This window comes from Artemia sp. Qi Xiang Cuo, chromosome 17, assembly GCF_049724085.1.
Source record: "Artemia sp. Qi Xiang Cuo chromosome 17, ASM4972408v1, whole genome shotgun sequence".
Classification (NCBI taxonomy): domain Eukaryota; kingdom Metazoa; phylum Arthropoda; class Branchiopoda; order Anostraca; family Artemiidae; genus Artemia; species Artemia sp. Qi Xiang Cuo.
The window spans coordinates 15,215,468-15,276,415 of NC_142810.1; the positions used below are offsets into that span (position 1 = coordinate 15,215,468).

The 60,948-nt window shown below is 37.1% G+C and overlaps 2 protein-coding genes, 2 non-coding genes and 1 pseudogene across 4 annotated transcripts; 4 read left to right on the forward strand and 1 right to left on the reverse strand.

The window, feature by feature from the left end:
* Positions 1–10,361: 10,361 nt before the first annotated feature.
* On the reverse strand, positions 10,362–10,721 carry LOC148941931 (uncharacterized). Its single transcript, XM_089103183.1, has one exon. The coding sequence runs from the start codon at positions 10,719–10,721 to the stop codon at positions 10,362–10,364; it is 360 nt and encodes a 119-aa protein (XP_088959309.1).
* A 20,266-nt stretch (positions 10,722–30,987) lies between these two features.
* Positions 30,988–31,179, forward strand: LOC148941932 (U2 spliceosomal RNA). Its single transcript, XR_016143223.1, has one exon. It is a non-coding gene; the product is annotated as a U2 spliceosomal RNA (small nuclear RNA).
* Positions 31,180–31,856: 677 nt separating this feature from the next.
* Positions 31,857–32,020, forward strand: LOC148941933 (U1 spliceosomal RNA). Its single transcript, XR_016143229.1, has one exon. It is a non-coding gene; the product is annotated as a U1 spliceosomal RNA (small nuclear RNA).
* Positions 32,021–32,775: 755 nt separating this feature from the next.
* On the forward strand, positions 32,776–32,892 carry LOC148941934 (U5 spliceosomal RNA; annotated as a pseudogene).
* A 6,668-nt stretch (positions 32,893–39,560) lies between these two features.
* Positions 39,561–60,135, forward strand: LOC148941935 (uncharacterized). The gene is made up of 2 exons (XM_089103184.1): positions 39,561–40,517; positions 59,091–60,135. Exons 1-2 carry the CDS (start codon positions 40,372–40,374, stop codon positions 60,133–60,135), a joined length of 1,191 nt encoding a protein of 396 aa, XP_088959310.1. The 5' UTR covers positions 39,561–40,371.
* Positions 60,136–60,948: the final 813 nt, after the last annotated feature.

Here is a 60,948-nt window from a genome sequence, read left to right on the forward strand (position 1 = left end):
GAAACAGTGCCCATGCTTACTGTAGAGGTTTCAAACTCATATCTGCAAAGATGTTGAACTTTGTAATTTTTGCCAGAAGAAAGATCACGGATGCGTGTTTATTATTATTTTTTTTTTTTCAGTGGTGATCATATCGACCCAGTGGGCCTAGAAAGTCAGGAGATGGTTCATTCTAGTTCTAGTGCCCTTTTTAAGTGACCAAAAGAATCTGAGGGCAACTAGGCCCCCTCCCACGCAACTATTTTCAGAAAATCGTCCGATCAAAATTTTGAGATAGCTTTTTTGTTCAGCACAGTTGAAAGGCCCAATAACTATGTATTTTGGCATAAAATGACCCCCTACAGCTCCTGGGGAAAGGTTTTTAAGTTACACAGTTTGCCCATTGTCTTATTTTTTATAGGGAAGTATGCATATATGTTTTGGATGGGAGGAGAGGACGAATTTTCTGCTGGGTAGAATTTTCCATGGAGAGGAAGTTTCAGGGGGTGAACTTTTCAGGGGAAATTTTACACTGGGTGAATTTGCCAGAATTTCTACACGAAATGTTTTTGTATGTCTTGCTTTCTCTTTACCGATTCAATTTTACGTGTGGAGATGTCAAAAATAATTGTCCAGGGTAAATTTTCACCAGAATTGAATTGTCCAGAGGATTTTTCTACAGGAAGGGTTTTTTTCCGTGGAGGTGGAGCCAGGTATACTGGCGTTATTTGAAAAACGATCTGAAATAAAACAAAATAATGCTTTTTTTCAGCTGAAAGTAAGGAGCAATATTAAAACTTAAAACGAACAGAAACTAATTCGTATAGGAAGGGGGTTGCCGCTTCTTCAACACCTCGCTCTGTAAGCTAAAGTTTAATTCTTGTCCCAATTCTTAAAAAACGACTCCTGAAACACTAAGGTCGTTTAATTAGAACAATAAGTAACTTTTTTTAAGTGCCGAGAAACTGTAGCGTGAAGAGCGAAGTATTGAGGAGGGGGCAACCCCCCTCATATACATACGTAATAATTTCTGTTCATTTTAAGTTTTAATGTTGCTTCTCATTTTCAGTTGAAAAAACTTGTTTGTTTTCTTTGTTTCATGAAGCTTAGAGACTAACATTTTTTTAAAGGCAATGAAAAAAGTATGTCAATTAAAGTAAAAGTATATAAAAATGAATAAAGTAAGTAATTGCAAAAAGTAAATAAAACAATAGTCTACTTACAAAAACTAAGATACAAAACTCTCAGCATTCAGTTCTGTTGAGCAATGACGAAGTGTTGGACGGATATTTTTTAACAATATCGACAGTTTTGAACTTGGTTATAGAACACCAAAATATTTGATGCCTTTAGAGTCAGTGCTTATAAAAAGTATTGCATTATCAAAGTAGCTTGTTCAAAGTAAAACATTAAAACTGAGATTAAGAAAATCAGATAAACATTTAAGTCAATATTTAAAAATTTAATTTTGAATGTCAAAATCCAATATATTTGACACCTTTATGCTTCATAACTTTAACAAATTAAATCTTTTTCAAAGCGACAACTAGATAAATACAATCACTCCTGGAAAAAAAAAAACAAATGATAATAAAACACAAAAAAATGTTTCCGTTCAGGGGGGAAATTCACAAATTCCCAGAATTCCGTTCGGGGGAAACATTTCTGATTATAGTGGCTTCGTAAATCAGCTCATGGGTACTCTTGCAATGCAAGCAAAAGTTGACGGCATATTTTTATCGAAATTGCCCCTTATCAAGTTGTTTTCCTTGTGTTTTCTGTGATTATACGAACTTTCTTGTGTACTCATAACTGCACTAATTACTAATAAGCAAATAATATTTAGGATCACCATAAAAAGCTGATTCATTTATTGAATGTTATCAATAGTTAGGCTCTTATACTTTCGTTATTGACAAGGATCGTTATTTACTTACCATTCATTACTATGAAGAATTTGAGTTTTTTGTTTCTCCAACCAAATCATATAGACAAAATGTTTGTGTAAAACTAAAAAGGGGTTACTCAGTCACAAAGTAGAACTTTTATTTTCCTTATTAATGGTCAAAATCTATTGGCAGGCAGCCATTATTTGGGCAACACACATTTTTTCCATATTTTTCCCCTATTCTGCTCTTTTTCCTTTGGTTTCCTTATAATTATTTCATAGTTCCAAATTTAACGGGGGGGGGGGGGGTATGCCCCTCCCCCTGCCGGCACCCATGGCATCAACTATCATACCAAGCTAGCATAATATTACAGTAAGCTGAAAGTGGTAAAATGTGAGGATATTTCAGATAACTTTGGTGACCAACATCCAGAGATAAGAAAAATATTTTGTTTCCCTGAGCCTTGATATCACATAATCAAATTTTGGGATAGGGTAATGGGGTCTCCTGATTTAATTTGTTGACAACCATAGTCAAGATACAAAGCCAAATACTTTCATCTTTTTCCCCAATCCAGACCAATGCATTTACCCAAATGATTAGAATGTTAACTTTCTCTATTATATTAGGCTTTCAAGTCTCTGAAGCTCTTCTTTTAATTTTGTCTGCAGGGAAATAGGGATATTTTTGCTGGATATACTGAGGGACTCTGAACCAACAATATAGGAAATTTTTTAGAGAAAATGACATAAATCCTGAGAAAACTGTTCTGGGTGGAGGGCACCCGGTCCAAATCCAGGTGAACATTTTTTTTTCGAAACAGATTAGTTCGCAGGAGCATAATCAAAATCCATTGTGAAACACAAGCTACAGGAACAAACACGGGTAGGAAGCAGCCATTCTATCCCCAACACCCCTTCCTGCCCCAAATTCTGTGGTTTTAAATATAGTTTCTTATAATATTTTTTAAAACATTTTAGTTTTTTGTCTTTTCTTACAAATTTCTCTGCCCTCTCAGAACCGATTTTTACCGTTTGAGATTTAGTTTACCGTATTCACTCCAGATTTTATTTTCAAATTGAATGAGCTCTCTCTCAAGTTTATAAAAAAAACATATTCGATATGAGATCCCTGAGGGAGGGAAACTTGTTGCTGCTGGTACTTGCTAAATATCCCTACCTAATATCCCACCCAAGACGTGAAGTCAGGTTAATACTAATAAAACATACCAAAATATGATGAAAATATAATACTTTAGAAACAAAATTGTGGAAACAACAACAGACCATTATAGAAAGCAGGACGCATTATGTTAAAGGCGGTTCTAGGCGTCTATCCCCCGGAAAATCCCTCCCCCCTTATGCAGAGAATTCTCTCGTGAAAAATGGCCGTATGTTTCTCAATAACAAATACTATCTGTAAGCAATAGATAAATTACAAAACTTGAAAAGGCATTAAACCTCTACAATGGGGTTCTCTGATTGTTTCGTAGTTTCGGAGGAAGGGAGATACACCAAAGGGTGCATTTTAATGCCAAAATATCCCAGCTCTCATTGAGCTATCTAGTGGAGGAAAAATACGGTTTGACCTCGGGGAAATTGTCACAGAATTTTTTTTTACACCAAAACATCCAGAAAAATCAGCTTAATTTCACAAAAAAATCCACCCGAATCTTCCTTGCATAAGTGTCCTAAACTTGCCATTGAAGGGGGAAAATGAGAGGGGGGTATCGATTTTTGTGCTTATAGACATTTTGGAGTTTATAATAGTTGTTTCCTATTAAAACAAGCATGAAGAATCGGAATCTGACGTCACAAATCTAGTTTTCCTTACCCCAGATTCAATTTTCTGCTTCTTGGAACGGGGGGTAAAATATGCAGATCCTTATTGGACGGATTCCTGCGGCTAAAGGATCATTTTATATCAAATAAAATACTGTTTTACCAAATATTAAATTAAAAATCAGTTTTTTACTTTTTCCTGATTTCAACCTCTAAGGGGCCTTTAATATGAAGTTTTGCTAAGCATAATATCTTGAAAACCACTTCTTTAGTCGAACTCAAAACTTCAGATCAGTCAGTTATTAAAAGGAACGTTAAGAACTCAGGTAAATTAATCACAAAAACATTTTGATTTTAAAGCACAATCTAAAGCTAATTCTTCTTCCTGCTCAGCTTCATAGTAAACTGTTCCGACGGCAGTTGTATTTGAGAGCCTCGCACCTGCTGTTGCAGTGGCACTACACCATATTTAGCAGATTTTCCGGTGCTGGTGCAACATTTGTCACACCGGGAACATACATATTCCGTGACGAAGAGAGGCGCCATCCCCACTCTTGGGGGTCTAGTGATTGGACGAGTCTTGTCACTTCAATATTAGTAAGCAACGCCTTTAAAAGTGGTACTTTCCGGCATCGAAAGTCGGCGGAAGCCGCTTTGCCTGAACGAAAGCATTTGATCTTGCAACCCGCATTGTAAATGCTCGCACCCAGACATCCTTCAGGGTCTTCTTATTACTTTTCCCTGTGTGTATGCGGAGCAAAGCTTTCTCTTCAGCTTTGGCGATCTCCTGGTGGTTGCCGATACCTATATAAATTTGTCATAGAATTAATGCCCATGTCTGCCACCAATGCCCTTTTGGAGAGTGGATTCCAAGCCTGGTCAATTAATCATATAGTTCGTGGCAACAAACTGTAAGTAAGGAGCAGCTCGGCCAAATAACAACCGAAACTCTATAACACGGAAGTTTGTTATCAATAGGTAAGTCAAGTGAATTGGTTTTTATACCAACCCCAAATATAGCCTATAATATCCATCAAGTTTCATGTACCCACCACAAGCCATGGAAGTCTGAGAAAATGTGTATAACTTTTGAGAAAGGGCAGAAACGTCCCTAGAAAGTCAAAGAATATTAATAAAAATTGCACCATCAGATTTAGCATATCAGAGAACCTTACTGTAAGGATTTCTAGCTTCTATCTGAAAAAATGTGAAATTTTTTAATCTTTGCCTGAAGAAAGATCACATAGCCTATGTTTTTTTTTTTTTTATCAGGGTTATTGTATCAAACCAATATTCATATAAGATTGGGAGAGGGCTTGCTCAAATGGATGTTAGAGCTCTAGTTCCCCATTTTGTGACCAAAACAATTGGGGGCAGCTAGAGATCAGCATAGTTGAAGAGTAAAGTAGGCTAATCATGCCTTTGGGGATGACATGGCCCTGCAAGTCTTGGGGGAAAAGGTTGTATGTCATGAAAGTTTTTTTTCTTCTAATGATTAACAAAATAAAAAAAGTCGGTAAAAATGACCAGCCCGTCGATAAAATCTATTGGCTCCCCCCCCCAAACATTTTGGCTAGTAAGGCCCCTGGTGGTTGGATCCTGGTGTCATAAAGATCTGGCAAGCATCCTTAAAAATCCCATCTTTAAGTGACAGTGAAACCACTGGTGGTTTCTCTACGTCGTAAAGTCTGGATATTGTATCTCAGCCAGACATTGCGTGGCAAACCACGCAATCATTGAATAAATATTTCAATGATCTCTATTTGGATTTTGATGGATAATCAAACAGTTCGTGTTAACGAACTGTAAGTAAGGAACGACTCAATCTTAACTGAAACTCTAAAAAACAGAATTTGTATACCAATAGATATATCAAAAGAATTGGCTTATTATGTTGATTCCAAATATATAAGTTTCATTAAGTTTAGTCTTACCCACCAAAAGCTACGAGCCTAAGAAAATTTTTCTTATTTTCGGAAAAAGGGGAAAAGACCCCCTTGAAGTTATACAATTTAAATGAAAATCACACCATCAGATTTAATGTATCAACGAACCCAATAGTGTACAGGTTCAAAGCTCATATCTGCGAAGATGTGGAATTGTGTAATTTTCGCCAGAAGAAAGATCACGGATGCGTGTTTATTATTATTTTTTTTTTCAGTGGTGATCATATCGACCCAGTAGACCTAGAACGTCAGGAGATGGTTCATTCTAGTTCTAGTGTCCTTTTTACGTGACCAAAAGAATCTGAGGGCAACTAGGCCCCCTCCCACGCAACTATTTTCAGAAAATCGTCCGATCAAAATTTTGAGATAGCTTTTTTGTTCAGCACAGTTGAAAGGCCCAATAACTATGTATTTTGGCATAAAATGACCCCCTAAAGCTCCTGGGGAAAGGTTTTTAAGTTACACAGTTTGCCCATTATTTAATTTTTTTGGGAAGTATGAATGTATTTTTTGGGTGAGAGGATAGGACGAATTTTCAGCTAGGAGAATTTTCCATGGAGAGGGAAGTTTCCAGGGGGTGAACTTTTCAGGGGAAATTTTACACTGGGTGAATTTGCCAGAATTTCTACACGAAATGTTTTTGTATGTCTTGCTTTCTCTTTACCGATTCAATTTTACGTGTGGAGATGTCAAAAATAATTGTCCAGGGTAAATTTTCGCCAGAATTGAATTGTTCAGAGGATTTTTCTACAGGAAGGGTTTTTTTCCGTGGAGGTGGAGCCAGGTATAATGGCGTTATTTAAAAACGATCTGAAATAAAACAAAATAATGGTTTTTTTCAGCTGAAAGTAAGGAGCAATATTAAAACTTAAAACGAACAGAAATAATTCGTATATGAAGGGGATTCCTCAACACCTCCCTCTGTAAGCTAAAGTTTAATTTTTGTCCCAATTCTTTAAAAACGACTCCTGAAACACAAAGGTCGTTTAATAAGAACAATAAGCAACTTTTTTAAAGTGCCGAAAAACTGTAGCGTGAAGAGCGAAGTGTTGAGGAGGGGGCAACCCCCCTCATATACATACGTAATAATTTCTGTTCATTTTAAGTTTTAATGTTGCTCCTCATTTTCAGTTGAAAAAACTTGTTTGTTTTCTTTATTTCATGAAGCTTAGAGACTAAGATTTTTCTAAAGGCAATGAAAAAAGTATGTCAATTAAAGTAAAAGTATATAGAAATGAATAAAGTAAGTAATTGCAAAAAGTAAATAAAACAATAGTCTACTTACAAAAACTAAGATACAAAACTCTCAGCATTCAGTTCTGTTGAGCAATGACGAAGTGTTGGACGGATATTTTTTAACAATATCGACAGTTTTGAACTTGGTTATCAAACACCAAAATATTTGATGCCTTTAGAGTCAGTGCTTATAAAAAGTATTGCATTATCAAAGTAGCTTGTTCAAAGTAAAACATTAAAACTGAGATTAAGAAAATCAGATAAACATTTAAGTCAATATTTAAAAATTTAATTTTGAATGTCAAAATCCAATATATTTGACACCTTTATACTTCATAACTGTAAAAAATTAAATCTTTTTCAAAGCGACAACTAGATAAATACAATCATTCCTGGAAAAAAAAATGATAATAAAAGACAAAAAAACGTATCCGTTCAGGGGGGAAATTCACAAATTCCCAGAATTCCGTTCGGGGGAAACATTTCTGATTATAGTGGCTTCGTAAATCAGCCCATGGGTACTCTTGCAATGCAAGCAAAAGTTGACGGCATATTTTTATCGAAATTGCCCCTTATCAAGTTGTTTTCCTTGTGTTTTCTGTGATTATACGAACTTTCTTGTGTACTCATAACTGCACTAATTACTAATAAGCAAATAATATTTAGAATCACCATAAAAAGGTGATTCTTTGATTGAATGTTATCAATAGTTAGGCTCTTATACTTTCGTTATTGACAAGGATCGTTCTTTACTTACCATTCATTACTATGAAGAATTCGATTTTTTTTTTTACTCCAACCAAATTATATAGAAGAAATGTTCGTAGAAAATTAAAAAGGCGTCACTAAGTCACAAATTAACACTTATATTTTCATTACTGATGGTAAATACTATAGGCTGGTAGCCATTAATTGGGCAACGCACATTTTGTCAATGGTTTTTCGCTTTTCTTCTCTTTTCCCCGTAGTTTTTGTATGATTATTTCATGGTCCCAACTTTCCAAGGGGGGGTATGCCTCCCTGCCGGCACCCATGGCATCAACTATCATACCAAGCTAGCATAATATTACAGTAAGCTGAAAGTGGTAAAATGTGAGGATATTTCAGATAACTTTGGTGACCAACATCCAGAGATAAGAAAAATATTTTGTTTCCCTGAGCCTTGATATCACATAATCAAATTTTGGGATAGGGTAATGGGGTCTCCTGATTTAATTTGTTGACAACCATAGTCAAGATACAAAGCCAAAAACTTTCATCTTTTTCCCCAATCCAGACCAATGCATTTACCCAAATGATTAGAATGTTAACTTTCTCTATTATATTAGGCTTTCAAGTCTCTGAAGCTCTTCTTTTAATTTTGTCTGCAGGGAAATAGGGATATTTTTGCTGGATATACTGAGGGACTCTAGACTAACAATATAGGAAATTTTTTAGAGAAAATTACATAAATCCTGAGAAAACTGTTCTGGGTGGAGGGCACCCGGTCCAAATCCAGGTGAACATTTTTTTTTCGAAACAGATTAGTTCGCAGGAGCATAATCAAAATCCATTGTGAGACACAATCTACAGGGACAAACACGGGTAGGAAGCAGCCATTCTATCCCCAACACCCCTTCCTGCCACAAATTCTGTGGTTTTAAATATAGTTTCTTATAATATTTTTTAAAACATTTTAGTTTTTTGTCTTTTCTTACAAATTTCTCTGCCCTCTCAGAACCGATTTTTACCGTTTGAGATTTAGTTTACCGTATTCACTCCAGATTTTATTTTCAAATTGAATGAGCTCCCTCTCAAGTTTATAAAAAAAAAACTTATTCGATATGAGATCCCTGAGGGAGGGAAACTTGTTGCTGCTGGTACTTGCTGAATATCCCTACCTAATATCCCACCCAAGACGTGACGTCAGGTTAATACTAATAAAACATACCAAAATATGATGAAAATATAATACTTTAGAAACAAAATTGTGGAAACTACAACAGACCATTATAGAAAGCAGGACGCATTATGTTAAAGGCGGTTCTAGGCGTCTATCCCCCGGAAAATATCCCCCCCCCTTATGCAGAGAATTCCCTCGTGAAAAATGGCCGTATGTTTCTCAATAACAAATACTATCTGTAAGCAATAGATAAATTACTTTTACTTTACTTTAACTCCCATCCGGCCGGATTGGCCGACTCGGGGCTTCTCCTCTGACTGAACTATGGCAAAGCTTCTTATACGATTCCCTGTTCGCTGCAGTCTAAAGGAGTACCGACAGGGGATGGCTGGGAAAGTTTTCCCTCCAGCGCTTGGGAGGTCGTCCCTTTGGACGGAAGGCATCAATCCTTCCTTCAAACGCAATTTTCGGAAGTTGGGCTGGGGACATCCGCTGAATGTGGCCTAACCATCGAAGCTGTTGAAGCTGGATGGTCTGCATGATGGTCTGGGAATAGTTGAGCGAAGACAATAGCCGTTCGTTTGATATTCGGTCACGGTAGGTGATACCAGTAAGCTTCCTGAGGGATTTTGTTTCAAAGGCCGCCAACCGGCGTTTGTCTTCTGCTTTCAAGGTCCATGTCTCTGCTCCGTACGTTGCTACTGGAACCACAAGAGCTCGAAAAAGGCGTGTTTTTAGTTTCAGTGACAGATGTTTGTTTTTCCAGATCGATCGCAATGACTTGAAGCATGCTGAGGCAAGGGTGAGGCGTCGTTTAATGTCTTTTGAAGAGTCGTGTTTGGTCGTCAGCACACGTACAAGGTAAACGAAATTGTCAACCCACACGATATCTTACCCCAGGCTCAAAATTTTGCTGGGTTGAAGGCCTGTATCTGTATGTCGGGTTACCTTCATGGCTTTTGTCTTGTTAGCATTGATTTTCATCCCAAAGGAACTAGCTGCATGATCAATATTGTTAGTGCTTGATTGCAGTTCCTCTAGTTGTTCGTTTAGGCGATTATTATCATCGGCGTCTGCAAGCAAGTCAAAGAGGTGTCCACTTATGAGTGCTCCCGTGTCATTGGGCACCAGTGTCAGTACAGCATTCAGGAATAGGCAGAACAGAGTGGGGGAGAGTAGGCATCCTTGCAGCACTCCTGAAGAGGTTGAGAATTCTTCAGTAAAGCCTTCGCTGGTCTACACCATGCTTCTCGACTTCTCGTACATGCTCTTGACAATGTCAATAATGTCAGTGGGAATACCGTAGTGTGCCAGGATGTGCCATAGGCCATCTCGCCAAATTAGATCAAAAGCTTGTTTGAAATCGATAAACAGCTGGCATAGCTCTTTCCCGAATTCCAGGTATCTTTCCATAATTTGTCTGATCACAAAAATTTGGTCTATGGTGGATCGGTTTTGACAGAAGCCAGCTTGATATTCAGGGATTACTTGTCTTGTCAGGTTTCTGATCCGATCAAGGAGAATTTTCGTAAGGATTTTAGCTGGTTGGCAAGTAAGCGATATGGGTCTGTAGTTTTCGCAGTTACTTTTAGATCCTCTCTTGTGCAAGGGCACTATGACAGATTTCGACCAAGACTCGGGGAAGTATTTATTTCCATACAGCTGTTACTATTTTTTGGTACAGATCAACGACGACATCAGATTCCACTTTTAGAAGTTCTGACTGTATACCGTCTATTCCGGGTGCCTTATTTGACTTGAGGGATTTTAGTGCGGCTTCTACTTCTGACCTTGAGGGTGGTGGGGGTGGTTTCTCATCTCTGTGTGCTGGGAACTTTCGAAGCACTTCAGGATCCGGGTTTATTGTGAGATTAAGCTTTTCCAGGAAGTGTTCTTTCCAGCGATATCGGATTCCGGCACAAGTAGTGATTTTGTGTCCATTTTTATCTAAGAGATCGAGGCACTTCGCTTCTTTGCGGTTTGTCAGCTCTCTAGCACGTTTGAACATGAGGTGTGAGTTACCCCTACGGGAGTCCTCCTCACATTACCGAAATTTTTCAGTATTCATGTCTTTTAGTTCTTGGCGGGTTTTCTTCTCAATTTGACGTTTAAGGTTTTTGAATCTATCCTTGCTTTCTCGATCTTGCTTGTTTTTGAGAGTTCGTTTCTCGGTACACATATCAATAATCTCCTGGGTAATCCATGGCTTGTCTTCTGCAGATTTACGGCCGAGGACGAGCTCAGCTGTCTCGCATACGGCCAGGCTGCTTTTCGAAACAAGTAGATCGATGTCGGCTGGACTCAGCAGATCAGGTGTTTCTTGCAAGGTCTTTGACAGTCGTTTGTTGAGCTGCATTCTGTACTCTTTTCTCGTTTTAAGGTCTTTAAGGGCTTTTATCCGGAATCTCGGAACGTTTTGTTTCAACTTGACAACGACCTTTAATCTTAGGCGAAGCAATGACATGAGGAGATTGTGATCACTATCAAAGTCCCCACCTCCTAGCTTCACTGTGTCTGTGAATGAAGATTTCCATCAGCTGGATACCAGTATATAATCTTTCATGTTGGCAGTCCTTCTATCGAGGGACCACCACGTAACTTTTCTCTTTCGTCTGTGCTTCAACATTGTGTTTTTGATAAAAAGCTCGTTATCTCGGCAGAATTCAGTGAGTCGTTCTCATCTGCCGTTGATCTTTCCGATCCCGACCGTGCCCATGACAGCTTCGTTTCCACTATTGTCACTCCCCGTGATGGCATTGAAGTCCCCGAGGACTAACACGATGTCTTTCTTCGGAATGGTGTCGACAAGGCTCTGGAGCTGAGAGTAGAAATCTTCCGACTCTTCGTCCGACCTTGATGAATCCGGAGCATAGACCTGTACCACGGAGAGGTTTTTGAACTTGCTTTTGAGTCGGATCATCATTAATCTCTCCGACACAGACACCACTGATAGAAGAGATTTCCTTGCTGCTTTTGTCAGCAAAAAGCCGACTCCTTGTCTGTGTGTTCCGTCTTGTCTTCCAGAAAGCAGGAGCGTTGCGTCTCCTATCTGTTCTTCGCTGATACCTGGTAGATGAGTCTCTGAGAGGCCAATGATGTCCCAATTGCAGCGGTTTGCTTCACGGAGGAGCATATCTTTCTTTCCTGGTTTCGAAAGTGTCCGAAGATTTAACGTGCTGATTCTGGTGGTAATTTTTGTAGATAAAACCGGTCTAGCGTCCGTTTGTGACGGGCTTGTCAAACGTTGCCTTGATTCGTTTCCAACGCTGTTGGCTGTCAATATATCGGTTGCCCCGAATGCGGTAGCTTGTCCTTCGGTTTCACCGGACGCGGTAGCTTGTCCGTCGATTTCCCCAGACGTGGTAGCCCTATTTCGTGTCCTCAGTGATTGCCTAGTCATAATTTATTAAAGAGGAGAAGTTTGATGGCTAGCTTATGAAGCAACGGCAAGCCAATCCTCTCTGCTTCTAATCGGGACCGTTGACACCCCCGAGTGAGTCTTCCGCTCTTTGTAGTTGTCCTCACTGGAAGGATCATCCCACTTGGCATCACGGCGTCACCAAGCAATTTATCCCATTACTGGGGGTGAGTTTAACGTCTTCGGGACATATCCACGCGCCGGTGGGCCCAGCAAGATAGCTATCAGAGGGGCTCACCTCCTCCTCTGTCTGTATTTATATCCCCCAGACAAGGGTGCACCGGCTATTTAAGACCCCCAGAGACTGGGTCCCCCCTTGGTCCGCGCCCTCTTATTTAATATTCGAGGGTATCCTCCATATCTGAAGGATGTTCCCCTATCCACCACCTGGGGACGCGCCTGAGTTGCTTGGGGGAAGCACCTGAGAAGTTACTCAGGAATCTCAGGAGATAAATTACAAAACTTGAAAAGGCATTAAACCTCTACAATGGGGTTCTCTGATTGTTTCGTAGTTTCGGAGGAAGGGAGATACACCAAAGGGTGCATTTGAATGCCAAAATATCCCAGCTCTCATTGAGCTATCTAGTGGAGGAAAAATACGGTTTGACCTCGGGGAAATTGTCACAGAATTTTTTTTTACACCAAAACATCCAGAAAAATCAGCTTAATTTCACAAAAAAAAAATCCACCCGAATCTTCCTTGCATAAGTGTCCTAAACTTGCCATTGAAGGGGGAAAATGAGAGGGGGGTATCGATTTTTGTGCTTATAGACATTTTGGAGTTTATAATAGTTGTTTCCTATTAAAACAAGCATGAAGAATCGGAATCTGACGTCACAAATCTAGTTTTCTTTACCCCAGATTCAATTTTCTGATTCTCGGAACGGGGGTAAAATATGCAGATCATTATTGGACGGATTCCTGCGGCTAAAGGATCATTTTATATCAAATAAAATACTGTTTTACCAAATATTAAATTAAGAATCAGTTTTCTACTATTTACCTGATTTCAACCTCTAAGGGGCGTTTAATATGAAGTTTTGCTAAGCATAATATCTTGAAAACCACTTCTTTAGTCGAACTCAAAACTTCAGATCAGTCAGTTATTAAAAGGAACGTTAAGAACTCAGGTAAATTAATCACAAAAACATTTTGATTTTAAAGCACAATCTAAAGCTAATTCTTCTTCCTGCTCAGCTTCATAGTAAACTGTTCCGACGGCAGTTGTATTTGAGAGCCTCGCACCTGCTGTTGCAGTGGCACTACACCATATTTAGCAGATTTTCCGGTGCTGGTGCAACATTTGTCACACTGGGAACATACATATTCCGTGACGAAGAGAGGCGCCATCCCCACTCTTGGGGGTTTAGTGATTGGACGAGTCTTGTCACTTCAATATTAGTAAGCAACGCCTTTAAAAGTGGTACTTTCCTGCATCGAAAGTCGGCGGAAGCCGCTTTGCCTGAACGAAAGCATTTGATCTTGCAACCCGCATTGTAAATGCTCGCACCCAGACATCCTTCAGGGTCTTCTTATTACTTTTCCCTGTGTGTATGCGGAGCAAAGCTTTCTCTTCAGCTTTGGCGATCTCCTGGTGGTTGCCGATACCTATATAAATTTGTCATAAAATTAATGTCCATGTCTGCCACCAATGCCCTTTTGGAGAGTGGATTCCAAGCCTGGTCAGTTAATCATATAGTTTGTGGCAACAAACTGTAAGTAAGGAGCAGCTTGGCCAAATAAAAACCAAAACTGTAAAACACAGAATTTTGATAACAATAGGTATATCAAGTGAATTGGTTTTTATACCAACCCCAGGTATAGCCTATAATATCCATTAAGTTTCATGTACCCACCACAAGCCATGGAAGTCTGAGAAAATTTTTATGAATTTTGAGAAAGGGCAGAATCCCAAAAAAGTCAAAGAATCTAAATTAAAATTGCAGCATCAGATCTGGCATATCAGAGAACCTTACTGTAAGGATTTCTAGCTTCTATCTGAAAAAATGTGAAATTTTGTAATTTTTGCCAGAAGAAAGATCACATAGCCTATATTTTTTTTGTTGTTTTTTTTTTTTTATCAGGGTTATTGTATCAAACCAATGTTCATATAAGATTGGGAGAGGGCTTGCTCAAATGGATGTTAGAGCTCTAGTTCCCCATTTTGTGACCAAAACAATTGGGGGCAGCTAGAGATCAGCATAGTTGAAAAGTAAAGTAGGCTAATCATGCCTTTGGGGATGACATGGCCCTGCAAGTCTTGGGGGAAAAGGTTGTATGTCATGAAAGTTTTTTTTCTTCTAATTATTAAAAAAATAAAAAAAAGGTCGGTAAAAATGACCAGCCAGTCGGTAAAATCTATTGGCTCTCCCCCGCCCCAAACATTTTGGCTAGTAACGCCCCTGGTGGTTGGATCCTGGTGTCATAAAGATCTGGCAAGCATCCTTAAAAATCCCATCTTTAAGTGACAGTTAAACCACTGGTGGTTTCTCTACGTCGTAAAGTCTGGATATTGTATCTCAGCCAGACATTGCGCGGCAAACGAGTAGATTTTCTGCTGCTTCGGTTCCTAGTTTGTTCTTAATCTTCTTTATGTCGTACACTCGTCGGTTATTTTCATGCGTGTCTGTCAGGATAAAGATAGCACATGTGTCAAGCTTGGTATGGCGTACAGCATAAGGACTAATAGGTCGGTATAACTCCCAATTAAAGTGGTCGACCACTTACTTTTGACGATTTTGATGTAAGGAAAGAATTCAGTCGTTGGACACGACAAACCTTGGGTTCTCTTCATGAAGAATCGGAATCCGACGTCGGAAATCCACGTTCCTAGTTTGTTCTTAATTCATCTTATGTCGTACATTCGTGGGTTATTTTCATGCGTGTCTGTCTGCATAAAGATACCTCACGCATCAAGCTTGGTATGGCCTACAGCAGAAAGACTAATAGGTCAGTATAACTCCCAATTAAAGTGGTTGACTTCTTACTTTTGACGGTCTTCATGTAAGGAGAGAATTCAGTCGTTGGACGCGACAAAATTTGGGTTCTCTTCATGAAGAATCGGAATCCGACGTCGGAAATCCACGTTCCTAGTTTGTTCTTAATCCATCTTATGTGGTACACTCGTGGGTTATTTTCATGCGTGTCTGTCTGCATAAAGATACCTCACGCATCAAGCTTGGTATGGCCTACAGCAGAAAGACTAATAGGTCAGTATAACTCCCAATTAAAGTGGTTGACTTCTTACTTTTGACGGTCTTCATGTAAGGAGAGAATTCAGTCGTTGGACACGACAAACTTTGGGTTTTCTTCATGAAGAATCGGAATCCGACGCCAGAAATCCACGTTCCTAGTTTGTTCTTAATTCTGTTTATGTCGTAAACTCGTAGGTTATTCTCATGCGCGTCTGTCGGCATAATGATAGCACATGCATCAAGCTCGGCATTGTATTTAGCAGAAGGACTAATAGGTCGGTTTAATTTCCAATTAAAGTGGGCGACAAAGTTTGAGCGCAGCAGAATGCAGTTTGCACAACTAAGACATCGGCATCATCCTGAATTTGTAGAACTTTACATCCTGAATTTGCCAGCCTCTCAGTAATTAGGTTGATGAACCATTGTTTATTATTGGGATTTCTCAAAAATCATCCTGAGCATTTAGAACTTTACATTCTGAATTCGCCAGCCTCTCAGTAAATAGGTCGATGAAGCGTTGTTTATTTTTCAGATTTCTCAAAAATTCGTCCTTACTTTTGACAATCGTCATGTACGGAGAGAATTTAGTCGTTGGACACGATAAACCTTTGGTTCTCTTCAGCTGCATACAATTTATCGTCGTTGGTGTAGCAGTATAAGAGTCAAAACTACCACTGCCCGGCCGAAATGCCTTGTGGGATAATCTACGTAATGTTCTGCAACCTCAGACTATGTGGATCCGGCAGTCCACGGGATTTCGTTGAATAGCAAAACACCGTCCAAACTCTCTGGAAGGTTGGCAATTTCATTGGACCATCAAGCCCCTTAATTTTCATCAACACATTTGGTAGAGAGGCTTTGTCGGCTGTCCTAATTACCTCGAACGAACTAAAGAATGATGGTGGAAATGTGCAGAGCTCAAATAAGAGAACCTCGATAAAGTCCGAACCACTGGTGCTAGCCACTGTGGCTAGAAGTTGGATGATAAGAGATGGGTCGACCATTTATTTCTCGCTATGTATTACCGTGGATGCTGTCTCAGTCATAGTTAAAGTTTCGTCTTTCTCTTGAAAACATATTTTTCAATGTCTTTCGCTTTCATTTCATTCAGAATCCTCCCACAGATTTGGCATCGTCTGTGTTTACAGATGATGAAGCACGGACAACAGTAACCAAGTCCAACAGCTGTAAATTCTGCCTGTAGGGTTCTAGGGGCTCAATGTGTCGAACTATCTATTCAATGTCCACCAGATCGTTAGCTCTCCACGAAGATATCGCTTCTGTGTCATTTTCAATAGTCAGCTCCGCGAGGCCAATCAGGTTCTGCTTGTGCTCGTTAACGAGAACCAAAGTAGGCATAGTAGATGTCTAAATTGTACGCTGTAATTCAGTCATGCCTCTACCTCTCCTCAGACCGCCAGTCGTTTTCATGCTTCTCATAAACGTCTGTTCGATCACCAAATAAGCAGAAAGTGACGCCCAGTAGTTGTCAGTTCTTGGGATGAACAGGTATCCCTCTAGCGTTCTGTGCTGCTCTTGGTTATCTTTCCTCAGCTGAATAATTGACTGCACGAACAGCTAAGTAGACTTCGTGTAAAGATTGTGGCCGGACGCAGCAAATTAATGGAGCATTTCTAACAACGACTGTAGATAAAGCTCAAGGTTGCCACTTTGTTCAGCTCTCAGGATCTTTCTCTGGATTTCAAGTAGGTCCAGATACTGAAACGAAAGACGGACAGTTCTGGACTCGGATAATCGTTCTTTTTTCCTATGAACTATTTCATAGATATGCTCTAGTATTTCAGATAAGATCTACAGGATAAGCACATAATATTTCATAGTACTATGGTAGATGGCCCCACCGATTAGATAACCTAAAGAATAGCACTGTGGAAGGGAAACAACGAACCGGAGGGGTAAGGGGATTTTAGAATACTAGTCTTTAATTAAACCGTTTGAGACTCATATTCTAAGGCGCCATTCCTAGCTTAATAGGAAAGGATGAATCGACCAAAAATGGCTAAAATAACTAGTTCATATAGGTCAGCTTTCACAACCGTTTTAGGTGAGATGAGGTATTTAGCTGTATAAAATATAGTTTTTACCTTCATTTTTGAATTCACCATCATTGATTTCATAGGAAACGATCAAACAATCCAACAATCTCTTAATTTCAAGTTATAACCCCCCCTCCCCGTCCTTTTAGGGTAAAAATGGGCATTAGGGTGTGGAAAAATGAAAATCTGAAGTCGGATTTGGTGTCAGCATGCTTGATTTGATAGGAAACGACCATTTAAACTCCACAATAGTTATAAACACAAAAATCGATTTCCCCCCTCATTTTCCCCCTTAAAGGGTAAATTTAGGAGAGTTTTGCAAGGGGGATTTGACCAAAAAAGCACGCATTTTTGATCTTTCTTCTGGCAAAATTTCATTATTGTGCAGATGGAAGCTAGAAAACTTTATGGTATGGTTCTCTGATATGCCGGATCTGATGGTGTGTTTTTTACTAAGATGCATTGACTTTTTAGGGACGTTCCCGCCCTTTCTAAAAAATAATACGAATTTTTTCAGGCTCGTAGCTTTTCATGAGTACATGAAACTTGATGAATTTTATGTATCTGGAGTTGGCATAAAAAGCCAATTCATTTTATGTATCTATTGTTATAAAAATTCTGTTTTTTAGAGTTTCTGTTGCTGATTAACTAATCATACTTGGGATCCACTCTCAGAAAGGTGGCAGGCATAGATATTAATTTCATGACAACCACGTATAGGCTTTTCTTAGACCCATATTACAAGACTTCCATGACTTGAGTGGATCAGTTTTTCTTGGAACTAAAGACTCCCTACTGAAAATCTAGAGAGCGTGACAGATACAGCTTGCCTGACATTGACAACTGAAACTTGGTCTTGTGATCCCAACAAACTGGCTTGATTCTCTAGTGGTTGAATCACAGGGTCTGTCACGGCACTTGCATCTACTGATACAGATTCCAGTAAGGTCCAATCCATGTCTCTTGCTGTTTTACTCTGAATTTGGAGAAGTTCATCAGGGGTAATATAAAGTTTGTAGAAACGCGGATTGAGGTAGGGGTAAGTCGTATATGCAGGGACAGGGTATAAGGTGGGACACAGTACTTATCTGCCATCTAGCATTCTTTAAAAATCCCATAAAGCCACCTAGTATAGTTCATTTACTGACGGACATGACAGTTTTATCATTTTGGTAAGTTGCTATTTTCGTTTTTGAGAAAATCGATCTCAAAGTTTCGGCTATACTCCCAAATAAATATTTGGGTAATTGTTTTTTGTGCTTTATTTTGTTATTGTTTGCAGAAATTGTGTGTAAGATAGCAAACAAAACCTAAAACATCAAGTTATGTTGTGTGGCCATCTTGTGGAAAAACATGCAACAGTAAAAAAAAAACAGATACAATTTGCTAGTAGAGGTCGCATGGTATATACTGGGACAAGGACAAGTGGTATGTAGTGGGACATGGTATACCACATGTTGGAATTTTCAGTTTTTGTTTTTTAAGATAAATGTCCTTTCTTTTTGTCTTTTTTTGTTTGTAATTATCCCCTTTCTTCTTTGTCGTAATCTTTAGTTTTCTCTCAATAGCGATAACACCATTTTCTTTTTCTTTTATTGCGTGGACAGTTAAAGTCACAAATTGTAACTGCGTAGTTCTACGAGTGATCCAATTTTGGTCAAAATTGATGGGGAGAGAAAAGGGTAATAAAATTGATTCATTTGAGGTGATGTTGCAAACAGTGAGGGGTTGCATTGGTTGGAAATAGCATGTTTACGGATAGAATCTACCCACAGCCCATAGGCGGCTTTGCCGTTCTAGGGGCAATGTTTTGTAATTATATTCAGGTCTTATATTGAGTTCAGAGAACACCATAATTTCTTTCTCTCTATCCCTCTCTTTCTCTCTCTCTTTCTCTCTCTCTCTCTCTCTCTCTCTCTCTCTCCCTCTCCCTCTCTCTCTCTCTCCCTCTCTCTCTCTCTCTCTCCCTCTCTCTCTCTCTCTCTGTCTCTCTCTCTGAGTGGTGTAGGCATATTATTAACATCCTCAACCCCCCCCCATACCGCCAACACCGTAGGAATTCTTACAGTTCGAATTTGCTACTATTCTTACGCCTGAAGAAGCATCACTCTCTCAATACCTGCTGCAAGCGAGCAGAATGTGTTATGGTCTGACCAGTTGAGACACCAGAACCCTTGCTTACAACTACGCCGTTGCAAACAACAAGACTGTCCTAGACAACTAGACAGACTCCAAATAAGCCGGCATAGACTGGTTAGCTGGATTTCGGGCTCGAAACCCAGAGCTTTCACCTAGAAAGCCAGAGGCAATAAGTTTGGGGCGTGCCACAAGCCTTTACATGCCACGTGTACTGAGGGGCAAAGGCAGGAAGAAAGTCTCTACAAAGATTCTTACTGACACTCCTGTGAAAAAACAGATTGAAGAACAAGAATCCGAAAGAAAAGATAAGAAAGCATGGGGTGACAGGGCTAGAGGAAAAGTTGGGACTGTTGGAAGAGCTGGAAGAGCCAAAAAAAAGTCAAAGTTTTTGACCAATACTTGAATCTTTTTAGTATGTCCCAGAGTATACCACCTCGTTTCCCAAGATATACCACCCCTGGTACTTAGTGGGACAAATGGTATAAGCAGGGACACCCCCCTCCCCTTTTATTTCTTCTAGCTATACAAGAAAAATCTGGAAAAATCACAGTTTATGCAGCAGTTCTGGGGCTTTCATTTGAGCCATAAACCATTTTTCTACTCCAATGTTAACGATACCTTTTGGAGGTTCTCCGAAATCCGTCCGAGCATATACCACTCTCCCCTATGTGTCAATTTTAACGAGTGTGATCTGAACAAGGTCTATAAGCCTAGGAGGTATTTTATTTATCCAAGCCTTTTGGAGGTTCTCAGGAACATTTGAGAACCCACCCTCACTAAACGTAGTTTGAGAACGGGCTATACCATCTTATGGGTACATCTAGCCTATGTATGCTGTGTATCAGCATTTATGATTCTTCCATTCCATTTTCTTCCTTCTCTGCCATTTGCCAAAACAATTTTCTATGTTGGATCTTTTGTGCTGGATGTTCACCGGTAGATACCAGAAAAAGCCGAAATAATATCATTTTCGATATCAATATTTACGTTTCGATATCGACATTTGGTGTGATATATCGATATATCAATATCGATACCCAATATCGCCCAACACTAGCGAGGGTTGTAAGTTATGTCCCAAGGCATATAACGTTTTTATGAAACGGTTGGTTGTATAAACTTCGGATCGGAAGGGGCTTATTTGATTGGAATTCAGAAGTTCTTTTGATCTTTTTAAGAGTCAAAACTAAATAGAGGGCAACCATTCCCCCCCCCCAAGCCTACTATTCCCCGAAACACATCCGATCAAAGACAGCTATTTTGTTCAGAATTGTTGAAAGATCCAGTAATTATGTCTTTGAGCATGTCAAAGTCCCCGTAGTCCTCAGGACAATTCGTTCATTGTTTACACATAGTAAATCAAACAGCTCGTTGTAACGAACTGTAAGTAAGGAGCGATCCCGCTCAATAGTAACCGAAACTCTAAAAAACGGAGTTTTGACACCAATAGATATATCAAAAGAATTGAATTTTTATGCTGATTTCAAATATAGAAATTTTATTTAGATTAGTTTCACCAATCAAAGGTTACGAGCCTGATAAAATTTGCCTCATTTTCGAAAAAAGGGGGAAAACTCCCCACAGTCCTCAGGACAATTCGTTCATTGTTTACATATAGTATATCAAACAGTTCGTGGCAACGAACTGTAAGTAAGGAGCGATCCCGCTCAATAGTAACCGAAACTCTAAAAATGGAATTTTGACACCAATAGATATAAAAAAAATTAAATTTTTATGCTGATTTCAAATATATAAGTTTCATTAAGTTTAGTCGGACCCATCAAAGGTTACGAGCCTGAGAAAATTTGCCTCGTTTTCGAAAAAAAGGTGAAAACATCCCCTAAAAGTCAGAGAATCTTAATCAAAATCACACCATCAGATTCAGCGTATCAGAGAACCCTATTGTAGAGGTTTCAAGCTCCTATCTGCAAAAATGTGGAATTTTGTAATTTTAACAAGAATAAAATCACAGATTCGTGTTCTTTTTTTTCAGGGGGGGGTCGTATCGACCCAGTAGTCCTAGAATATCATGAAAGGGTCGATTCTTACAGAAATTAAAAGTTCTAATGCCATTTTCAAGTGACCAAAATATTGGAGGGCAACTAGGCCCCCTCCCCCACCCCTTTTTCCTCAAAATTGTAAGAGTAAAATTATGAGATAGCCATTTTGTTCATCATAGTTGAAAGGCCCAATAACTATGCCTTTGAATATAACATGAACCCTCCCCCCCCACAGCCCCAGGGAGAAGGTCTTTAAGTTTTAAAAAGTACCCATTGTTAACGCACAGTATTTGTTATTGGGAAGCATGCATACATTTTAGGGTGGGAAGACGAATTTTCTGCTTTTTTTTCACGGGGGAAGTTTCCAGGGGGTGAACTTGTCTGGGAAAATTGTTCACTGGGGGAATTTGGCAGTATTCCTATAAAAAATGCTTTTTATATTTCTCGCTTTCTCTTTTCCGTCTCAATTTTACGCGTGGAGTTGTTAAGGGTAACTGCCCTGGGTAAATTGTCACCGGGATTGAATTGTCTAGAAGATATATTTTTGGAAAGGGTATTTCTCAGTGGAGGTGGAGCCAGATTTCTTGGAATTATTAAAAAAACGATCAGAAATTAAATATATAAAACAAGTTTTTTTCAACTGAAAGCAAGGAGCAACATTAAAACTTAAAATGATCAGAAATTATTATGTATGTTAAGGGGTTGCCTCCTTCTCAACATCTCGCTCTTTATGCTAGAGTATGGATTTTGTCCCAATTCTTTAAGAACGACTCTTGAAACACAAGGGTCGTTTATTTGGAGCAATAAGAAGCTTTTTTCAAAAGTGCTAAAAAAAAACTTTAGCTTAACGAGCGAGGTGTTGCGGAGGGAGCAACCCCCTTCATATGCGTAATAATTACTCTTCGTTTTAAGTTTTAATGTTGCTCCTTGCTTTCAGTTGAAAAAACTTGTTTTTTTATGTAATGTTATTGAGAAAGTTATGTTTTTTAAACTTTTCTTTCCAAAAAGACGAAGGGCATTCAGGTGAGCATTTTAAAGAATGTTGAATAGAGTGTTGAACTAAATCAAAATACGTTATGTGTATACGGATTGTCAAAAAGGCGTAACTCAGGAATGACTGAATGAGTTAATTTCAACTTTCAGGAATTAATAAGCTAGGTTATCTAAAAGGCAATGTTTGCATGTTACCACTGCTACTATGACTACTACCACTACTGCTGCTACCTCTACTACTACCACACTACTCTATTTACAAAATTATGCTTAAAGGGGAAGATCATCTAACCAAAGGGTGATATGTGTACACTACTACTAATACTACTATCACTACTACATTTACTACAGCTACTTCAACTACTACTTCTATTGCATCTACTTCTAAGGCTAAGAGCATTCAGATGAAAATTTCAAGAAGTATATGAACATATAGGTTATCAAAAGGAATTGAATTTATTTAAAAATAAAAACAAGAAATATATACTAACAGGGCTTGTTGTGAGGGATGTTGAACTAGCCAAAAGGAAATATATGCATCTTAATGCTGCTACTTCTACTCATAATGCTACTGCTGCTACTATTATTACTACTTCTACTACTACTATGGCCACTAAAGCTAAGGCTACTACTATTAATTCTACTTCTACTAGTACTTCTGCTGCTATTAATGCTAAGGGTATTAAGGCGAAAAATTTGGAATATATTGAAACTCTATGGAACTAAATCAAAACACTATGCCCACACAGGTCGTCAAGAAGACGTATCAGAAATGCTTCAGGAACGGTTGATGATATTAAGTTGAAACTTTCAGTGTGTGTTGAAAGGGATGTTGAAGAAACCAAAGGTGTCATGTGTATACTGCCACTATTGCTACTACAACTATTGCTACTACGCAAGCTAAGAGTATTAAGGTAAAGCTTTTAAGAAAAAATTAGACAGACGTTGAACTAAATTAAAACTAACTGTACTGACAGTATTCTGCCTCATTGGAGGTCAATGATCTTGTACTGATAGCGCTATAAGGATTTTCTGGATTTTCAAAAAGGTGACAAAGCAATATCGCAAGAACGGCTTACATTATTAAGTTAAACCTTTGAGGGTAAGTTGTGGCCGATTTAGAACTAGCCAGAAGGCCTTATGTGTATACCATTAATAGTACCACTGTAGTTACTGTAGCTCATGACGCTAAGGGTATTAAGGTGAAACTTTTAAGGAACTTCTAGGGAGAGTTTCAATTTAACGAAAAAACTGTATGTATGCAGGTTTTCAAAAGGGTATATAAGCAATAATTTAAGCAGCGCCACTCTATAATAGTTTGAAGTATCATTGGAACTTTTAAAAGAGGTAATTCAATTCAAAGTTAAAAGTTCTAGTGCCCCTTTTAAGTGTAAAAAGATATTGGAGGCTTTCTCCAAAGCCCCTTTCATTTTCCAAACACATCCAGTAATAATTTTGAGACAGCTATTTTGTAAGCCATAGTAGGAATGTCCAGCAACTAAGTCTTTTGGAATATTGGGTATGTCAATCTCCTATATTTATGCAATTGACCCATTATGCTTTAAAACTAAATCTTGCATTAAAACTAAGTCAAAAGCACTGTGTGTATGGTTGCTAATAAGAAACCTCAGCAATATCTTTAGAACGACTGGGGGTGCTAACTTTCGGGCTGTTAATATTACAAATTCTGCTGTTACAATTTAAGTAAATCAAAAGAGTCTAAGTGTATCCAGGCTGTCAAAGAGCATAGATCGAATGATTTAGGAATGATATTAAGTATTATTTTTCTCGTCAACTTTAGGCTGTATAAAATTAAATTAAACAATACTATTTGTGTCCAGAGTAAAAATTGTTGAAAAAGTTTCTCCAACATACAAATTGCAAGCCAAACTATGGATTCTTATAGAAAAAAAAATATGTAAAATATAATTTTTTTCACTGAAAGACACTATTTCAATGAAAAACGAACATAAATTAATTCGATAAACTTTTTTCACAAAACAAGCTTTTCAAAGAAAAGTAAAGAGCTCCATTAGACCAAAAATGAGCAGAAATAAATTCAAATAATACGCAGATCATTATTTGATGGATTCCTTCTGCTAAAGGATTATTTTAGATCAAATAAAATACCGTTTTGCCAAATATTAAGTCAAAGTTTAATGTGAAGGGTTGATAAGCATAACATCTTGAAAACCACTTCTTCAGTCGAGCTCAAAACTTCAGACCAGTCAGTTATAAAAAGGAACGTTAAGAAGTCCGGTAAATTAATCACAAACACATTTTGATTTTAAAGCACAGCCCTAAGCTAATTCTTCTTAATGCTCGGCTTCGTTATCGTTCTCATCCTGTCTTGCTCCAATGTTAGCAAACAATGCCCCTTTACATTCCCCGCGGGAAAAGCTGCCGGATAAACCGTTCCAACGGTAGCTGCATCTGAGAGCCTCGCACCTGCTGCTGTAGTGGCACCGCACCATCTTTAGTATACTTTCCGGAGCTGGTGCAACATCGGTCATAATGGAAAGATGCATATTCTGTGACGAAGAGAGGCACCATCCCCATTTTTGGGGTTTTAGGGAATCGGACGTGTCTTGCTACTTCATTACTTGTAAGTAGTGCCTGTAAAAGTGGTACTTTCCGGCAGTGAATGTGGACAAAAGCTGCTCTGCCTGAACAAAAGCATTTGCACTTGCAAACTGCATTGTAAATGCTCGCACCCTGACATTCTCCAAGGTCTTCCTATTACTTTTCCCTGTGTATTTGCGGAGCAAAGCTTTCTCTTCAGCTTTGACGATCTCCTGGTGGTTGGATCCTGGTGTCATAAGGATCTTGCAAGCATCTTTAAAAATCCCATCTTTAAGTGATAGTGAAACCACTGGTGGTTTCTCTACGTTGTAAAGTCCGGATGTTGTATTGCAGCCAGACATTGCATGGCAAACGAGTAGGTTTTCTGCTGCTTCGGTTCTTAGTTTGTTTTTAATCCTTTTATGTCATACACTCGTTGGTTATTTTCATGCGTGTCTGTCTGCATAATGATAGCACATGCATCAAGCTTGGCTTTGCATACAGCAGAAGGACTAATAGGTCGGAATAATTCCCAATTAAAGTGTTTGTCAAAGTGTCAGCGCAGCAGACTGTTGTTTGTACAACTAAGACATCGGCATCATCCTGAGCCTGTGGAGCTTTACGTCCTGAATTTGCCTGCCTCTCAACAATTAAGTTGATGAGGCATTGTTTGTTTTTGAGATTTCTCAAACATCATCCTGAGATTGCTTCTCAGTAAATAGGTTGACGAAGCGTTGTTTATTTTTGAGATTTCTCAAAATTTAGTCCTTACTTTTGACGATCGTCATGTAAGGAGAGTATTCAGTCTTTGGACACGACAAACCTTTGGTTCTCTTCAGCTGCATACAATTTATCGAGGTTGGTGTATCAGTATAAGAGTCAAAACTACCACTGCCTGGCCGAAATGGCTTGTGGCATAATCAACGTAATGTCATACAACCTCAGACTATGTGGATGCGGCAGTCCACGGGATTTTGTTGACTTGCAAAACCACCATCCGAAACTTTTTTGGAGGTCGGCAATGTCATTGAAACATCGAGTCCCTCAATTTTCATCAATACATTTGTTAGAGAGGCTTTGTCGGCTGTCCAATTACTTCAAACGAACTAAAGAGTGATGGTGGAAAAGTACAGAGCTCGAACAACAGAACCTTGCTCAAGTCAGAACCACTGCGGCTAGACGTTGGAAGATAAGAGCTGGGTCGACCATTTATCTCTCGCTATCGATCACCACGGATGAGGTCTCAGTCATAACTAGCTTTCTCCTGAAAATATATTTTTCAATGTCTTTCGCTTTCATGTCCTTCAAAATCGTTTCTCCCACAGATCTGGCATCGTCTGTGTTTACAGAGGATGAAGCGCGGACAACAGTAACCGTGTCAACAGCTGTGAATTCTTCCTGAAGGGTTTTAGGGGCTCAATATATCGAACCATCTATTCGTTATCCGCCAGATTTCTTGGTCCCCCTGAAAATATCGCTTCCGTGTCATTTTCAATAGTCAACTCCGCGAGACCAGTCAGGTTCTGCATGCGTTCGTTAACGAGAACCAAAGTAGGCATAGTAGCTGTCCAAATTGTACGCTGCAATTCAGTCATACCTCTATCTCTCGTCACACCGGCACTCGTTTTCATACTTCTCATTAACGTCTGTTCGATCACCAAATAAGGAGAATATGCCGCCTAGTAGGTGTCAGTTCTCCGGATGAACAGGTATTCCTGCAGTGTTCTGTACTGCTCTGGGTTGTCTTTCCTCAACTAGAAATCGACTGCACGAAAATCCAAGTAGACTTCGTGTAAAGATTGTGGCCGGAAGCGGCAAATTAATGGAGTATATCTAACAACGACTGTGGACAAAGCTCATGGTTGCCACTTCGTTCAGCTCTCAGGATCCTTCTCAGGATTTTAAGTAGGTCCACATACTGAAACGAAAGACGGGCAGTTCTGAATTCGTATAATCGTTCTTTTGCACTATGAACTATTTCATAGATAAGCCTTGCTATTTCAGACAAGAAATGCTCTACAGGGTAAGCACATACTATTTCATGGTACTATGGTAGATGGCCCCAGTGATTAGATGACCTAAAGAATAGCACTAAGGAATGGAAACCACGAACTGAAGGGGGAAGGGGATTTCTGAATACTGGTTTTTAATTAAGCTGTTCGAAGCTCATATTCTAAAGCGCCATTCCTAGCTTAATAGGAAAGAAAGAATCGACCAAAAATGGTTAAAATAACTAGTTCATGTAGGTCAACTTTCACAACCGTTTTAGGTAAGATGAGGTATTTAGGTGCATAAAATCAAGTTTTTAACTTCATTTTCGAATTCACCATCATTGATCTCATAGGAAACGACCAAACAATCCAACAACCTCTTAATTTCAAGTTTTAACCCCCCTCTTTGTCCTTTTAGGGTGAAAATGGGAATTAGGGTGTGGAAAAATGAAAATCTGAATTCAGATTTCGAGTCAGCATACTTGATTTGATAGGAAACAGCCATTTAAATTCCACAACATTTATAAACACAAAAATCGATTTTCCCCCTCATTTTCCCCCTTAAAGGACAAATTTAGGACACTTGTGCAAGGGGGATTCGGGTGGATTTCTTTTGTGTAATTTAACTGATATTTCTGAACATTTTGATGTCAAAAAAAAAAATGTGACAATTTTCCCGAGGTTTGACCATTTTTTTTCTGTATCTTTCCTCCATTAATCAGACAAATACAGAATTAGTTCCAAGGGAAAGTCAAGGGGAGGGTTTAGGTATAAATTGATCTATAATCCCCAGAGCCGTAGCCATGATTTTTTTTTTAGGGGGGGGGGGGTACAAAAGAAACTTTAAAAACGTGAAATTGATATCTAATTGATTTCTGGGAATATTTCTGGTCTACAATTTTATCATGAAAGTAAGGAGTAAGATTAATTCCGTAAATGAGGAGAATTTATTCCGTATAGGATGAGTACTTTCCCTTCCTCATCCAGACCTCCACCTCATTGTCGCAGAAACTTAGGAGGGCGCTCGTTAGATCAGAAATTTAAAGTTTAAGTCCTTTTTTATAAGTCGAAAGTGTTTGGAGAACAAACAGCTGCTGGGGGGGATATTTTCCAGGAGGTATATTCTGAGAGAGGATTTTCCGCGGCGGGGGATTTTCAGTGGGGGTAGTTTCTGCGGGTGCGTGTGTGTTATTTTCTGGGGGGGGGGGGGGTAAACCCCGACCACCGTTAAATACCTAGCCTAATCACCTCTATATATTATGTAATTAATAAAAGCATACCATTTTCTCAATGAGACTAAGCTAATTATAACTTACTGTAGACAGACAAGCCGGTTTGTCTCAGTTCCTACAGATCAAAATTATTAAGTGGGGTCAGGACATTTAGTGGGTACCGCACTGCCTAAGTAAAGAGCGATGTAGGCACAACTTTTTTTTTTTTTTTTTTTTTTTTTAGACCAGGGCACTTCGTACAGAATAAGTTGTAGAAACTTTGAAAAGGGCTCATCCGATTGGAAACTGAAAGGGCTAGTGCCCTTTTTAATATTCAAAACGGATTGGAGAGCAACCAGCCCCCGCCCCATGCCCATCACTTCCCCAAACATATCCAATCAAAATTTTGAGAAATCCTTTGATCAGCGTAGTTAAAAGGTCGAGAAATTATGTCTTTGAGGATGACAACCCCCCACAGCCCTTGGAACAAGAATGGTAAGTTATGGCCTGGGGGCATATAATGTTTTTATAGAAAGGGTGGTCGTATAACCTTCGGAGAGGTTTTTTTTGGATTGGTAATCAGAAGTTCTAGTGCCTCTTTTAAGAGTCAGATTGATCGGTGGACATCGGTGGATTCAGCGTATCAAAGAACCCTAATGTAAGGTTACAGGCTTCTATCTGCAAAAATGTGGGATTTTGTAATTTTTGTAAGAAGAAAGATCACGGATGAGAGTTCATTTTTTTTTCCTGGGGAAAAAACAAATAAAGACGCAACCGTGATCTTTCTTCTGGCAAAAAAATAGAAAATTCCACAGTTTTTGCAGATAGGAGCTTGAAATTGCTACAGTAGGGTTCTCTGAGACGCTGAATTTGATGGTGTAATTTAAATTAAGTTCTATGACTTTTAAGGGGTGTTTTCCCCTTATTTAGAAAATAAGGCAAATTTTCTCAGGGTCGTAACTTTTGATGGATAAGACTAAACTTGATAACAGTATTAACAGTTTACATGTGTTTCAAACAGTTAGTGGTAACGATGTGTAAGTAAGGAGTGACCCAGCTCAATGCTAACCGAAACTCTAAAAACCGGAATTTTGATTCTAATAGATATATCAAAAGAATTGGCTTATTATGCTGATTTCAAGTACATAAGTTTCATTAAGTTCATTATTACTCTTCAAAGACTAAGAGCCTGAGAAAATTTGCTTCATTTTTGAAAAAAGGGGAAAACACTCCCTAAAAATCTCAAAAAATCTTAACGAAAATAACGCCATCAGATTCAGTGTATCAGAGAACGCAACTGTATAGGGATAAAGTTCCTATCTGCAAAAATGTAGACTTTTCCAGAAAATGCATTTTTCCATGTGTGTTTCAAATTTAGAGATGCCGTAGCATTTTGTTCAGCATAGTTTAGAGACCCAATAAATTTGTCTTTGGAGTTAATTTGACCTCCCACAGCCCCTGGGGACAGGTCTTGAATATATAAAATTTGCCCATTTTTTACGTATAATATGTGTTATTGGGGAGTATGTATGTTTTTTTTCGGATAAAGGATTGAATTTTCTGCAGAAGGATTTCCCACAGAGAGAACTTTCCATGGGGAAGGTTTCCAGGGGATTAAATTTTTGAAATAAAAATAAAAATTAAAAAATTCATCTGAAAGTATGCCTAAGGAGCAACATTGAAACGAACAAAAAAAAAATTATATATATGAAGGGGGTTGCCCCCTCTTCAGTACTTCTATCTTCACGCTTAAGTTTGAATTTAGTCCCGATTCTGTAAGAACGACTGCCGAAACACAATTGTCATTTAAATAGAACAATGAGAAGCTTAACTATTGAAAACTTCAGCGTGAATAGTCGGGTGCTTAGAGGGGGCAATTCCCCTTATTATGTTATCGTTTCTATTCGTTTTAATTTTTAATGCTGCTCCTTACTTTCAGGTGAACTTTATTTTTTATTAAACTCCTGGTGTAAGTTCATGTCTTCTTGCCGAATAATATTCATTAATTTGGAGAAATCATTGCACATGTTATTGCTCTGTATGCGATAAGTGCCTTTCTATACTTTATTTTTGTCATCTTTTTGAAAATAAGTGACATAAAAGTCTTGTTTTCTGGCTTAGAGAATAAAGCAACAAAGATATTGTAAAACCTAAAGCAATGGAGTTCCAGAGTGTAATTCAGTCTATTTTTTTTAATTTTAAAACAATTTTGAAGTTTTTGCCGCAATGTCAGCAATAAGGGTTTTCAGCTACGAGTTCCAATCCCGTGCTTTGGCTCTAACACCTACTCTGTAAAAGGCTTGATTTACTACCTAAATCCAAGCCCTACTTGAAACTGAAAACGAAGCTAAAACCAATTTTGGCTCCCAAATTTTCGCAACAAAACTTCATTTTGTTTTTTCACCTAAAATTCCCCGGATCTTGAAGACTTGTCCCGAAAACTCCCCAAATTCTTAAGTCTTTGTCTGATTTTGGCTTTTTGAATGACAATTTTGTCCAAGTCTTGATTGGAAAATTTTCCGTTTACCATTAAAATTTTGAGATAATTTTGATATTATGGGAAATGATTTATACTGCTTTAAAAATCTAAAGACAAAGTGATAAGTTAATTGAATATTATTTGAGCATTGCAACCGAAATTAAATTTGCGACGAAATTTCTTACTCGTATTCTTATAAAGTCTTTGACAATCCTTATCTAATTTTAATTATCGCTTCTCGGCCTTTTGGCTAAGATCAACGTGTAATGTACGTTCTTTTCAGCATAATTTATGGCACAGCTTCTATATGGGGCATAGATTATTAAACTGACTTTCGGAAACCGAAGGGATGTTGGGGTTTGTTCTGCTCCCTTTACGCGTGGGCCCGGTATTGCAGTACCTCCGGGATCGACGTACCGCTTTCGAGGGGAAATCATAGTTCATGAACCCTAATTAATTTGTGTATTGTGCGCTTCTCAAATTTTATAGAAACCACACCTTTCATTTTCCTAGACCTTGAATATATATGTAAAAATCATTTTATTTTTCATCTGAAACAAAAAGAGAAATTGTAACTAAGTTACAAAATTTAAAAGTGAAGAAGCCAATGACTACTTGCCATAATTAAATTAAAGTCCCCATGCATCTTTTTCGAAAATAGTACGTATTTATTAACTGTTGAAATGACTGTTTTTAACATCAGACGGCTTGGTTCTGTGGTGAGTTGTTAGTAGTAGTAGTAATGACTAAAGCCCCCTTTCGTTGTTAACGAGAAAATAATTGACATAATCAGTAGAACAGCCACTGGGTTCTCAGAAATTAAAGTTTCGACTTTTCAGTCATATTGATAACAGAGTGAGATACCCCTGATTTTCTTTTCTCAAAAAGGTAAACTTGCATTCAATGGATTAAGACGTTTGCATATGAAAATGAATTGGGGCATTTCTATTTTCAAAAACAATTTAGAGACTTGATTCATTGATATGAAAAAGTTTTGTAAACCTGCATCTATTTAATAAATTGAAGCTTCTGGATGGCATTCAAAGCAACGGGATTTATGTCGAAAGTTATTAATAAAATGTTAGATTTCAAACGTAACATATCTACCTAGCTAAAAAGCTGCCTTGATCACGAAGGAGGCGCTCCCAGGGTCAGGCCTTTCCATTGCACATCGGATTGCCTGAACCCTGTGACTATCCCAAATGGGGATAACTCAACAGCGTAAGTTGTGGTAGTGGTGGGCTGCGTTGGCGTGGACCCCTGTCCATACACTAAAAAATTATGTCCCTTAAGCCGCTTATATATGTCACATATTTATCAACTGTAAGAAAAGAGTATACAATTTGATGTTGTTAAGACAATAATGAGACATGTAAAATTGATCTTTGGGCCCTTTTATAAAAATTAATTTCTTGATAAACTTATATGTTTGAAATATTACGGAAGAATTGTGCCTAAAATCCCAAGCATATGAGAGAGTTGGGCGTATACTCTATAGATTCCTAATGCATTTTGTTTTTGAAAATGCTCTGTAATTATTAGATACTGATTTTTAAATTGAACTAGGAATCAAATTGCTGAAATTTAGATTAAGTCACAAAGGCTAGTCTTAAAAGGGAAATGCCCTTTGTCCCCACACATTTCAAAAAGTCAATTGCGTTGGCAACATATCAAACTAAAAATTCCTTCACGACTGCCAAGCTTCTTGGAATATTTAAATAGGGGGGGGGGGGCGTTGGCGACAGCCATTGATCCACCACTCAGTTACATTACAATTATTTTCGAGCCTGATTACTGAATATTTATGTTATTTTCTGCGGATGTATCTTTAGTACCATGTCATTAAAGTTGCCCATGAATTGCTGCTCATTAGATAAGTTTTCTCATCATATAATTTTTTTTGTCCGTATTTACTTATTGAACATTGAATTTCTAATTGCTTTCGAACCTCGTTAAAAACCGATAAGAATTTACTAGGATTTACTTTTATATACTCAAGTCAACTCTAGCAATTTTCATAGCTCTGGCCTCTCTTCATATCGAGTTAATTGTACGCCTTTTACTAAAGATTACCGTGGGGAGGGTCACTTGATGAGTCTTAACAAGTTATTGAATGGCGAAAGGCAGACTAGCCTAAACTGCTGTACTCTTGTAGTATGTTCTAATATTCCAAGATTACTTTTCTGACGAGCTCGATTACTTACACTTAGTGTTTGAAGAGACGTAAATGACATGACAGGTCAGTAGGACTACTACTTGAGGAAACGGTCTTGATTAGTGGTCAGGCAAGTAACCCTGGAAAATGCAGGATAATTGAATGCAGGATATATGAACAAAAATTCAATCTTTTCAAAAATGAAAAACAAATTGTGAAATTATGGGCAGATAGCAAAAAGGGACAGTAATTTTGCAATGTGGCACATCTTCCAGGGGTTTCTAAATAAGCTATGTTTATAGTGAATTAGACATGATTTGTGTTGTTATTCGCTTAGTTGCATACAGCTTTTCAGTTGATTAAATAGAAAAAAAAAGTTTTTTTTAACTGAAAGTAAGGAGCGACATTAAAACTTAAAACGAACCGAAATTATTCCGTAAATAAAATGGGATGTCCCCTCCTCAACGTCTCGCTCTTTACGCTAAAGTTTTTATTGTAAAAAAAAAAACAGAGTTGTGAGAAAGAGTCAAACTTTAGAGTAAAGAGCGAGACGTTGAGGAGGGGACAGCATATTTCAGAATATGGTGCCAAAATCTGTCAGTGAAGACTGAATCCTGCCAATTTCGAGTTCAAATATTCTGAAAAGCAAAATTCACACAGTTTGCACCTATTTGGTAACGGTGTCTCTGAATTTCTGTTTTTGTTTTGTTTTGTTTTTTGCACTCATTCCTGCAATATCTAACTTACCCTGAATTTCGAACTCCAACCAAAAAACATATAGCTAAAATGTGCCAATGGCGCATTTTCGCTTCCCGTGGTTATTGTTCTCAGACCGCTGATCAGAGCAGAATGATGAAAGATGTTTGCATAAAAACGACAAAAGATGTAAGATCTCAGTTCAAAGATTTCACTTTTAAGCGTTTTCTGACAAAAGATGTCAGATCTTAGCACATTGATGAGTGAAAAAAACGGTCCTATTAAATCAGATAACAGGCTAATGGCATTTGAGAAATGTACTGTAGATGGCTGTAAAAGCAGCGGAAAAAACCGTGGTGTGGGGATATCTTTGCAAAGGATTCCTGCAAATAAGTAAGTATCTCTATTTTGTATTCGTATATAAAATATATGTTCTGCCCTTCGTATAGTGCAAATTATGGGTGGGGGGTAAAGCGGTACTTAAGTTTTAAACGTACTCTTTTATATACTGTATATGGAATGTCAAACTGGAGATGCTACAGATACCCGCCAGACTGGTTGTTTCGAAGACCGCTATTAAGAATTGGAATGCAAAGAGTAGTTTTCATTGCGTTTACGATATTTAAACTGTTTTTTTTTGGGGGTTTAGGGGGGGGGGAAGGTACCTAGGGTAGGGTACGTATTTAATATCTGGCATGCTTTACCCCCCCCCCCCATCCCCCCTAATGTGCAAATATATAGCCCAAATTTGTTTCTAAACTATTATATATTCATCCTACTTTATTTCATTAGCATTAACCAAACTGGACTTCTTTAGCAGTATATAACAGAGTACGTTTAATACTTAAGTACCGGTAAAGCATACCATATATTAAATACGTAACCTAACCTCTTTTTCTGTCTTTGGCAAATCCCAAATTTTAATTTTAACATTCATATTAGATCAATTCCACTCTAACAACTGTTTTAGAACCGGGTATCTGTCTCTCCCGTCCCGTTTGACTGTAGCATCTCCCGTTTGACATTCCGTATACAGAATATAGAAGTGTCCTCATTATGCACCAGTACCAATATATGCTTTGCTATACCCCCCACCCCTCTAATGAGCAAATATATAGCCCAAATTTGTTTCTAAACTTTTGTATATTCATCTTATTTTATTTCATTAGTATTAGCCAAACTTGACTTCTTTCGTGTATAGCGCTGTGTTAGGTATAATTAACCAGTACCATTTTTTTTTAATGTGGTAATTTTCAAAAATAAATCTGTCAATAAATATAAGATTATTTAAGTTAACTATTTATTGTTTAGAGACATATGTATTATTCGCCTGAGGAAAGCATTTACTTTACTTCCCTTCCCCCTTGGAAAGAAGGCCTTGTAGAGTGGAAGTTTCCCTCTATTAATTTTTATTTTTATAAAGAAAAAAGCTCTCCTTGATTTTTCTTGATTAACCTATAGTTTAATTGTGTCTGCTAATTGAGTCGTCAATCAAAACCAAAAGAACAGGGTTTCCGTCAGGGTTGCCACCCTGGCCTGGAAGAATTTACTAGATCTGAGAAGAAAAATTTACTAAATCGTATCTGTCTTTACTAAATGCTCAAAAAAAAAAAGTTGCGCGTGCGGCTACCTCCGTACGCGCACCATCAATCATCGACTTCTACTATAGAAGGATAATCAATAGGATTTACACAATCTTTTTTTTTTCTTGTTTTTTTCTTTTCCTTCTTCTTTCGTTTTCATAGTATGATTGAAAATTCCGGAAACCTATAAGCTCAAAAATCGTTTTTTTATTATTTGGAGGTACTACTGGATAGACGTCATATTCCAGGTGCGGTGTATCCAAGACGTCAAAAATAGTCAGGAATCTTGGATTCTGGAAATCCTGCTGATGAAGCCCGGCTTTAATTTATCAATGGTCTTCAGGTCATAAAATTCAGATATATTGAAAAATTAAAAACCAATCACACGGAGCAATTCAGGGGATGGAGTAATTAGAATCTGAGGTGTGTTTGAAAGTGACGGATTTTGAAATCTGTCCCCCAGTTTCTGGTTTTAGGTTTGAAATCTAAACCCTTCAATTTTGCATTTTTAAGAGAAAATTTTCCAGTTTTAAAACACTAATTGGGCTGGTCTTTAAATAAGGGATAAGCTGCTTAAGCTAAGTTCTCACTGCCCAGATTGCTGTTCTCACTGACCAGAAATCTGGTCAGATTTTCGTCTCCAGAATTCTGGCCAGATTTTTTTCCCAGATTTTACTGTTTTCTGACCAGATTTTTCGATCAGATCGAGTTTGATATTTTCTGGCCAGAAAAAAATCTGGTCAGATTTTAGCCTTAAAAGTAGTTCAAAGCATGGTTGATGTAGCTGAAGAACAAGCAGATATTTAAAGATCACTCAGAAAACGACAACCACCAACCAAGATCAAGGTAAAAAACTGAAGAAGCTGACTTCACAAGAATATTAGAGAAAAATTCGTTGGAGATACATGAGAAGGTGTAGATTAGTTCCCCCTGATAAAAACAACTTTTTTCTTACTGTATTTTATTTAGTCAATTGGGCTGTAAAGTTGCACAGATAGCCTACTGTCCAGTAGAAGCAGGGTATAAGCAGCTCACTTCTTACTGTATATCCCAGTTCTATTGGTAGGGCCTCTGTACCCCACACTACAGTGGGAACTAAACTGCACCTTTATTTAGGTAACCTGACTTTGTAGAAGTCGAGCTCAATCAGTCTAGTACAGAAATATGATGGGGAGAAAAGGCCATAAATGTTTCAGCAAATTCAAAAGTTACAGGACTCTCTTAAATTATAAAATTTTCACAGTTTTTAGATTAAATCATAATCATAAATCTAATGCTCCATCACATTAATCGATTAATATAGTAGTTAGGCAGAAATCAGAATGCGCCAGGGGTGTTGCATAGGGGGTGTGTAGGGGGGAGGGATGCAGCACCCCTGGTGCTACCTTTAGAACAAGAGTTTCTAGTAACCTCTTAACACCATTAAGTTGTTTTTTTTTCAAGGGTAGCTAATTTGCTAATTAGTAAGGTAATTAGATAATTTAAGATATTTTAAAAGAACACCAGTTTCTAGGAACCTCTTAAAACCAATTACTTTTTTTACATAAAAATTTGTTTGAGAGGCAACTGGCGAGTGAGTTCCAACCCAGTTACCATGGTAAGCTACCATAGTAAGCTCCTTACCCTGCAGAGCAGCATGGTAAACAAAAAGTTACTATGGTAACTAAAATCAAGGGAAAAATGTCAGGTTGGAACAATAGTCATGGTAACTCTATGGTAAGGAGAAGAAGGTTGGAACGGATTTGCTAACTTTTTTTCATGTTTGCTTACCATGGTGAGTAGGTCGGAACTCAGCATAAGTCAACTGATATTACAATATATACTGTAAATATGTTATAATGTAATAATATAATAGTGTAATCTGTACCCTTTTTTCTTTTTAGGCATAAGAACCAGAGCTGAAGCCAGCTGGTACCTTGCAAACCCCTAGGATACCATTATCGTCATGGAGGACAAAATAAAATGGTCTGACAGTGACATTGAACTCCTTGTCAACACCTGTATCAACTATCCATGGCTATGGGATACTTCTAGAGAAGACTTCAAAGATTGTAGGAAGAAGAAAAACTCTTTTGCAGCCATGGCAGAATCCGGGATTTTGTTTTCAGATTATGGACTGCCTGTTCAGAATCTTGCATACATTTTGAAGAAAAAGTTTGACATTCTAAGAGATACTTATATGAAGTGTAGACGCAGTGAAAAAGGTAAAAGTGGAGATGGTGCAAAAGTAAACAGAAAAACATGGAAGTATTTCCATGGAAGTTAGTATTTCCATGGAAAAACATGGAAGTTAGCATCGCACATAGCCATCAACACTATGCTGTGGAACTGCTTGTAGTTGAAATATTGTGACCCCGAATTCGGTGGAGCCTGGATTCTAATTTGCTTCCCATCAATAGCTCCAACACAGTGTGGGAAGTTCCATTTTACTGCAAACTCATGGGAAATTTCCTTCCACTCAGATTGCTCACTGGGAAATCGTAGAAATAATGGGGACAGTACTTGGCAGATTGCATCCATAGTGTTCCATATAATTTGGTTGGCAGTCGACCTTCCCAGGTAATGTGTGAAGCTTTGGTTTCTCTGTGTGCCACCAGCTGCAAGATATCTTAATGTCACTTCAAGCCTTTCTTTAGGTGAAATAGCTGTTCTGAAGTTTGTATTTTGTCTTGCAATATATGGTGTAACCAGACCAAGCAGGTTATCAAATTGCTTAGGTGACATTCTGAAATAGTCATGAAACCAATCTGCATCTTTCAAACGCAGGTTATTGATTAGTAGGTTTGAAGCACCATTTTCACTTCTCATTTTTAAAAAGTCTCTGACCCAAAATTTTCTTTTTCTCATAGTCTCTGAGGCTTGTAGGCCTGGTCTCTTCGTTCGCCGTCGAAGGAAGCACACGAGCACAATAGTTGTAGCCTCTTGATCCATTTTTGGTATCTTACGCCGTTTTTTTCGCTGGCAAGAAAAAAAAAAATCTGTAAATACAAATTATATTGACATTTATAACTGAATTCCAGTGTGAATCTTCGGAATTCCCAGATTTTTTTTCTGGACAGTAAAAAAATATGCCCAGAAAAAAAATATGGGCAGTGAGAACCAGTCTTAACAAAGAGTTCTTGCAAATTTTAAAGCAATTAATTTAGGATTTTTTTTTTACTAATTTTCTCTGGATTCTCTCTCGTTCGTATTCAAGGGAATCAAAAACCAATACAATCTATGTCACTTCAAAACGGAAATGACGTAATAGGCTACCGGTTTAGTTGTAAAAATATTTAAATTAAAAAGCTCACCTCAAATTGGACTAGGGTTGCAAAGAAAAAGAAAAATTATATTACATACAATAATTAGTTTAAAAAATATTATTGTGTCAATAGTTTTTATGTCAGACAAATCATACAAATTGAAAAGTAAGAAGAAAAATATGTAGTCACAATTAAAAAAAAAAGTCGCACTTAAAAGGGCTTAATCGTCCTTGGCCTCATCCCAATTTAAAGTATCCACTAGTGTCGAGTTCTGACTGAAGGGATCTACCTGTTTCCATTTATTGATAGCCCGAGTCAAATCGCTGGGGATCACCCAGTCATGTACTCCACTTGCCGACCTGAGAACAAGTTGCTTCATTTTCATCAGAGACGAAACACTCGAGACATTTAACCTATTCCGGTTTTTAGTTTTGATAACCGACAAAATGAAGAACTGTCTCTCTGTTCCAGCACTTGAATGGAGCAAGCTGTAGAGAGTCAGAAAGAACTTGGGCACATATGGAAAAGTTCGTTTCCAACAGCGTCTTTAAAAAGGGACAAAGCTAACTAACAAACTTAACAGCTGTTATCAGAGTCTGGGAAAATTTTCTGAAAACAAATTAAGCCAGCATACCAGTCCTGATTTTAAATAGTTTGCCTTTCAAAGCGCGTATCAAGAAGAAGCCTAGAGAAAAGTAGAAATTTTTAAGCGCTAGGGTTGACGCGAAATCGAAAAATGAGAGCAATAGTAGCCACAATGATTAACATAATCGAAATCAGATTTTGTATTGAATAGACCCTAATTGTTTTACTGAATTCATGGAAAATAACAAAAGTTTTGTTTCCAACAAATCATGACTTTTTTCTAGATTTCGGGAAATTTACTAGATCCTCTAAATTTACTAATTTTTTTTTATTTTACTAGATCTAGTAAAATCCTACTGACGGTGGCAACCCTGGTTTCCGTAGGATTATAGTGGTGTGTACATCGGAATCGCGCGTGCGCTAAGGCGGATCGTACGATTAGGAGGAGCTTTATTGCCTACGTCGTGACTCGGCCTGGATCGTACGATTACACCTGTGAATCGTGTGCAAAGAATCTTATGATGTACTAAGTTAAAAAACACTTAGAAAGAACCTAGATCTTTGCTTTTCTGAAACAATTTTGCTTGGAAGTTTTTTAACTTGTGTTTGTTTTTGCAGTGAAAAAATCTCTTGTGCTTTGCTTGCATTTGGCAATGAAAGTGTTTCATTATGTATAGAAAATCCGATCTTTCGTTTCTCTAAAACCTAATTTACTGTTAAAAATTTTCCATTTTGAGTGTGTTTTTGCAGTAAAGGATTTCTGGTCATGTTTTGCCCAGGCTATGCAATGAAAATCAACTCCAGCAGACTTTTAAAGGAATGTTCATGTTGCCGGCCAATTCGACTCCCAGGAGAAATTAAAGTCATACCGTTTTTACAGGCTTCGGAAATGAAGTTGTTTGAACTAATCACGAATCGGAATTCTGTCCTTGACATTGAAGAGTTGTTTGTCTTCCCAGAGGTTATTACTAAAATAGGGGACCAGGAAGAACATGGTTTTAAGGCAGAATATAGAGTTTATGAGGAGCTGAAAAAATCAAAGCTCCACACATATATGTTTTACAGTCCTAAAATGAAAAAAAAGAGGTGGGAGATTTTTTACTCATATCAAAATCGTCAGTAATCATTTTAGATGTGAAGGCTTTTAAACTAAAAGACAATCCAACGAAAGAAGAATATGAAATATTGCAAAATAAACTATTAGCTTATAAGAAGCAAGAAAAGCGTGTTATTCAGGATATTAATTTTTTTTTGACCAGACACAACTGCAACTACAATGCTGATTTATTTCACTACTTTATCGTGTTTCCAAACACCAAGCGAAGTCAAATACCCGCAGAAACAGAATGGATGCCCGAAAATGTGCTTTTCCAAGAGGAATATTCGAAGAGGTTATTCCAAGTATTCAAAACATATAAGAAACTGAGTTCGAAAGAAGTGGAGTCTAGATTTGCCAATGAAAACAGTCAATACGCACTGAGAACTCTCTTAGCATGGTTAGTAACCTTTTACTTTTGTTTTTTTTTAATTAATTAAAGGGAAATTTCAACTTTTAAGAGGAAAATTACAAAAATAGTAGCCAACTATTTCTTAAATGCTTCCAAGGGTTATTGCAATGCTTTCGGTACTGGTGCATAATGAGGACTCTTTTATATACTGCTAAAGAAGTCAAGTTTGGTTAATGCTAATGAAATAAAATAGGATGAATATATAATAGTTTAGAAACAAATTTCGGCTATACATTTGCTCATTAGGGGGGGGGGGTAAAGGGGACTCCTTTAGTATACCTACTCTTTTATATACTGCTAGTTTGGTTAATGCTAATGAAATAAAATAGAATGACTATATAATAGTTTAGAAACAAATTCGGGCTATATATTTGCAGATTAGGGGGGGGGGGGCAAAGCATAGCATATGTTAAATACGTAACCTAACCTAGGTACCTTTTCCCCCAAAAAAAACAAAAAACAACACTTTAAATATCGTATACGCAATTACAACCACGCTACACATTGTATTTCTCTACAGCGTTGTGTTGAATCATCCCGTAAAACGGCTTTTTCATCGCGTCTCCAGTTTGAGATATATAAAAGAGTATGTATACTAAAGGAGAATCGGGTTAAAGCATAGCATATATTAAATACGTAACCTAACCTAACCTAGGTACCTTTCCCCCTTAAACCCCAGAAAACAATCGTTTAAATATTGTAACTCATTGAGAAACCACGGCTTTGCAGTCATTTATGTATAGCGGTCTCACACAATTATAGATTAACAAAAGTTTGTAATGTCAATTTAGAATATGTAAGCATAAGTGTAACCAGGGATTTATATGTTAGGAGGGGGCAGGCCTGGGCAGCCAACTAACTGTTAGAAACCCACAGCATGGTCTCAAATATTAGTAACCCTTTAAAAGGGTCCCTTTTCAGGATTTATCAATTATCTTTTGAAGTTGACAAGCTTTGGAAGTTATCAAGCAATTTAATAAGAGGTGTATAAGTAACACCTTGTTATATTATTATTCCTACCCTCACACAAACTGTGATGCCTTCCTAAGCTCTGAAGTGAAGTTCACAATTACATTTTCTGTTAGGCAAGCTGACATGTTTATAATGTTATTTTAGATATCTCGACTGCAATAATTCAAATCTTTTCAAAAGGTCGCGCCAAAATTCCTGTCACACTTTGCGAAAAGTTTACTTATCTTGAAGAAATTGCCCCTATTTTTGGAAGAGGAGTTCTCTGGATCCCCTCTATAAGCAAAGCCTGACAGACAAGTATCAATAAATAAATGGGTACTTATGCATTATATGGTAGTCACCGCTATATACTGTATAGGGAAATACTGAAGGAAACCAGTCAAACGGGTATTTGCAATAGATAAACGGATCGCAAAGCGTGGTTTCTCATTGCGTTTACAATAATTAAACTATTGTTTTCTGGGGTTTAGGGGGGGAAGGTACCTAGGTTAGGCTTGGTTATGTATTTAAAATATGCTATGCTTTACCCCCCCCCCCCTAATATGCAAATATATAGCCCAAATTTGTTTCTAAACTATTATATTTTCATCCTATTTTATTTTATTTCATTAGAATTAACCAAACTTGACTTGTTTCGTCAGTATCATGTAATGCATAAGTACCAATAAATGAAACTCAAAACAAGCAAAGATTACAATAAATAACTGAATTAAACTCAAAACGAGCAAAAATTAACATGAGTAGCTACTGAAGTACAAACTATACTGAAGAAAAAACTGAGGATTGTCAGTTTAGTATAAATATACAAACATTTATTCCTTGAAGTTTCAATATTTTTTTATTTATTAAAGTAAAAAATTTGATAAAATTTAAACTGCCAAGTTAAAACTATGTTCTGGTCTTGAGAAGACATTTTATTGAGACGAGACGAGTCGCTTTACGAGTCGCAATACTATTGAGACGAGTCGCTTTCACTATACAGTTCGTTACCATGAACTGTTTGACAATGTCAATGAGTACTACTGTCAATGATTATCACACAACAAATATTCTTTCCCTTCGAAATTTTACGAACTTTTTCGCTCTTTCCTATATCTTTTCCCGCAATATTATCACGGTTTAGCACGTTTTCAAAAAGATCCGCCCATCTCCTTTTAAATCTTTCGTTATAACTCGAACAAGCGAAAATACAAAAACTTTTTTTTTATCACTTCCACAAAATCACAAAAGCATCAAAGATCCAACTATGATAACCAATAAGGCACCAAAGAAAAATTAATGATTTAGCAGGAGTGTTGATTTCTCATAACTATCACTCATAATTGTGTTTATTTATAAACTATTGAAATTAGATTGTTTTTGCTATTTTTTTAAATAATTTGTTGTTTTTTTTCTCCTCAACTGAAATGTTGTATCTCCCCAAACCCACTTCTGAAATTTTTGCATAAATACATGATAAAATAAGTAATTATAAAGTGGTTTGAAATTAAAACAAAATTTTCCTTTGCTATCGAAGTTGAGGCTATTTTATATTATTTTTTTTTTTTAGTCTATTATACAAAAAGTCTGGATTTTATCATTTCCAACCAAGAACTACAAATGTGTTTTTTTTTTTAACCCACCTCCTCCCCTCTCAGTGACGACAAATTTTAAATTCAAAATACATCTAAGTTTAACTTTAAACGTCACCTACTCTTTTTATTAAATAGTAGCCGAACTGGACAGACTTCAAGTCACCATATACTACCAAAACCCATCCAATCAAAAAAAAATTGTTTGCCATTCCCGTGGAAAAGGGCGTCCTCCCCCAACAGGAAGCCCTTCATACGGTAGCTATTTATTACCATACCTCTAAACTCTTCCGGATGGTGACCCTACGTGTCTCCTATAAAAACAAATAATTATAATAAAAAAGTCAAAATAAACTAATTAATATAAAAATAATAAAACAAATAAACCAAATTATCTATCAGTATAACTTTCTTTTACAGAAAATACACCAGCATATTTACAAATTATAAAGACCTCAAAGAAAGTTATAATGATACTACATTTCAACTTTATCTTTTCATTTTTCCCTTTTAACTATACTTCGGCTACTATTTAACTCCAAAAACAAAACAAAAGCAAAATTACAAAAACCGGCAACGCTGTTTTAGCCATTGCTACTTACACTGCGACACACACTCACAACATATCTCCTCAAACATAACCTACATCTTTCCAATAAACTCTTCAACCAACAACTCCATCCAGTTAATATCCACTTGTTCTTTCCACCTCTCAGTTTCACTTAAACGGGCTATCAATCTCCTACAATCATAACCAAATCTTCTTAACTCAATCCATTTTCTCTTCTTCTTTCTTTTCCATACATATTCACATAGTTTCATCACAATCAACACCACAGCTTGCTCTCTCCTCTCATTTCCAGGAATTTCTACATTCAGTTTAATCAACCTTATCTTATTCCTCCGTATTCCAAATTACTCCACGATCTCTTAAGGCACTAAAACACTTATCTACAATTCCTTCATTATATTTACAATTAAGAAATTCGTGCTTCAGGCCATTTATCACTAATTCGTCGCAAAGCTTGCACTTTGGACCTTCATCTTGTGTAAAGCGGCTTACCCGATCTTGAAGCGGCAGTATCTTGTGAATAAACAGAAACATCAATTCCTTTATAAATTGACTATACGGTACACTATGCATTTTCTCAAACGATAGCTTAAAATTCACAAATGGTTGTTTTGTTTCACGTGAAAAATCACTTCTTCTTCTTCCGTTTTCTCTAAATATCCATCAACTATCTTTTTCCTTTCGGCATTTTTCACCTGATCACTCAGCAAGCCTTGGTTTTTCATTTCTAATACACCATATTACTTCATGGAGTTTCTCTGGCGCATCCCTGATCATTTTTTTGTTTTGCTAGTTCATCCTTCTCAGCATTTATCACAGTTAAGGCCCATCCTCTTATTATTTCACTGTCAATCCATTTACTACAGATCATCTCACAGAAGTTTCTAATTCTCAGAGACTTACACACATTTTGGAAATTTATAACACCAAGACCCCCCTCTCCAAACGTTCCTCTCCTCTCCAAACGTTTCGTTCCTCTCCAAACAAAACGCCAAATGCTCCTTTCCACCTTTGTAGCATACTTTTCTTCAAGATTAAAAGCCAGTGCCAGATAAAATAGCAGTGGGAGAGCATGCGTGTTTACATACACTACTCTCTCAAACATTGACAGAAAGTATGTTCTTTGATGGGCTACCAGCAACCCCTCAAACTTTTGCACACGCTCTTCCCACAAATTTTCCACATTCACCGTTATCTCAAAAAGCGCACCCAATACTTTCACTGACTGAGCCTCCTCGACCCAGACGCTATCATCTAACCGTGCGCACTCACCTATGTTTAGTAACTGGCTTTTTTTCTGTGTATTTTTTTCTTACCACTTCCATCAAATCTGTCATACTCCCAGGAAGGAAGGCCCCATCGTCTACAAAAGCCAGTGATTTCAAGGATATATTCTCCGTAATGGCAATCCCCTGAATCCGCCGTTCAACATACTTAAAAAGGGGATCTATATAAAGTTCGAATAAATAAGGGGCACTCGGATCCCCTTGTCGCATTGCCTTTTCAAGCTTCAGCCTTCCACTAGTGTAACCATTTATATTCACAACCGCCATCGGGTTCTTATATAAATTTTCACACCACTTCACAAACCTTTGATCGAACCCAAAATTTTCCTTCATCAGTGTCCACAGTATCGATCTTATAACCGAGTCATACGCTTTGACAACATCCATACACAGTAGGAAAGCCTTTACGGAAAACCCCTAATTTTTTGCCATTTCGTCGTCTCTGTGTACCATCAAGTCATGCAGCACGTTGAGAATATGCTGGGCCTTCTTTCCTCGAATACCACTTAACTGATATCCTCCCAGGATTCCAGGCATCACCTTCTCCATTCTCTTAGTTAAGAATTTGGACGTTATTCTGTAGTTACTGTTTGAAACCGATATAGACCTCTGGTTTTGAAGGTCCATTCTATCGCCTCCTTTAAAAAGGAGAGATATCGTGCCCACATCAACCTCTGGATATCCTTGTCCAACATAGCTTCTCACCACCAAAGTAAACAGATTACCAATTTCCGGAAAAAATTCTTTATAAAATTCGTATCCAAGTCCATCCACCCCAGGTGACTTGCCATTTTTCATTCCTCTTATTATTTTTTCAGTTTCAAGCCGGGTTACCTCCTGAAGTATCAGCTCATTCTCTTTGGTCTTTACCTTCCTAACTGGTTCTAAATCTGCCAAGGAATCCATTCTGCAATCTTGTCCTTGATCTGGCAACGTGTAAATTTGCTTATAAAAATCTTCCACTATTTTTTGTATCTCCTCTTCATTTTCCACAACCTCTCCCTGCTTATTTCTTAATCCCCTAATTCTATTATTTTCTCTTTTCTTTTTTCCCTTAATTTTCATTGCTAGATTTACTTGTTCTGCATTTTCTTGAACTACAAATATTTTAAACTGGATAGATTTTCTAAAAAGATAAACTAAATAGCGCAATGCCTCTAAAAATTGAACAGCAAAGTCGTCATAAGTAAAAAAGAACATAATTTTCTTTTAACAGCTTGGGTCTTATCTATTGGTCTTTATTATAAAAACATATTGGCAACAACAATATCTACGTAATCTTTTCATTATCTACTTAATTAGGCCACATTATTTTTTTATACTTGATGTTATCGTTACTGATTCCTGAACGTAAAAGTTTGTTTTCTAAAGTTTATTATTGACATTGAGTTCGGGCATGGACCAGTAGAACCATTGGAAGCACTAGAGATCCATGGCCACACAAGACCCTGCATCTCAGCGTAGGCACAATCTAAAAAAGCAAGGTTGTATGAATGCTTTACCATCTCTATACAGATATAGCGCATATAACGACCCTTGATACTCCATTGCAGAATCAAACCCTGAAATCACAATTAAGGTCACACAATTAATTATCTACATAACAAAATGTAATTAAATGAATGTCCATGCAATCTAGTCGATTTTCCTGGAACTGAATTGAGTCGGTTTAAAAAATAACAAGCCTTTATAGATAGCTGCACCTGTTTCATGCTCGCTGTACAGAGAGATGTGCACAATCTCAGAGCTACGATTTCTTCTCTTTATTGCAGTGCTTCAACAGTATCGGATTTTTCCGACCAAATCGAATGTTTGGCATTTTGACCAGTTACCCCCTCCCTAAAATTCTGAGGGAGGTGACAGACGCCAAAATAGCAGTAAGGCACGACAATATATTTTAGAACATATTTCTTAGAATTAAGTTTTTTTTTGTAAACGTATTTAAAAAAGAAATGTCAAATAAAAAGAGTAACTAAATTTGCAGGCAAAAATACACAAAACTCAGCAAATTTTCAATGGTAAAGATACATGTAAAAAGATCAATCCATTTCATCTATAATGTATTGAATTATTATGCATTATTATGGATTTAATTTTCACCCATTACCCCCAAACCCTAAATTAAAAGAGAATTGGACTCAAATCTTAATTACGGAAAGATTTATTGTTTCCCGAGAATACAACAGCTGCAGACTAGTCTTTAAGCAAATTTTTGAAGCTTTAAAATTAGCTAACCTTTCAATTAGCTAACTTTTGGGTATCATTGCACCTATACAACGACTGTGATAGTCTTAGAAATCTTGAGAATCCTGAAAGGTGAATCCAGCTTCTGAAATCATGAACTCGCTTGTCTAGCTTGTGAGTTTCAGGACTAGGTGACTAGATTTTTTTTTCACATTTTTGTTAGTATTCTTTTCTTCACTGTTCATTCAAATTTATTGTTAAATAAAATAAATCAGAATTATATACGCGGCTTAAACTTTTCACGGAGGAATTTCTTTAGGGGGAAAGTTTTTTATGGAGATGGAAGGATGAGTTCCTGGCATTATTTCCAAGACGATCAGAAATTAAATTAAACAACTTTTTCAACTGAAAAAATAAAGCAATTTATGTCCAAGACTAGCTAGACCAAAGCAATAATTGCTAAGTTTTGAGCCACCAGTTGTAGAGAATTCTGCATAATTCAACATCACTATTTGTCAGTTTCACACAAAATAAAGCGACGCGGCAATACTGTCTATCACACAGAGCATAGAAGTGATATTTAGACGGTTGGTCGCTACCAAGGATGCCATCTATTGCGTAGCTTTATTTCGTCATATGTAGCCCTGTATCACGTTTTACATTAAATGCAGCACTTTTTCTCTTGCGTGACTAAATTTTAATACTTTCGAGCTACAATTTTTTTTCTTTTTTATTGGACGAAATAATGAGGAGTTTGAAAGAAGGTAAAAAGATTTTAAAAAATACGGACTGCCTTTTTGCCTTTTTTGTTTCGATAGATTGCTGTGAGGATAAAATCGGACATGGGTCCTAAAAAGAAAATTAGTGGTTCTTCTAAAAGTGGATCTGACCCAGATATTGTTTAGCGTTATTTTTTTATTTTACCACCCCATTTAACCATTTTTGACCCAATATATAGCAAATTTGTGAATTAGGATGTAGTAGTGCTGTAAAAATAGTAAAAATGTATAGTTTTAAATGGAACACACATCTATTGTTGACCCAGATATTGTACAGGGTTATTTTTGTATTTTCGCGCCTCACTCAATCTTTTTTGACTCAATATATAGAACATTTATGAATAAGGATTTTACATTGCTGTAAAAATAGTAAAAATTCAAAATATAGACAATTTGTGAGTAAGTACGTTGTAGTGCTTTAAAAATTGTAAAACTGTATAGTTTTAAATGCAACACTCCATCTATTGTTGAATATTTGGATTTTACAGAAAAATCTAGATATTTTTCATGCTCAGTATCCTATACCTATTTTTGACTCTTTGCGAGATATTGAACAGTTGGAAGTCAGCAATTTTGACACTTGGACAGTCAATAAATTCCTAGCTATGGAAAATCAAGGAAAACGGTTCACATATTTTTATCTTGTTTCTTATAAGCTATTTAATATATTTAGTGGTTGTACCAATTGAGGTTCAAAAATTTGGTATTTTGTTGGAATTTTGTATTGTACAACCAGCAGATAGCTTCGACAGCTTATAAAAATCACTTATTTCAGATAGCTTATAAAAAAAACTAAGATAGGAATGCGCAAATAGTTTCTTTAATATTTGATGGTTAAGAATCTAATGACTTTGAATGAGTCAAAATGGCTCTAATTGTTAAAATGTTGTAAGCAGTTGAAAACGGTTAAAGGACACTACATAGGGAAAATGTTTAGAATTTTTTCTGTGAAATTCTAAAATTCATTAACTTACGGTGTGATCCGTTAAAGAAACGTATCGTTTTTGTTCTCCACGCTTTTTGGAACACCCTCTATAGACAAAAATATATTTTTTGAAAACTACTTTTAAAGCTATTGCATTTAAGCCTTTCCTCTCCGTTCCGTCACGAAAAAGTGAAGGGGGGACGGAGAGAGAACATCCGATTGAAAACTGGTTCTAGCTTCTAGCTCCAAGAACGCGTGTCCAGGGTTGCCACCGAAGGCAAAATGAAATTGCAAGTTTTTCTTAGAAAAAAATCTCCAAATGACTAATCTCTCCCCTTAAGTTTAGCTCTCCTGAGCTGCTCACTTTGGAAAGTATCTTGAAGATGCATAACCACTCAGACTTTTTGTCATACCAATTACGAGAAAACTCAACACAGGCTAAAATTAACATAATTAGGGCTGACCATCCCCATGCCTTCTCAAGACCAGAACATAATTTTAACTTTACTGAAAACAAAATATGCAGTTTAAATGTTATCACATTTTTTACTTTAATAAATAAAAAATATTGAAACTCGAATGAATAAATATCTGTATATTTATACTAAACTGACAATCCTCAGTTTTTTTTCGGTCCTCCTGTACTAAACGTACTCTTTTATATACTGCTAGTTTGGTTAATGCTAAAGAAATAAAATAAAATAGGATGAATATATAATAGTTCAGAAACAAATTTGGGCTATATATTTGAACACTAGGGTGGGGGGATGGTAAAGCATATTATATATTAAATACGTAGCCTAACCTAACCTAGGTACTTCCCCCCCCCCCTAAACCCCAAAAAACAACAGTTTAAATATAGTATACGCAGTGAAAACCACGCTATACATTGCATTGCTCTATAGCGGTGTCTTAAATTAACCCGTCAAAAACAGGTTTTTTGTGACTGGTTTCCATTGCAGTATATAAAAGAGTATTTTTATTACAGGAGTACCGTTCTTCCTTCAGTACAGTTTGATTTATGTTCTGGTCTTGAGAAGGACTGGGATTGTCAGCACTGCTCATGTTAATTTTTGCTCGTTTTGAATGTAATTCAGTTATTTATTGTAATTTTTGCTCGTTTTATGTTTCATTTATTTATTGACACTTGTCTGTTAGGGTTTGCCTTTGGAGGAGAACAATAGAACTTCTCATCCAAAAATAGGGTCAATTTCTTCAAAATAAGTAAACTTTTCCCAAAGTGTGATAGGAATTACCATGCTGAACAAAATGGCTATCTCAAAATTTTGATGGGGTGACTTTGGGAAACACATGAGCGTGGGAGGGGGCCTATTTGCCCTCCATTTTTTTTTGTCACTTAATAAGGCACTAGAACTTTTAACTTCCGTTTGAATGAGCCCTCTCGCGATATTCTAAGACCACTGGGTGGATACGATCACCCCTGGAAAAAAAAATTAACACGCATCCGTGATCTTTCTTCTGGCAAAAAACGCAAAATTCCACGTTTTTTTAGATAGGTGCTTGAAACCTCTATAGTAGGGTTCTCTGATACGCTGAATATGATGGTGGGATTTTCATTAAGGTTCTATAATTTTTAGGGGGTCTTTCTACCTTTTTTCTAAAATCAGCCAAATTTCTTCAGGTGCGTAACTTTTGATGGGTAAGACTAAACTTGATGAAACTTATATATTTGAAATCAGAATTAAAATCTTATTATTTTGATGTATGTATTGGTATCATAACTCCGTTTTTAGAGTTTTGGTTACCATTGAGCCGGGTCACTCCTTACTTACAGTTCGAACTGTTTGATATTGCCTGTTCGTTTTAAGATTGACTTGATTGTTTCTTTTAATGTCACGTCCTTCTGAGTTATATTTATTCATTTTGACGCTTTCAAGTTTCATTTGTTTACTGATTTTAATTTATTTTTAGTTGAATTTCTTTATTTACTTCAAAGTAATTTCTTTGAGTTTTAATACAAATTAAAACCGTATAGAATTTCCAATAGCTTATGACATCCATAATTTTGTTTCTAAGCTGTTATTTTTTTGTCATATTTTGGTATATTTCACTGTGACTAACTTCAGTTCTTTAATTTGGTTGCTATAACATGTAGCCTAAGTACCATAAATTCTATTGTCATTTTTGAAATCTGCTTTCATTTTATTGTTTTGGCTTTATTGTCTTAACTTATGTTCCTAGCCTCCTCCAGGCCATTCAGCGTGTCCCCAGGTGGCGATAGGGAAACGCCCTACAGATATGTAGGGTACCTCCATAGGAGCCATGGACCAAGGGGGGACCTTGTCCCTGTGGGTCCTTGATGGAAACTGGGGCACCCTCGCCCAGGGTCATAAATAAAGGCGGAGGAGGAAGAAGGCCCCTCAAATGTACACTCAAAAGAGCCCACTGGTTTGCCCACAAGTTCCATGAGTTATAAACCTTCTCCCAGTAATGGGTTAAATTGCATGGTGATGCAGAACACGATCGTGGGAGGATCCTCTATAGGAGGAGAACTGCGGCAGGGCGTAAGATCCAGATCTATGGACAACGGCTTCTATAAAGGCTGCATCGACCCTTTTGGGGTACCTGCAAGACTGGGGACCTTGTGGTCAACTCTGTTCTCACTCTAGGAGTGTCACCCCTCGAGGAAATTATAGCCTAGTTGCCGACAAAGCATTCGCACGGGATTCTGACTAATGCAGTTTTTCTAGGCTTGGCATGTTTTGACTGGTGTCTTCGGGCTGTAAACTCGCTTCCTAGCTGATTATCAATTAAGGACTTTCTTCCCGTAGTAGCATAATATTTGTAGGCATGAATATATAATGAGTCGGAGGTAATAGGCTTGAGAATGTCTGTGCAGGATTTCGACTCTTGTTGATAGAAGAGCATCGCCAAGTGCCGAAAACTATGCTGTTACCAAGATGGGCCCAGGATTGCAGAAAGCCTTCATTCATGGAGGTCCCAGGGACTTCTTGCTGTCCAGTTCTAAGCCGGTTTAAGCACTTCGGTGTAGACTTCAGAAGATATGTGATCCCCGTCCTGCACTGGTATCCGGGATCATAGCTTTTCCTGAGGCGAAAATAATTTCAATGATATAAAGAACATGAAAATTGGAACTTGGAATGTTACGACGTTAAAAAATGACCATCAAATAGACATTTTGACTGACGAATTCAGATGATTCGAACTGGACTTATTAGGAGCTTCAGAAACTCATATCCCAGGGGTAGGAAGCATGAAATTAGGTGATGTAGAATTTGTTTACTGAGGCAGGAAGGATGGGGTACATAGACCGGGAGTAGGGCTCATGATGAATAATGAAGCTGCTAAGTCTTGTTTAAGCTGGGAAGGTATTATTAATAGAATACTAATTGCTCATTTTATGACTAAAAAGTTCAGGGTATCAGTTATAGTACTATGTGCCCCTGTTTAACCGACTGACGGAGATACTAGTGACTCAGATGAATTTTACTTACAGTTACAGGAGCGAATAGACAGGGTCTCAGGTAGAAATATGATATTATTACTAGGAGATTTTAACGCCCAGGTAGATAGAAATAGGGATAGATGGTATCCTAGCCTAGGTAAATTTGGTGTAGGAAAAGAAAACAGTAATGGATACAGACTTTTGCAATTTTGTGGGTATAACAATCTAGTTATAACCATTACGTTGTTTGGTCATAAAATGGCTCCTAAGTTAACATGATATTCACGTGATGGTAAGACAGCAAACATTATTGATTATGTTATAGTAAACCGAAGACTGGCAGGATCAATACAAGATACTAGGGTATATAAGAGTGCTGTTATTTATGTTAAAAGTAAAGATCCCCATCTAGTAGTGTCAAGGGTTAATTTAAAGCTAAAATATCGGAAGGGTAATTACCTCCCGGGAAGTTATGATGCTGGTAGACTCCAGGATGAGAATTTGAGAGAAACTTTCCAGAAACAGTTGAATACTAAACTTGAGAGTTTAAAATTTGATAATGTGGAAGATGTTCGGAATAATTTTAGAAAAATAATTTGTGAAGTTGCTGAAGGAGCAAGGAAGAAAGCTTAGGGAAGAAAGCTAGAACTGCAGCTAAGAATATTAGTGAAAAAGCTTTATATTTAATAGAAACGAGAAAGGACAATGAATTATCTGAGTGACAGATCGTAGGAAAACAAAAGGAATGTTAAGAAACTGGAGAAAGCATTAAAATATGAACTAAGGAGGTGTGAAGTGGAGGCCATGGATAAAATTACTGAGGATCTGGGAGATGCAGCTAGACGGCATAATAGTAAAATATTGTACTGGCATGTTAACAAATTGAAATGGAGTAGTCAATCCGTACTTGGCCCAGCTAAAGATAGGAATGGGGCCACAATTAGCGATAAGGAAAGAACTGAAGAGAGATGGGTTGAACATTTCGAGAATTTGCTTAACAAAAATAGAGTTGCAGGAAAAGATATAGAGGAAAAATCAAAAAAAGTTTGTGATACCTTGGATGTGAAGGAAGATTGGTCCTGTGAGGAAGAATTAGCGACAGTACTAAAAATATTAAAAAAATAAAGCTCCGGGTGCTGATAGGGTGGTAAATGAGTTTCTTAAATATGGTGGCTCTGAGGTTAGAAATAAGTTACTGAAGATTATGAATATGAGTTTTTAAAAAGGGGAAGTACCTAACGATTTTAGGAAAACCTTAATTAAGTCACTTTATAAGAAAGGTGATGAAAGTGAGTGTGGTAATTATCGAGGCATTAGTCTGGTCTCTGTAGGTAGTAAATTACTTAGTAATATGATACTTTTTAGATCGAGAGATGCCGTAGACAAAGTTTTGAGACAAGGACAGTGCGGTTTTAGAAAAGGTAGAGGATGTGTCGACCAAATTTTCACTCTTAGGCTAATAATTGAGAAGTGCCTGAGTTGTCAAACACCTTTGGTCCTCAGTTTTATAGAATATCAGCAAGCGTTCGATTCTTTGGATAGAAGAGCTTTAGTAAAGGTTTTATCCTTGTATGGTATACCAGACAAATACATTAAAGTGATTAGTGCTATGTATGAGAATAACACTGCTGCAGTTAAGGTAGGAAATGAGGTTAGTAGCTGATTTTGCATTAAATCAGGAGTTAAGCGGGGTTGTGTTCTATCCCCCTTTATATGGCTTATTTTGATGGACTTCGCCTTAAGGAGCACAGGAAAGGCAATGGGAGACCACGGAATCAAATGTGAAGGAAAAAGTCTCCCGGACTAAGATTATACTGAGGATTTATGCATCCTAGATGAAAGTGTGAGCAAAATGAATGAAGTTTTAGAGATTTTGCAAGTTCAGGGTGCTAGAATAGGTTTGAAAATTCAGGTCAAGAAGACTAAGTCACTGAGGCCAGGAATAAGTGAAGATGAAAAGGTGACGTTGGGTAATGAAAAGATTGATCAGATGGGCAGCTTCACTTACCTTGATAGCATTATTAGTAAAGACGGTGGGAGCAGTGAAGATGTTAAAAGTGGAATAGCCAAGGTTCAGGGGTTTTTTTCACAGTTAAAAAAAATAGAAGAATAGGAAGATAAGTCTGCAAACCAAGATTAGAATATTAGAAGCTACAGTGGTGACAGTGGTCAATTATGGCTCTGAAGCATGGGCGCTCCGAAAAGCGGATGAAGATTTGCTTGATGTTTTCCAGAGAAATTGCATAAGCATTGTTCTGGGTACCCGGCTGACTGACCGTATTTCAAACAATAGGCTATACAAAAAATCTGATTCAATACCGCTCTCTAGGGCTATAATGAAAGAAAGGTTGAGGAGGCTAGGGCACATTGTGCGGATGAACGACGATCGATTGCCGAAGATTGTCCTTTTCAGCCAACCGTCTAAGGCTGAAGAGAAAGCAGGTCGTCCTTGTCTAGGACAGGAGGACATCATAAGGTAAGATTTATAGGTAATAAGACCTTCGTTGGCGGGTGTAAAAAGTAGGTTTTGAATAGATTGGGACGGAGGAGGAGCGTGCGTAGCTGTTTTGGCCTCAGGTGGCTTGGTGCTGCTGTGAGTTGCTAGTAGTAGTAGTAGTTGATACCGATATATATATATATATATATATATATATATATATATATATATATATATATATATATATATATATATATATATATATATATATATATATATATATATATATATATATATATATATATATATATATATATATATATATATATATATATATATATATATATATATATATATATATATATATATATATATATATATATATATATATATATATATATATATATATATATATTTATATATATATCAAAAGAATTGGTTGTTTATGCTGATTTCAAATATTCAAATATATAATTTATTAAGTTTAGTCTTACCCATCAAAGGTTACGAGCCTGAGAAAATTTACTTGATTTCGAAAAAAGGAGGAAACACCCCATAAAACTCAAGTGATCTTAATGGAAATCATACCATCAGATTCAGTGTATCAGAAAACCCTAATTTACAGGTTTCAAGCTCCTATCTGCAAAAATGTGGAATTGTGTATTTATTTTCCCAGAAGAAAGATCACAGATGTGTGTTTATTTAATTTTTTCTTTTCCAGGGGTGATTGTACCGACCCAGTAGTCCTAGAATATCAGGAGAGGGCTCATTCAAACGGAAATTAAAATTTCCAGTCCCCTTTTTAGTGAAAAAAATTGGAGGGCAAATAGGCCCCCTCCCCGCCCCTTTTTTTGCCTAAAGTCGTCCGATCAAAATTTTGAGATAGCCATTTTCTTTATCATAGTTAAAAGGCCCAATAACTATGCCTTTGGGTACAGCATGACCCCCCCCCCCCCGAGCCCCAGGAGAAAGGTCTTTAAGTTATAAGATGTGCCCTTTCCAGGGAGTGAACTTGTCAGGGGAAATTATACACTGGTGGAATTTGCCAGAATTCTTATACAAAACTCTTTTTATGTGTCTTATTTTCTCTTTCCGTCTCAATCTTACGCGCGGAGTTGTTAAGAGTAATTGCCCTGGGTAAATTTTCAATTCAACCATTGGGGACTTTGTCCATGATCCTATTGCACTAGCTTTTCTTAAAAAGGCCAAAGCAAATTTTGAAGGAATTTCACTATTGATAAATGAAGAGTCGATGTTTGTATGTGAACCCATGGCAATTTGTCGTTGATTTGTGACTGTGTGAGGAACGAGCAGTTTGATATTACTTGCACTAGCTCTTAATTTTTCAATTGCCAAAGCAATAGAACTCATAACATGTTGTTTTCAAACTTGAAGTATTATCCTGAAGCACTAGTGAGAGAGACTGCCGCATCAGGCGCAGTGGCAAGTACCTTTTGCAAAATAAAACTATACAGGGCAAGTTGTAACTTAATGTCAATTTTAACATTGAGAGGTATCTTCCGGGGTATATTAAGTATTTCATGATTTATTTTCCCCACTAAGTGTAAATCACTGGTTGTTGCCTCTCTAAGCATATTGGTAGTGGCAGTGTCCGTTTTATATCCACTGGCTAAAGCCCTCAATTTCTTATAGACTTTGGAGTCTTCAACATTAATTGCATGTAACTTGTATAGTTTGAATGATTGTTGCTAGTGCTAAACAATGTTCTCTTTATGTGGACGCTAATTTGTCTAAACAAATTATGTAGTACACAATTTTAATAGGATATTCATTAGTAGGACTTGGTTGTTCATTGTTAGATTTTTTTACTGTCACATGCAAATCTATAAATGTGGAAGTCAAATCTATGAAATAATCATCACTGGAATAAATATTAAAATGAATGTTTTCAGAGAGGTGTGTTGTGGGTAAAATTGTTCATAGTAACCGTGTTTTACACTCATATCAAAATTTTCTGCATTGAAAAGATTCAATGATGAGATGACTGAGGGAAGGGACTCTTTGTGTGGTAAATATGCCATTTCTGTTAAGGAGAAGAAATCCTTTTTTGATTTAACCCTTTTTTCCCTTGGTTTCTCTTTCTTTTTTGACAAGATGATGTCTTTTGCTTCTGACCTGAGTAGAGACTGATGAGTGATAAGGTGCTTTTCGGCCTTTTTAAACCTTTTTCGCTTTGTCGTGATTTCAATCGCTCGCCGAGAGCGATATCCATTTAAAAAAATGGATAATATTTCAGTGAAGCAGCTTGATAGAAACACGTCGCATATTACAGAGTAAGAATATGATTCTTTTAGACTTTGGTTTTAGTTCTGTATATATCCTAGGATTATTTTGGGGACCATCAAGATCAGAATGGAGACAGGGGAGTATATTGTAGGAAAAGCGACCATAATTTTTGAAAAAAAAACATGAAATAAGAAATCTAATGTCACTGTTTCGTTTATTAACATTTATTAGCTTTACACTATTAGCTTTACAAATGACATTATTTGCTTTACATATGACATTATTAGCTTTACATATGACATTGTTAGCTTTACATATGACCATATACTACAGGTTTACAATGAAAACAATTGCTAAGAATCGATTTCAATTTATGCGTAGAAATTAAAAACATTTTCAGTCAATCTAGGTAACCCAAGATTTAATATGAATAACAAACAGATGTTAAATAAAAAAAAGGAAAACAATTTCCTCACATTAAAGTAAAAAGCGAAATTAAAACGAAAAAAGAACAGATATTTGAGCATAAAAGAGTGGGCTTCCCTTTCCCCAACGCCCTGTTCTTTACGGTAAAGTTTTGTAGTGTTGTGAAAATGCTTTTCGCTCTAATTTAACGACTTTTGTAATTGAAAACAATTTATAACGAATTTAAAAAAATACAACTTTAGCGTAAAGAGTTTAAGCATGAGATGATGAATGTTGGAACAATTTCTGTTTGTTTGAAGATTGAATGTCAATCTTCATCTATATCCAAGAACGTTTTTTATTTACTAATGGATAAGAAACAACAGAAATTTGTTTTAGCAGGGGTGTCAATTTCGCATAGATTGTTTTTCAAATGCTGCTAGGATATCCCCTCTCTCTCTTCCGTATAAAGTTTCTTCTCGAATATTACCCTTAGAAACTTTCTTATCCACATAAAATTCCCCTTGTGTAAAATCCCTTCCCCTACATAAAATTCCCTCCTCTCCTCCCAAAAATAACTCCATATATTGCTCAATCACAAGTACTTCATGTGAACAATGAGTAAATTGTGTAACTTGAAGCCCTTTCCCTAGGAATTCTGAGAGGTCATATCAACCCCAAAGACACAGTTATTGGATTTTTCAAATTTGTTAAATCTACTGACTATATAAAAATATTGATCGGATGTCTTTGGGGAAAAAGGCTTGGTAGTCGAGTTTGCTGCGCTTCAATTATTTTGGATATTTTTTACTGTCGGTTGCTATTGGGCCATGTCGCCCCTTACTTACAGTTCCTTGCCATGATTTGTTTGAAACGATCCCTACAAGTGGTCATTGTAAAAGCATAGTGTTCAATTTACTTTTTCAATTCGCTCAGTTTGTTAATTTTCTTATTAACTGTTGATTATTAGTAATTTATATTCTATTTAGTACGTTAACTAGTAGGTTTATTATAGACGAGATAGAGTGAATCTTTTTCGTATGGATCTTAAGATGGCCATAACATGGGATATAACTATGTCTTTAGGGGTAGAATGACCCCCCACAGTCCATGGGGAGAAGCGTGTAAGCTATAAAATTTGCCCAATTTTTACGTATAGTATTTATTGGGAAGTGTACAGATATTTTTCGGGGGGGGGGGGATATTTTACGCTTGGGGTGTATTTCCAGAGGGAGAATTCATTATCTTATATTATCTTTGCCAGCTAAATTTTGCATGTGGAAATGTTCTGGGGGAATTAATCGGGGGCAATTTTCCACCTTGGGGGTTTTCAGTGAGGATGGAACTGTCTGGAGAAAATTTGACGGGGGGGGGATACACTTTACGTTGGATGAAATTTCCACAGACGAGTTTTTCTTGAGAGGGGGGGGTGTATTTCATGGAGGTTGAGGCAGATTTGCCAACATTGTTTAAAATAATGTCTTTTAAATAAGAATGAATTTGATTGGCTGGTTTTGACTCGCCTTTTGTTTTACTTTTGACCAATAAACAAAGTCGGGATGAAATCTAAAAAGATGGATTTCAACACTTCCTGGCAGAATAAATCGGCCGACAGGTAAGGCATAAAATATTTTTTTGTCATAATTTCTTGCTTGGACTAGGACTGGATACTTCATCCAGAAGCTTGATAATTCTGTATCCTGAAATCAAAGTGGTTCTTCTTAGTTTTCCTTCATAATTTCAGTATTTATTTTCAGGTGTTACGGTTCCTATCTTAGTTCATCAAGCACGCCAATGGGATATCAATCAAGCCAATGGAATATTTGGAGAGAGCTCGAGAAATGTTTAAATGAGGAATATAATTATAGCAAGACAGACATAGATGGAATATTCTTAACCCCCATGCAGATATTGATTGTGGAGTGTGATCATCCCTTTCTGCAAATCACGGGTATGCCAGGGACTGGTAAAACCTACTGTTTGATATTAAAAATGGTCCGTATGTTCTTTGAACTTTGGCAGTTACACAGAGGACAAAATTCAAAGGAAGAAGAATTAATCGTTGTTTATCATGAAAACGAGAAGACAATACGATTTATGAGAGAAATGTTTTGGGGACACGTCAACAAACAAATCAAACAAAAGATGGACAATATGGGAGAAATTCCGAAATTAATAATATTCGTTGGTGGCAAACATGCTCAGGATATTGATACAAAAGAAAATTTTGAAGTTAGTAAATATGACACCAGAACAAGATTTAAAATCTTTTATGATGATGTTTTTGGACCATTTTGTGATGATTTTAGACCATTTTATGGTCTAAAATGGTCTATGGTCTATGGCGTAGCATCAGAAATTACTTTGGCAATGAGTAAGTCCAATTTCTGCTGGTATACTTCCTATAGAAACATATCTAGACTTATGAAAATGTCTACGTCTAAAGAAATGGATGTCCAGCCCTGTGTACATCACAGAGTACATCTTACTGATAGTCTGAGATATACAGGCAGCATATACGCCCTTTTAAATCAACTTCATGCAAGGATCATGGGTAAATATGCAAGAATATATTTCTATCCAGGTTTTGGTCCAGGAACTCGAATTATTGGAGAAAAACCACAGTTTGTTACTGTAAAAGACTACAGGGCCATGGAATTTAAAGTGCATGAACTACTTCAAAAATTTGAAAAAGAAGGAACTCAGAGAAGCGAGATAGCCTTCATTAAAACCGAATCATGGACGGATATTGTAAGGGATGTATTGAGAAGGGATATGAATAATAAGGGATATGAATGGTAAGGAAGTCTCTATTAAAACAAACCTAAAATCTCCGAAATAAAAATAATTAAGAACCACTTTTTAATTCAAAGATTATTTATCCTATTAGCAACTGATCTAGCAAATCTGATCAATTGAGAATAGATATGAATAGATTCAGAATAAAGCAAATAGAAAGGATCGATTCAGATTTATCCAGGATCTATCTAGAATGAATATTTTAAGGTAAGGATAAGGGAAAATAGGAAAAAAGGCTCTAGGTGCAGATACTCTGGTAAATGATTTTCTTAAATATGGTTGCTCTCAAGTTAAAAATAAGTTATTGATGATTATTAATATGTTTTTTTAGGGGAAAGTACCTTGCAATTTTAGGAGAACCCTAATTAAACCACTGCACAAAAAAGGTGCTAAGAGTGAGTGTGGTAAATATCGAGACATTGGCCTGGTCTCTGTAGATAGGAAATTACTTATTAATATGGTACTTTTTAGACTGAGAGATGCTGTTCTATTCCCCTTTATATGGCTCATTTTGATGTACTTTGTTTTAAGGGGCACAGGAAAGGCAAAGGGAGTACATGAAATCAAAGGGCTAAGAAATAAAATTCCTGGACTTGGATTATGCTGATGATTTAAGCATTCTAGATGAAAGTATGAGAAAAATGAATGAACTCTAGGGGTTTTGCGAGTTCAGGTGCTAGAATAGGTTTGAAAATTAATGTTAAGAATACTAAGTCGCTAAGGCTAGGAATAAGTAGAGATAAAAAGGTTACATTGACTAACGAAAAGGTTGATCGGATGGACAGTTTCACTTACCTTGGTAGTATTATTAGTGCT

Coding starts and splice junctions, on each gene's coding strand:
- LOC148941931 (XM_089103183.1), bottom strand. CDS start 10,721: ATGTTCAAACGTGCTAGAGAGCTGACAAACCGCAAAGAAGCGAAGTGC.
- LOC148941935 (XM_089103184.1), top strand. CDS start 40,372: ATGCCCGAAAATGTGCTTTTCCAAGAGGAATATTCGAAGAGGTTATTC. Junction 40,518..59,090: donor CTGAGAACTCTCTTAGCATG/GTTAGTAACCTT, acceptor ATTTATTTTCAG/GTGTTACGGTTCCTATCTTA.